General features: G+C 43.6%; 2 protein-coding genes across 4 annotated transcripts; one reads left to right on the top strand and one right to left on the bottom strand.

The window, feature by feature from the left end:
* Positions 1-5618: 5618 nt before the first annotated feature.
* On the bottom strand, positions 5619-25069 carry CISD2 (CDGSH iron sulfur domain 2). Of its 2 annotated transcripts, none has more exons than XM_069978390.1 (3): positions 24860-25069; positions 7891-8105; positions 5619-6021 (listed from the first exon to the last, which is right to left on the bottom strand). In XM_069978390.1, the coding sequence occupies exons 1-3, from the start codon at positions 24897-24899 to the stop codon at positions 5932-5934; spliced, it is 345 nt and encodes a 114-aa protein (XP_069834491.1). In that variant the 5' UTR covers positions 24900-25069; the 3' UTR covers positions 5619-5931. The 2 variants fall into 2 exon arrangements, with proteins under 2 accessions (XP_069834491.1, XP_069834490.1); XM_069978389.1 differs by lacking the exon at positions 24860-25069 and adding an exon at positions 11311-11496.
* Positions 25070-25185: 116 nt separating this feature from the next.
* UBE2D3 (ubiquitin conjugating enzyme E2 D3) lies at positions 25186-53231 on the top strand. 2 transcript variants are annotated; one of them, XM_069978388.1, is made up of 7 exons: positions 25186-25209; positions 41003-41066; positions 42948-42979; positions 46188-46265; positions 48410-48515; positions 48969-49062; positions 52355-53231. In XM_069978388.1, coding segments are annotated over exons 2-7 (357 nt in total). In that variant the 5' UTR covers positions 25186-25209; positions 41003-41065; the 3' UTR covers positions 52401-53231. The 2 variants fall into 2 exon arrangements, with proteins under 2 accessions (XP_069834489.1, XP_069834488.1); XM_069978387.1 differs by lacking the exon at positions 25186-25209 and adding an exon at positions 25578-25978.
* The last annotated feature ends 8989 nt before the right edge of the window (positions 53232-62220 follow it).

The following is a 62220-nucleotide window of genomic DNA, read 5'->3' as shown; positions in this document are numbered from 1 at the left end:
GTTTCCTGTCTAAGGCCATGTTCAAATGGCATATAATACCAGCGTTACTGAAGATCATCGTAACTGAAGTACTGCAGAACCGGACAGATGATCTTCATTTGGTGAACTCTGTTGCCGCATCCCAATTCACTGCTGCAAACATTTCAGTTTTCCGTACTATGAGTATACGCTCCGGCCGGGATTCCATTCATTCCAATACAACGTATGTTAAGCATAAATCATGGCCGTTGTTGCAACAACGGCCATGATTTATGTTAAACATACGTTCTGTGAATATGGACTAAAGCTGTTGGAGAACATCTTATTTCACTGCAGACTATTGCACAGCGACGATGGGAAGTTTGGTAGTCATGCATAGATTATCGCATCATGTATTACTGGTGTGTTTTGCTGCTAAGTGTGAACATAGTAAAAAAAAAAATATATATATATATATATTTCACACTATTTGCTTTATATAATGCTTGGACACTAGAGAAATTATTACAAACTTGGCATCCATTATCACATATGTAAAGCTTTCACTATTATATGTATTTGATTTGTTTTTCTATGTGCCAATGACTTTTACTAAATCTTGTTCTGTTTCTTTTATATTTGGTCTTATATGTGGTATTGTAAGGGGTTACACACAGACTCCTTTAATTGTGTGGCTGTTTCCATTCCAAATAATGAAATTTGTACGTTTCCCAGATGGAATCATGAGGTGCGTCGTCACCAGAAAAGGCTGATTTTGTATTAAGGGTCCATTTACACAGAAAAATTTCTAACAGATTATCTGCCAAAGATTTGAAGCCAAAGCCAGGAATGGATTTGGAAAGAGGAGAAATCTCAGCCTTTCCTTTATGACCTGATCTCTGTTTATAGCCTGTTTCTGGCTTTGGCTTCAAATCTTTGGCAGATAATCTGTCAGATAATCTTTCTGTGTAAATGGACCTGCTGTACCATGAAGGACTTTTAACCGGTATGAAATAAAGAAAAACTTTTATACTTTACGGTCATGTTGGATCTTTTTGGAGTTTCTATTGCACAGAAGACGCTGAGGGGGAAGATATGTCTCCTACCCTCTTCCTTCCTTAGCGCTGTTCCGATGCAGCTAACTGTGCGCTCCACGGTCCGGTGAGACCGCTAAGTGCACTTGGGGGGGAAGGGGAAGAGAAGCACTGACCCCCACCCCCGCCCCCATAGTGCCCATCCGGCCCACTCCATTCATTATTTCATTATAATTAGAAAGGGGCAGGCTCTCCCGGGGCCAGATCGGCACTATGGGATAGGCAGTGTTCCTAATGCCCCCACCGTGTTTCTAACGCTCGCACCGTGGAGAACCCGGCTAAGTGCAGTAGGGACATATCAGCAGGTTAGATTCAGGTTAGGCTATGTTTACACAACGTTTTTTCAGCTCTGTTAAAAATGACATCCGTTATTTTGAGTATAAAATAACGGAAGTCATTTAGCTGTCTGGCCTCCCCTTAGTGCAATGACTGGTGTTTGCACATTATTCTAGTCTGGGTTACTAATTGCCCTTTGGGTGTGTCCTAATTAAAAAGTCCATTGAATTAAATAGTTAAAATAGAGAGAAAAAAACGGTGGAAAATGAAAAAATGTGTGAACTACTATTAAAAAACGTCCGCTGTTTGCAAAAGACGTCCAAAAATAATTAACATGTTCATTTTTTTTGCCGTCGGCAGTAAAAACGTCCAATATTCAGTGCATTGTGTGCATTGGACGTCCGTCTTCCCATTGACTCCAATGCACTGCCATTGCAGTCAGTTAAATCGCGGCAAAAACGGACTTTTTTAAAATATCAAAATCGGCCGCCTTTTCTTTATTTTTGAGGTTGTGTGAACATAGCCTAATAGTGTGGCACGCTGAAGCCAGTATTATTTGTGATAACACTATATTAGTAAATTATAAAATGGTGTAATACCGGATGATGGTAAATGTCTCACTGTTTGGATGAATTCAGGTGTGTGTCTGACCCACCAGGAGAGACAGCAACGTCCATAAACATAGAGAAAGTGTCCAACACAGAGAAATCCAAATATTCTTTATTTCTCCATAGTAAAGGTGGCTTGGAATGGCTGTTCCAAGATACCTTTACTATGTAGAATTATTTACATATAGAAGTTATAGATCTCCGGGTGATTGATTTTCTGATACAGAAGCAACTTCCTTTCAGCTTATACTTCATAGTGCTGTAGCCTGGAACACGGATAAGCTGATAAAGCAGAAGCAAATACAATGTGAATAGAGAATAAGAGGGCACATGAGTGAACGGCCTTGTGACAATAAATTCATGTTTGTAGGTAACTTCCTGTTTAATACTTAGCATAAATGAAAATATATTTGGTATTGATATGCTATGCCAAACCACATTGGTAGCAAGCACTCTTCATGGCTATTGATCGGTTGGAATTACAACTAGTTGCATCCTAACAGTCGTTCGCTTTATGTTGTCCCCAATGCGCATTTCATGTAAAGTTCTAGCCCAGTGGGCCCTGAGGACGCAATCTATGTGAAACGCGTGTTGGGGACAAGCGCCTACTTTCGCAGTATTATCTTAATACCTAAAAATTACATGTAAAATTATGCACGCTACGATATATATTTATTTTTACATGTTTTTTTTTGTTTATTGGGAAAGGGTGGGGTGAAATTAACTTATTGGGGGAGGGGCTATGTCATAAAAATTATTTAAAAAATAAAAAAACTATGTCCCCCTAGAGCAGTGCTTCTCAAACTGTGAGGCGGGTCTCACCAGTGAGGCGCCCCCTAGCTGTTGGTGAGGCCCAGCTGGGGAGACAATTTTCACAAAAGTGACTATGATCTGCACAGACCTTTTGCTGTTTGCAAAAATATAAATTTTAGCAACATTATTAACTTTTTTGGACTTGCTTTATTAGTATATAGAGCTTGGGAGATGAGTAAAAGGTAGCCCAAGCATTATTTTCAGCTTTAAATGGCCTTTCAATACAGATAGTGAGGCCCAGGCACCCTCAAGGTCAATCTGATGAGGCCCAGACATTGCCTTGGTCTGTTGGATGAGGCTCCAAAAGAAAAAGTTTGAGAAGCACTGCCCTAGAGGTCTATTACATGCAGTCATTAGATTGCTAACACTGGTCAGTCAATGCTATGCCATTGGGTAGCACTGATCAGTGTTATCTGCAATTTTCTCATAGAGTCTGCCCGAGGCGGGACTACAGCACAGACGGAAGCGATAACAACGCAGGAGCCATGACTAATTGAGAGTGAGAGAGACACTGCCCACATGCAGCGATTTGCATACGGCACAGGAAGGAATATAACTACATTTTCGGGGAGACTGAGGCAACAGGAAACTAGCAGTTTACATGGTAGGAACCGCTGCAGCATACTTTATAACATCTTAATTGTAACTTATAACACTAAACTGTCATGACTGGATCCCTTAAAAAAATGGCACTCTGTCATTAAAGGAGAAGTCCAGCAAAAAATATTAAAGTACTGAATTGCCCCCCAAAAGTTATACAAATCACCAATATACACTTATTACGGGAAATGCTTATAAAGTGCTTTTTTCCCTGCACTTACTACTGTATCAAGGCTTCACTTCCTGGATAAAATGGTGATGTCACTTCCTGGATAACATGGTGATGTCACGACCCGACTCAAAGAGCTGTGGGGGCTGTGGCTGCTGGAGAGGATGATGGCAGAAGGATGCTCAGTGTCCCTCCAGTGCCCTGTGTCCCTCAGTGTCCCCCTGCCATCCTCCTCTCCAGCAGCCACAGCCCGCACAGCTCTGAGAGTCGGGTCGTGACATTACCATTTTATCCAGGAAGTGACATCACCATGTTATCCAGGAAGTGAAGCCTTGATGCAGTAGTAAGTGCAGGGAAAAAAGCACTTTAAGTGCATTTCCTGTAATAAGTGTATATTGGTGATTTGTATAACTTTTGGGGGGAAATACAATACTTTAATAAAAAATTTTTGCCGGACTTCTCCTTTAACACCAAAACAGGTCTCTGAGCTTTACAGGCAGTTCTTTCCTTCTCATGGTTTGGTTTTAGCTCTAATATGCATTGTCAGCTGTTAAGACTCTATATAGACAGGAATGTGTCTTTCTGAAACATGTCCATCGACTCGGATATAGAATGGAGTGTCCTAAAAGCTTCTATAGGTATTACGGGGGAGATTTATCAAACATGGTGTAAAGTAAAACTGGCTCAGTTGCCCCTAGCAACCAATCAGATTCCACCTTGCTAGGGGCAACTGAGCCAGTTTCACTTTACACCATGTTTGATAAATCTCCTCCTATGTGTACATATTCAAATATACTTGTTCATGAAGTGTGTTTTTCATAAAAAGCAAATCTCATTTTTATGAGTACACTCTATATCGTTACGCTTTTACTCTAAAGAACACACTGGAAACCCATAAGAATTTCAGTCTGGGGCTTACTTTATTTTTACATCTTGAAGCTACAAGATTAAAAAGAAGTGACAATTTACATAATAGAAACAACAAACTATAACTACATTTAGTGCAAGGTGACGATTACTTATGTAGCAGAATTCAACCCAATTTTATGGACACTCCATTAAAGCTGGTCCGAATAAACCAGGTAATGCCAACTTCTGCAGCCAGACAACAACTTCTAGATTCCTGGTAAGGGTGCGTTCATACGTACAGGATCTGCAGCAGATTTGATGGCGCAGATTTGATGGCCCAGAATTGATTTGCTTTGAATCTGCAGCTTCAAATCTGCGGCATCAAATCTGCGGCAGATCCTGTACGTGTGAACGCACCTTAAAACAGGTTCACAGGAGTGTCCACTGCACCGGTGTTAATTGATGTCCTCTGTATTTCACAACAAGGAAGGCACTGCATGTTTTGATTACATACACATAGGATGTAGGAAGTTTGCTGCAGTCTTATGAACAGCTGATCACTAGTGACCATGGTCCACATTATTGTTCCACGCTAAATGGCCTTGCTTTGATACCTATAATATTACTTGCTGCTTTAAAACTACAAGTACCAAAAGCCAAAGGAGGAGATTTATCAAACATGCTGTAAAGTAGAACTGGCTCAGTTGCCCCTAGCAACCAATCAGATTCCACCTTTCATTCCTCACAGAATCTTTGGAAAATGAAAGGCGGAATTTGATTGGTTGCTAGGGGCAACTGAGCCATGTTTACCATGTTTAATAAATCTTCCCCAAAGTTTCTACAGAAACTAACCTAAAACAGAACTAAAAGCAGAAAGAACTACTGTAAACAAACAAGACAGCGATGAGCCACAGAAGAACTAGATCTCTCTTCTTGTCACAAGGCAAGAATGGGTGACACCAGTGGGCATCGGGGGCTGTATATGAGGGCACCTGTCTGCATGGCTTCCAATACCACCTATTCACTATTCTTCAAAACGTGTTGTAACGTGAACAAAGACTGTTTGAGATTTTAGCTCCTTGCTGGAATAATTTGCTGCAAAGTATGTAAAAAAAAAGAGAATCTGGTCACTGTTTACTCTGCACCACCCAGGGATGTCAAACTCAGGCCCTCCAGCTGTTGCAAAACTACAATTCCCATCATGCCTGGACCGCCAAAGCTAACGGTCCAGGCATGATGGGAATTGTAGTTTTGCAACAGCTGGAGGGCCTGAGTTTGACACCTGTGCTATAGACACAGACCTAATTTTTATTTTTTACAACTGCCTGCACTGGGGCACATCTGTCCAAAAATTTGGGTTTATGCCTTTTAGGCAAGGCACCATATGTTATACATATATTTCGTGTAAGGCAAACAATTTTCTATATACAGTCCATCAATTATGGTAATAAGGATCCATGTCTTCCAAGTTGGACACTAAAAGAACTCAGCCTTGAAATTATTTAAGACTACAGTTGTATACTGGACAAGGTCACAATTCCAAATGAATGGCAGATTACATGTGTTATACTTCTTTCTTTTTGAGAATAAGTGGTCCCACGTTGTCTCCAGTTAACTCATTGTGCTTGTTATGGGAGCCATCACAGACTGGAAACTGCAAAGAGGATGAAAAAAAATATATATATATTCTGAATAAAATAGCACAATTTACCCAAAGCATAAAAAAAACTACAAAAAAAAACAAAAACAAACCGCTTGTACCTTCGGATAGCTGTTTTTAATCCAAGATCTGTCCTGGGGTCCGTTCAGCAGGTGATGCAATTATTGTCCTAAAAAAAAAAAAACTTTTAAATTTGCAGCCCTGTGTCAAATTGCCGTGGCCTAGAGTACCCATGCCCTAGGCCTGAACCGCCTCTTCCCCCCCCCCACCGTTAGGAGTGCCCTACTCGGGATTTCTCCAATTAATCACTTGTCTGAACACTGCACATGTGCCTTAACACTCCAGCACATGTGCATTGTTCAGACAAGTGAATAGAAGAAATCCTGCCTGGGGAATTCCTAATGGTGAAGAGGGCAGGGAGAAGAGTCGCAGGCCTAGGGCACAGACACTTTAGGCCACACCAATTTGACACAGGGCTGCAAGTTTAAAAGTTGTTTTTTTTAGGACAATAACTGCATCACCTGCCGAACTGACCCCAGGACAGATCTTGGATTAAAAGCAGCTATCCGAAGGTACACAGAAAATAATGTTTTACTTATCTGTCCAGGCTCCCCTGATGTCCTCCAGCCTAATCCCTGCTCACCGCAGCCACTGCTGCCACATCTAAAGTATTCTCTGAAGTGACAGACTGCTCAGCCAATCACTGGCCGAGGAGGGACAGTGCTGTGGCTAGGGATTGGCTGAGCAGCCTGTCACTGCACAGACTGCTTCAGACTTGCCAGCGGTAGCTGTGGTGAGAACATTATACATAACAATCAGCAAATGATTGGCTGCTCTACTGATCGTTTTCTTTATTACATAGGGCAATATCTTTTCCAAATCAAGGGAGATAAGTGTCAGCTGGACTATTGTTCAGCTGACAGTTATTGAGTTGTTCGGCACCAAGGTTACAGGATCCATAATGAATAAGGAATCCCCACTGGGTGGCAGCCAGAGAGGGGCTCCCTGCCGGGCATTTCTGGTGACCCAGAGCTCACCAGAAGGTGATCGGGGTCACCATTAATGTCCGTCAGGGAGACCCTCTCTGGCTGCCACCCACCGACTTAGAGCGGGTATTTCAGTCATTATGACAGGAATCCCCGCTCTTTACAGTACACCACTACTTACTGCTAGTCCAGAGAAGAAGAGTGGTGATGCTATTGCATCACCACTTAACTCTTCACACTCTGTGGGCAGGCGCTTTGCACCTGACCCACAGAGAGTAAAAATCAGCTGGTGTTACTAGATTGCCATTGGGGTAAGTGACACCTCTATATCCGTTATTGCCACCTTAATGATTTGACTGTGGCATGCAACATGTTCCAGGATTATAACTTCCAGGATCTGATATTTATCCAGTCCTTGCAGTTAGTGCAGGAGCTTGGCTGTCATCTGAGCTCCTCCTCCTGGAATAGAAGACCAGCACCTAAAGCTGTCCTAATAACATATGGGTGATCACTAAGGGGTCGAATGAGTTTTATCTTTGCTAAAAAAACATTTTCAGTTTAGAATTTTTTTCCTCACTGGCACATATACTTATATATGCCCAACTATATTATACATGTACTATATATTCATGTACATTCACCTGGGTACTAATACTACATATAGTTTATAGGGCCCACCTAAGAATTCCCCTAGAACAAACACTAGACTCTGATTTTTGCAGCGGATCCTCTTGCAAACATCAGATGTTCTTTAGGCAATTCTAGGACTTGCCTACATTCTAGGACTAGATTATGCTGTGAGCTACTAGGATGGAGACAAGTAAACACTATTTCATATATATTTTTTTCAATTGGATGACAACATAGCACAGCTTACCGTTTTAGAGCGCCAACAGCGACAGTAAGCAGCTTTGGCAATATGCAGGTCCTCGATATTAATTTCATTCACCACTTTTGGATTTTCCTTTTGGATTTTCAGATTGATCAAACTGTCCTTTTGCTGCTTCTTCTTAAGCAGGAATGGTCGAATTGCAAGGTAGCCCAACAGAGCAAGGACACCCAAGAACGGAAGGAGCCTCAGCCATTCTGAGACTGGAAAAAAAAGATGATTTAGAATGGTAAACTATAGAATGATTGAACCAGGCAAGGAACGGACACAGAGAAAAAATATCATGGAAAAATTTGCATATTTTTGTTTTGGACCAATTCCTTGTTTCAGCTACAGAATTCTTACCAGAATACTAACATGAATCCAACCTAAAGAACATTCAAAACCTAAAAAATCAGAAAGCTGGACACAAACATAATAGCCATGAGCAGTTCATTGCTGAATATACATTCCTATGTAAAATGTATTTGCAGTTTTTGTACGATTGTGTCAACTGGTGTCAGAAAGTTTTTGTAAGTTACTATTTAAAAATCTCAAGTCTTCCAGTAGTTATCAGCTGCTGTATGTCCTGCAGGAAATGTTTTCTTTCCAGTCTGACACAGTGCTCTCTGCTGCCACCTCAGGCCGTGACAGGAACTGTCCAGAGCAGGAGAGGTTTTCTATGGGGATTTGCTCCTGCTCTGGAGAGTTCCTGACATGGACAGAGGTGGCAGCAGAGAGCACTGTGTCAGACTGGAAAGAGTACACCACTTCCTGCAGGACATACAGCAGCTGATAAGTACTGATGTATATAGTCCTGATAAGGTGCAGATAAATATTTGTAACATTTCACTAGGTTTCATTTGTGGTAAAGAAATGGAAGGACTTTTATCATTTAAACGGAAAATGATGTTGATGGTATATAGCACAATTTCCTGCTAAAAATGAAATGGTAGTACATTCTTTAGTCCTCAAGACTACAACAGCCCTATCTTACCAACTCAATGACTCAATACGGTAGATAAATTGAGTGCAGGTCACGGTCATATACTAATCTGGCCGAGGTTTTAGCAATATTATATTAATTTAATCATAGAAAAAGCATGATAGAGGTATTCATCAAATAAAAATATCATCAAGATGAAAATCAGCACATAGGACATTAATTACATACACATATGAATCAAACAATAAAAATTAAAAATTAATAGAAATAAAAAGTCTCTGTGTGATGAACGGTACCGCTGGGTGCCGGCCGGCTGCAAGGTCGTATTGCTTATGCCTTTAGTTGTAAGCCACTACTTCCACTCAAGTCTCAATACAGTTTTGAAGTTGACCTTGGACTTGTAGTCCTTCCAGGTACGTATGTAGACTCGGAATTATAGTCCTTCGAGATACGTGGACTTGTAGTCCTTCTAGATGGGTAGTTGGTACTGGACTTTTGAGTATACAGATATCTTTTAGATTAGTGGTCCTTTTGAGTAACTCTGCACTCAAAAGGACCACTAATTGACTTCCATTATTAAAAAAACGGATCAAAACGCATCCGTTTTTTAACGTACACAAAAGTAGTGTCAGCTATGTTTTTGTGTAAGTTAAAAAAACTGATGCGTTTTGATCGTTTTTTTTTTTTAATATATAATGTAAGTCAATGAAAAAAAAACTGCACACAACTGCATCTTTTTTTTTGCAAAAAAAAAAAAAAAAAAAACGGCTGAAAAAAAAAACATTGCAAAAACGTAGTGTGGACCCGGCCTTAGAAACAAACGTACCGCATCCGCAGCGGATTTTATGCTGAGAATTTGCAGCGAAATCCGATGCCGATCTCTGCCGGTCATTTGACATTGACATCCTGCTGCGACTATGTAAGTGACAGCCCCGTTAACCCCCCCACCGGCCAGTACATACTTTACCTGCACTGGCTTGCTTCGTGGCAGCGCAGGACATCCAGCCGGGAACCCTTGAAGCAAGCCGGAGCGTGGAGCAGGCACATTATGCTCTGGCCTGAGGGGGGTTAAGGGGGCTGTCACTTACATGCTCGCGGATGTCAATCCTGCTGCAAGTATGTAATCTCGTTGAAAATTACCAGCAAGGGATCCGCAGCGGATTTCGCAGCATGAAATCCGCTGTGGATCCAATGTGTGTTTCTACCCTTAGGGGCCTATTCCACGGGAGCCCCATTCGGCCTGATTCAGCCGATTATCGCTCGGTGGAACACAGAGAACGATCAGCCGATGATCGGGTCATCGGCTGATCGTTCATTTAGGTTAAAACCTAAAATCATCGTTTGCCACCGGCGCATCGCTACGGTGGAATAGCGGTGTGCGGGGGCGACCGACGATTCAAGCAGAGCAGCATACATTACCTGCAGGGCTTCTCCTGTGCTCCGTCTTCCTCCCCGGGTCCCGTGTGCAGCAGCAGCAGCTCCGGAGGGGCCTGACTGAGCTGTCAGATGCTCAGCCGATCACTGGCCAGGAACGCAGAGGCCAGTGATTGGCTGAGCGGTCTGACAGCTCAGTCAGGCCGCACCGAAGTTGATGCTACGCCGTGGGACCTGGGGAGAAAGAGGGAGCACAGGAGAAGCCCTGCAAGTAATGTATGCTGCAAGGACATCAGTAACGATGTCCCTGCAGTAGAGATGAGCGAACCTGGAGCATGCTCGAGTCGATCTGAACCCGAACTTTCGGCATTTGAATAGCGGTGGCTGCTGAACTTGGATAAAGCCCTAAGGCTATGTGGAAAACATGGATATAGTCATTGGCTGTGTCCATGTTTTCCAGACAACCTTAGAGCTTTATCCAAGTTCAGCAGCCCCAGCTAATCAAATGCCGAACGTTCGGGTTCGGATCAACTCGAACCCGTATCGCTCATCTCTACCCTGCAGCCCTCGCTAAACGATCATCGGGCTGTGTAATAGGCCCAATAAACGAGCGCCAATCTAGCAGATCGGCACTCGTTTACATCGTTGCTCGGCCCGTGGAATAGGGCCCCTACACTGGAAATTATAACGTTACGCATAGGAGAGGAGAGACGTGCCTACCTATGCACAGATGAATAAACATAAGTAGGAGGCGACATACATGCCGGTGGGCTGCACAGTGCACCGAAGGAGCTGAGGAAGGCCCCCCAGGGCGCGAAACTGACTAATTAGCATATCTGTTTTATATCTAAATACTCAAAAACTGCACCACATTAAAAAAAAAAAAAAAAGACCAGAGCTGGAATGAGCATGTACATATCAGCAGATTCCAATGTAAGAACCAGCAGATAGTTTCCCTTTAATGCAGAATTTCTCAGAGTCCCCATGACCTAGTCCTATACATCAGTAATGCATGGAGCACATGAGAGGACTATAGACCCTACAAGCTTACAGGACCCCCCACTCCAAGTGCACAGGCCTGGCTGAGCCCCGCACGCCCATAGCGTCACCTGTTAACCTGATGAAGCCGGCGATACTATCCGGGACGGGCAGCCTCTTCAGATAGGCGGGAAGCTGCACCTTGATGACCCGCGCCAGGATCTCCAGCACCATGGTCGCTGGTGTGGAGGAGCCGCACGCTGAGGAGGAGGCTTCTCTTCCTGGAGCTGCTCCTGACCCTCCGTGTTCCTCTTCTCGGCCCCTCCCCCGTCTCCCCGCCCCGCAGAGCTGTGAGGGGACGGCTGCGGGTTACTCCTGACTGGAAGCCGGCAGCTAGGAATAACCCGCTTACTCACTGGAAAGTCTGTCACCCTGTGGGCTGAGACAGTGACTAAAAGCCGCAACGCGTGTAGTGAGAGCTATGGACGTCGTGCATACAAGAAACATGGTGAAGGCTTGAGGGGTCTAACCTTCAAGGGCCTAGCCTACAAGAGGGGCTCTGGGGTTCACAGGAGGGCAGGGAGCCACTTTCCAAAATTATAGTTTAAAGGCAGGTGTGAAATTGTTATAGATTTTTGCGCAAAAAATGGTTGCTCTAAAATTGTGCGTATTTTGTCATTTCGTTTTTATGCTTTAATTTTTTCCTCCTTGCGTTTAAAAAAAGTCCGTAGCACTTCGTTTTTTTCACCCACAGACCCACACGAACCCTTATTTTTAGTGCCACCAGTTGTACTAATGGCAGACTTAGGGTACTATTCAGCCGATTATCGCTCCATGTAATAAGTACAACGATCATCGGCTGATCGTTGATATAGGTTTAGACCTATTTTCGTCGGGCGCCGACCGCGCACCGCTACGTGTAATAACGGTGCCCGGCCGGCGACTGACAATATACATTACCTGTCCACATTCCAGGGCTGTTCCTGCAGTCCGCTTCTCCCCGGGTCCTGCGCGCTCTAGCTTTAGAGCGGCCTGTCAGCTGACAGGCTGCTCAGCCAATCACAGGCCGCGGCGGTCCCGGCCTGTGATTGTCTGAGCGGCCTGTCAGCTGATAGGCCACTCTGAGGTTAGAGCGCGTGGGACCTGTGGAGAAGAAGACCGCAGCAGCCCTGGAACGTGGATAGGTAATGTATATAGTTAAGCAAGGGCTGTAAGGACATCGGTAACGATGTCCCTGCAGCCCTTGTTTAACGATTATCAGGCTGTGTAATAGGCCCAGTAAACGAGCACGATCTAGATCGCTGCTCATTTACAGGTATTATCGGGCCCCCATCGGCCCGTGTAATACCACCCTTAATCTTTCCATAAAATATGCAGCGAAAATAGAGAAAAAATATTTGCACAGTGAAATTGAAAATAAAATAAAAAAAATTTTAATTTGAGGGGGTTGTGTTTAGATTGTTTGCCCTATGGTAAAACTGACATGTTATTAATGTACCTTAAGTCAGTACGATTACAACGATAATATAACTTTTATATTATTTGCTGGCTTTTAAAAAATCAAAAACCTTTACAGCTTCACAGCAGATTTCACGCTGTGAGTTCAGCAGTAAAATCTGCTGTGATACTTGCTACTAGGGATGGTCCGAACCGAGTTCGGTTCGGGTTCGCACGAACCCGAACCCTCGGTAATGATTCCCGCTGTCTGCCCGCTCCGTGGAGAGGGTGGATACAGCGGGAGGACCACCTGGAAAACTAGGATACAGCCATAGCCATAGGCTGTTTCCGAGTTTTCCAGGCATTCCTCCCGCTGTATCCGCGGGAATCTGATGCCGAGCGTTTGGGTTCATACGAACCCGAACCTCGGCAGGTTCGGACCATCCCTACTTGGTACCATTATAGTTTAAAGCGACTCTGTACCCACAATCTGCCCCCCCCAAACCACTTGTACCTTCAGATAGCTGCTTTTAATCCAAGATCTGTCCTGGGGTCTGTTCGGCAGGTGATGCAGTTATTGTCCTAAAAAAAAACAACTTTTAAACTTGCAGCCCTGTGCCCAACGGGCGTGGCTTAGAATATCTGTGCCCTAACTTTGCACCACCTCACCATCCCTCCTCCCCACCCTCTTCATCATTAGGAATGCCACTGGAACATTTTCTCCATGCTGAACATTTGCACAGGTGCCTTAACGATCCAGCCCATGTTCCATGCTAACACAGGTAGGGAATAGGAGACAATCTGCTTGGAGCATTCCTAATGATGAGGAGGGTGGGGAGGAGGCACAGAGAGGATGTGCCAGCCTAGTGCTGCGTTTACACGGAACGATAATTCACCCGATCGTACAACTAACGATGTCGGAATTACATTTTTTTTTTTCCATAACGATCAGCATTTAGACCGTACGATAAATCATACGGAAAATTCATTTTGCGATCGCTTAAGCCTATCTCGCACATAGGAAAAATTGGTGAACGACTGTTTACAGGGAACGATATGCGATTTTTTTACGAACGACGATTTTAGAACATGTTGTAAGATCAAAATGAACGATTTCTCGTTCGTCGTTTGATCGCTCGCAACGTTTACACGTACGATTATCGTTCGAATTCGATCGTTATTGTGCGAATTCGCACGATAATCATTCCGTGTAAACGCAGCATAATGCATATACAATCTCGGCCACGCCAGTTGGGCACGGGGCTGCAAGTTTAAAAGTTGTTTTTTAGGACAATAACTGCATCACCTGCCGAACGGACTACAGGACAGATCTTGGTTTTAAAACAGCTATCCAACAGTACAAGCAGTTTGGGGGTGTCAGATTGTGGATACAGAGTCACTGTAAAGCTCAGAATGTAGTGAAAGCCTAGTTTAAAGGAGAAGTCTGGCCAAAATTATTTTTTGATATGTTATTACTTATGGAAAGTTACACAAATTTCTAGTGTACATTAATTATGGGAAATGCACATATAGGGCTATTTCCCTTAATTTAGTAGATCATGGAGTGTTAGAATTCTCTCAGAAACAGTGACGTCACGACGAACGGTGTAATTCCTATGGAGTGTCCAGCAGGGGCGCTCTATATGTAGAAGTCTATGGAACTTCATTGTTTCTATGGGTGTCTATGTAAAGTAATGTAATGTAGTGTACAGTATGCTTTATTTTATGAATACATCTATGGAATACTTTGGGGAGCCTTTGGGGTCCTTGCTCCCCAAAGTATTCCATAAATGAATTCAATCAGTACATTAGAAGGGCACCGAGCAGGGAGGGAGAGACGTCCTGGTGCATCTACCTCCCCCTCCCTCCCTGCTCTGTGCTGCTGCCGCCACAGATACACAGTACTATTCCCCCATCATATGCTCATAGTATGAGCAGATGATGGGGTAATAGTACCAGGGCCGATCACCATCATTGCCGATCCATCATCACCGATCTGCTGCACGCCCGCCGCACTGGACTATATACACTGAACTACTGCTCCCATCATCTGCTCATAATATGAGCAGGTGCTGGGAGCAGTAGCTGGATTATCGCTATCACATGCCTGATGCCGCTGGGCGCAGGGGGAGCCGCTCATCACACAGGAGCGATCATGCCCCCTCCGCTCCCCCCTCCTTCTTCCGTGGTCCGGTAAACTTCCCCCTATTCCACTGCTGACTCCCGCCTGGCTGCCAATCTCCGCTCTCACATACAGGCTCCCGGTGCTTCCTGGCCAGCACATGTGGGAGAGGACGGTCAGTGTGGACACCAGGAAGCACCAAGAGCCTGTATGTGAGAGCGGCGGCCAGGCGGGGAGTCAGCAGTGGGATAGGGGGAAGTTTACCGGACACCGGAAGGAGGAGGGGGGAGCGGAGGGGGCATGATCGCTCCTATGTGATGAGCGGCTCCCCCTGCACCCGGCGGCATCAGGCATGTGATAGCGATAATCCAGCTACTGCTTCCATCACCTGCTCATATTATGAGCAGATGATGGGAGCAGTAGTTCAGTGTATATAGTCCAGTGCAGCGGATCGGCGATGATGGATCGGCCCTGGTACTATTACCCCATCATCTGCTCATACTACGCTGTATAACACCAAAACAGGTTGATAATGTTCCCAAACCAGAGATTGTTGCAGCCAGGGAAAGGAGTGTTCAGCTTAGTTACTTTTGTGAAAACTGCCTCCCCAGCAACTAGGGGGCACTTCACTGGTAAAGCCTGCCACACAGTTTAAGAAGCAGTGTCATAAACTATAATGGTACCATCCCAGTGGATTTCACTACAAGACTTGGTACATGTGAAGACACCCTAAAAGTCCCCATACACCTTATACTTATATCGTCCGTTCGGCCGTTCATATAAGAGATATGGGCTCTCTCAAACAGGCCCTGTCAGATGATGTCGGTGGTGATCGGGGTCGGGTGGGATGGAAAATAAGAATGCCGATCAGCAAGATCGGCGCTTGTTTGCAGTGCCTTTACATGGCATGACAAATTGAAGGGCCCAGGCTGTGCAAACAATCCTTGTATCATTTGTGCAGCCCGGGAATCTGACAGCACAGATATGTATATATCTGTGCGGTAAGTTTAAAGATCACAAGCAGCAGTATATACTTACATCTGCGCTGATTGTGATACGGCATCCAGGTTGTTTATCAGGCCTCGTCTACTCTGGCTGTCAATCATTTTGGAGGAGGAGGGGCCTGATGTTACAGCTGGCGGTTGGGAGCCCTGGATCCTGGATCACAAGCAGCGTGGATATAAGTATACATATGGATATGTATCTTTTATTGTTACCGGCTGCACATAACCCGCTTATACAGGAAGACGTGTATCCGGCGACAATAAATTTTAAAGCTCACTCTAAAGACCCAACCAGCCGATTGATTCTTGGCCATGGGAGCGTTTCTAGCAAAAATTTTGGACGATAATCGGTCCCTGTAAAAGGCCCCTAAGGCTGCTTAATAAATCTTCCCTCTAATCCAGTGAGGCTGAATCTTCGAAACTCCAGCTGTTGCAAAACTACAATTCCTATCATGCCTTGGCAACCATTGTTATGGCCTTGGCTTCCTAGGTGTAATGGGAATTGGAGTTTTGCAACAGCTGGACTGCCTAAGGTTCGCCATAGTGGCAATGTTTGGTCTGTTTCCTGGTGTCTGCGTGGGGCAGCAGCCAATGCCTTTGGGTCCTCTGCTGCCACAGTAATCTCCGCGCTTCCTCAGCACAGAGTGAACTTGTCAGCTACGATTCATGTTCCAAACTGCTGACACTGTTGGGTAGCTGCTATGTCAAGGAGACACATGATACCTCTTATATATCCGGCGGACACCGCCTGAAATTCCGCCTGTCCCATTGATCCAATGGGATTTCTCGTGCGCCTCAGCTCAAAGAATTGAAGGCCGTGGGGGACAAATCAGTAATGTACCTGTCCTGCTCCACCGCAGCTGGTGATTCCCAACAATGATACAACAGGAGTGAACAGATATACTGAGATGTCAGTCACTATAATATACAATTATAAATATTCTACCACATATTCTGAGATGCGCAAGCTTACTGTAAATTGGTTCATCTCTAATTCTAGTACAATGGTGCCTTGGATTACGAGTATAATTCGTTTCGGGACTGTGCTTGTAATCCAAATCCACTCTTATACCAAAGCAAATTTTCCCATAAGAAATAATTGAAATGCAGACAATTGGTTCCACACCCTAAAAAGAAGGATTTTATATTCTGAATTACATGTAAAACAAATGAAACAAACATTTAGAAACAGCTGAATATGTGATATTATAAATTACTGTACAGTATAGCAATCAGCATGTGGAGTATAATGTATAGTAAGTGCATAAACCTGAAAGCACAGCAGCAGTTTGTAGATACAGGATGGAGCTGCAGATCCCCATAATGCAGTAGCGTACAACAGGCTAGAATAGAGAAGCAGGGCTGCTGTCAGAGGTCTGTGTGGTCACATGACAGCGATGAGGAAGGGGTGTGTGCTCAGCATGGACCAATGAGGAAGTGAGAATCGCAGAGCTGTGCAGGAGGACAGTTATAGAAACTTTTCTATAGAGCAGTGTGAATGGCTGAGTGCATTATTGCAGCAGTGTGTATAGCTGAGTGTGAGTGCAGGCACATTAAAACAGCTGTGTGTATAGCTGAGTGTGAGCGCAGGCACATTATAGCAGCAGCAGTGTGTATAGCTGAGTGTAAGTGCAGGCACATTATAGCAGGAATGGAGAGGATAGGAAACACAAGGGCTGACAGAGACTGCAGAAAGCATGAAGGAATGAGCAGGGCAGATGTGGGCACAGTATAGCAGCACTTTCTGTCCGGAGAGAGAGGGGTTACAGCTATGAAGAGATTAAATCCACAGTCCTGTCCCCTGATGCAAGCCCCAGCCTACAGTGGATCTGCTATGATTTGGTAGTTGAGGGAGACTTTTTGGGTCAGAGTACAGTGCTGTAGACCCCGTTATACAGACCATGCCCCTCCTCCACTCCCCCTCCCACCCAGCACAGGAAGCTCTTAAACCAAATTAATGCTCTTAAATTAAGTTACAATTTTGAAAAACTGTGAGCTCTTCTTGCAAAGCGCTCTCAATCCAAGTTACTCTTAAACCAAGGCATCACTGTACTTTACAAAGTAAGCTATTCCTACTTTAAGAAAAAAAAAAAAAAGAATATAGTCATAAAACTAAGGCCACATTCACATCTTCCGTGTTCTGCACATGGACTTGAAATGCCTTTTTGTGATAAGATGTTGGGAGCGGGGGAACAACTGGGAGCACGGTGCATATTCATAGTTTCCTTGCTCCCAGCATTTTACCACAGATGCTGCCTGGGCGGCGGACACTCCGTTACAGGAATACAGAATGTGTGAATGCGGCCTAAATGATTACCCAATTTATGTCACTAGTATCCTCACCCTCCACCTCGGATTGTGCATTTCACAACCCAAGCTTCTTAAAGGGTCACTTTGGTTATAATCTTTTTTTTTTTAAATCAACTGGTTTCAGAAAGTTATATAGATTTGTAATTTACTTTTATTTAAAAATCTCCACTCTTCTAGTACTTATCAGTTGCTGTATGCCCTGCTGGAAGTGGTGTATTCTTTTCAGTCTGACACAGTGATCTTTGCTGCCAGGAACTCTTTCAAGCAGGAAAGGTTTCTATGGGAATTTACTACTCTTTTGGACAGTTCCTGTCTTGGCAGCAGAGAACACTGTGTCAGAGCCAAAGCCATTTCTTTAGCCAAGCTGAAAAAATGAAAAGCTCCAAAACCTAGCTGAAAGATGGTATATATCCATGATGGGAAACTAGATTTTCCATAATGCAATGCTTCTGCCTAATTGGTCCATGATGTAGCAGAGCTGATACCCACATAATACAGCAAAGTGGAGGTAGTAGAGGTTACAAAGTGATGTAGCAGAGTTAAGTCAGTAAAGTAGCAGAGTTGAGTCAGTGAAGTAGCAGAGTTAAGTCTGAAGTAGCAGAGTTGAGTCTGGTATGTGGTGTGGGGGGAGGGTCAGGCAGGGGCAGGCGGATTGCTGCGGGTGGCGGGGGATGGTGTTGGGGGGGGCGGAATGCTGCGAGCGGCGGGGGATGGTGTCAGAAGGGGGCGCATTGCTGCGGGCGACGGGGGGCCGGATCGCTGCGGGCAATGGTGTCAGGGGGGGCTGGATCACTGCAGGCAGCAGGGAATGGTGCCAGGGGGGGGCTGGATCGCATGCTGCAAAAAAAAGCACAGGTCCTAGTGCAGACCCAAATTTGCGTCGGAGATCGCTATCTTCTTTGTAGTGTAGTACAGATCACGTCCCAGTACATATGTACGTTTGTATGAACGGGGCCAATGAAATCTGTTCGCCCTATGTTCTGTCCACAGCTGTGGATAGAACCGCGAATGCGTGCTACAGCCTAAATCTACAATGTAAAGAATTAAACAAACATGGAATGAGAAGGTCTGTCTAAGGGCCCTATTCCACCGTTATTAATTAACGATCTCAAACGACCGCTATTGCGAAAGACCTGAAAACGTTCACTCATTTCCATGGAACGATAATCGTTACTTATGATCGTATTTGCGATAGTTTTTTCTTCGCTATTTCTTCGCTATTGCGTTCGTATCTACTGCGAACGACCGAACATCTTATTCAATGCGACGATTTGCGAACGTTTTACGAATGAGCAACGATAAAAATAGGTCCAGGTCTTATAAAGCGATTAATGATTTCTCGTCCGGTCGTTAATCGTTAACTGCATTTCAACCGAACAATTATCGTTTAGATTCTAACGATTTCACGATAATCTGAACGATAATCGTCCGGTGGACTAGGGCCCTAATCTAATGACTGGTTCTGTACATATACCTGACTATATTTTTGGGGCAGAATCATATGGAATCCACACTACTGCAGCATCTTTCCTAAAAGAAAAAAAATTATAAAACAAATGGAACTATGAAATTGATACTATTCAGTTTGGGTTAAAAATACCAATGGTTAGACAAGGAGTTACTGTTATCATATGGGCTTAAACACAGTTTGCCTTAGGGCTTAAAGGGGTACTCCAGCGGGGGGGGGGGGGGCACTTTTTTCGCTGGGACCGGGGACAAGGTGGCTGAGGGAAAAGACGTCCACTCACCTCCCCGGTTCCAGTGGCGGGTCCCGCATCGCGGCGCTCCGGTGCCCGGCTTCCTGGTGTCTAACGCGGCCCATGACGTCTCAGGTCCGCTCAGCCAGTCAGTGAAGGAGGCGGGATCTCAGCGAACTTGAAACGGATCCCGCCTCCTTCACTGACTGGCTGAGCGGACCTGAGACGTCACGTCTCGGGCCCGCGTCAGACACCAGGAAGCGGCCGGGCACCGGAGCGCCACAATGCGGGGAGGTGAGTGGATGTCTTTTCCCTCTGCCACCTCGTCCCCGGTCCCAGCGAAAAAGTGCCCCCTCCGCTGGAGTACCCCTTTAATGCCATGTTCTGTAAAACATGGAACCTACAGAGGGGTAAGCGGATTGAAAATCTGCTGTCAGAATGTAGAGCCATAGGGCATATCTCTACCACATATTGCAGCGGATTTCACTGCTGAACTCGCAATGTGAAATCCGCTGCAAATTCAATACATGTGAATGCAGCCTTGATGTTAAACCAGCGTAATATAGCTACGTTATGTAGGCTGTATTACCACTGCATGTCCCAACCTGACTGTGGTTCTGATGTCCTGAACTGACAAAGCCCACGGTCAGGCTGGGACTTTTGGCCCTAATATGGACTCAAAAACGCGCACTGTGGAGAATTTATCAATGGTTTATGAATACGTTTTAGTGAAAAATTGTCGCAATTTTTGAGCCATCACTATTTGCTAGAAAATGTTTGACTTCTGTGTTTTATAATAAATTTTGAGAGCACTGCAGAAAAAAATAATGTGTAGCCCTAATATAGACTAAAAACCACACAAGGCGCACTATTTATGTTTCACTATTTCCTTTTGATTATGTTTAACCCCTTAATGCTCTTTGCTGTATATGTACAATGCACTAGCGGTGGAGCTGTGTGAAGCACGCTCACCACTAAGCTCACATCTAGTGTTGAGCAGATCTGTCAAAACATTGCTGAACCCGAGTTCTTTGCGTTCGATTCCCTGCAGCTGCAGAAGTTGGAATGCCGCCCCAGGGAGTCCTGGAAAATAGGGATACAGGCTGTATTCATGTTTTCCTGGTAGCCCTAGGACAGCATGCAACTTCTGTAGCCACAGGGAATCAAACGCTGAGTGTTTGGGTTAGGATAACGTTGCTGAACCTGAATATTTTGACAGATCCTGGTGAATATGGGCTGCTATCACTGTTCCCCACCAATGGCCGACAAGAGTGATCACACTAAAGTTGCTAATTTAACCACTTAAATGCCATGATCAATGGCTCATTGACCTTTTAAGAGAGCGTGCAGTGCCTAATTGGCTCCTTCACAACACGAATGTAGGGCGGCGGTCAGTCACTATGGCAGCTTGGGGCCTTGGATAGGGCTCCATGCCTGCCATAGTAACACTGCTAATACAGTCTGCCTCAGGCAGAAGAGCACAGACCTATTCACTAGAGAATAGTGATCTATGCTGTAACTGTAGGTCTGTACTATGACCTGTTGTTTTTTTTTGCGGCACGGATCACTATTCTCTATTGATTAGGTCTGTTCATGGCAGACAAGAACAGATGTACTTCCATAGTGCTGTCTGTACGGACAACCTATAGAACTTGTGAAAGTCCTTAGGGTGTGTGCACTACCAAATCCGCACGGATCACCCGCGACGAATTCCGCAGCTCGCCCCTGCTCACGGCCGCACTTATTTCCGTCCGTGCCATAGACTCCATTCTATGGTCGAGAGGATTCCGCCGTCCGTCTAAAGAATGAACGAGCTGCGGAATCCGCCATGGGTGATCCGTTTGGATTTCGTAGTGTGCACATACCCTTAGGGTGTAGGTTTTTGCACAAGGCTCCTCAGTAGAGATAAGCGAACCGGAATTGTTTTGCTTTGTACAAAGCAAAACATTTCGGTGCTGATATCCCTCATGATGGCCACTCCATGCAGAGAGGATACTGCCTGGAAAATAGGGGTACAGCTTTGGATGTATCCATGTTTTCCAGGTGGTCTCCAGGCAGTTTCCTCCCTCTGCATGCAGTGGCCAGCCAGAGGTATACGATCACAGATCACTTTTGCTTCGTATGAAGCGAAACAAATGTGGTTCGCAAATCTCTACTCCTGAGGTGCCACACTACTAGGTCAATGTGACGTTCTCCAGTCTTTTCTTCATGTAAAACACATATGGACTATATCATTACCCTACAAATAAAAAAACTAAAACATTTCTATAGGAGCGTGATGTGTGAAAACAGGAACATTTGGGTTATTATTGGTAAAGATGCGTTAATTTACAGAGTAAACAAAGCGCTTATCAGCCGGCTGCCTTTGAATTCCGTGCCACTCTGCTCTGGGTGCTGGGAAAAACTGGATCCAGTCCTGGAAACTGGGAGAAGTTTCCCGAGACTGGATCCAGATTTTTTAGGCAATTGGGGACGAGCGTAAGGGGCCTATTCCACGAGAGCAATAATCGGCCGAATTGGCCCGATTATCGCTCGGTGGAATAGAGAGAACGATCAGCCGATGATCGTGTCATCGGCTGATCGTTTATTTAGGGCCAGGCCTAAAATCATAGGTCCCCCACTGCGCATCGCTATGGTGGAATAGCGGTGCGCGGCGGGCGACCGACGATTTCAGAAGCACCATACATTACCTGGCAGGGCTTCTCCTCCACTCCGTCTTCCTCCCCGGGTCCCGCGGCACAGCATCAGCAGCTCTGGAGCAGCCTCACTGAGCTGTCAGACCGCTCAGCCAATCACAGGCCAGTGATTGGCTGAGCGGTCTGACAGCTCAGTCAGGCCGCACCAGAGTTGATGCTGCGCCGCGGGACTCGGGGAGGAAGACGGAGCAGAGGAGAAGTCCTGCCAGGTAATGTATGCTGCAAGGTCATCGGTAACGATGTCCCTGCAGCCCTTGCTTAACGATCATCGGGCCGTAGAATAGGCCCAGTAAACGAGCGCTAGATCGTTGATGGGGCCCTGCTCGGCCTGTGGAATAGGACCCTAACAGAGGTCAAAGACAGCCAGGTGGTAAGCTGAGCTAACAAAGTGCTTTGCTTAGTTTATACTGTAAATTCGCTCATCTCTAACTATTGGTGATAAATGTAATGAGCTATCATGGATGGAGGAATAAATGGTTGGTTAACCATGCAGTATAGTATACTATAATATATATATATATATATATATATATATATATAGTATACATAAGTAACTCCCGGATTCGCAATATGGTGTACTATCATCATAAATTTTCACTGAATACAAGCAAGGAAAAGAACAGACACAAAGAGTACCCGTACTATTGTGATAAACAAATAAAAAATGGAAAAGATATGGTACTAGCTGTGGTCAGCGCTGTCCCAAAAAGTCCATTGACAGCTTGAAGAAAACAGTAAATCTATTGTATAGCACCAATTATAATACATTTGAGAGTCTCCCGAAACGCGTTATGCCATACAATAAATTTTACAGTTTTTGTCAAGTAATCTGATGGGCTTTTTGGCACAGCGCTGACCACTGCTAGTACCATTTCTATTCCATTTTTGTTTATTACATTGTATGGGCCCCTGCCTGGGAGCATCCTGTCTATTGGTACAGTCAGCTTTTGCAGTCCCTACAGCCCTAAAACTGCGCAAGTAAACTTGGACAAAGGAGGAACCATCTTTTCAAGTACTGATCTTCGATGCACCCCACATCTGAATAGGGGTGACAGGCATAAAGCCCAAGGGGCTAATAGGTGAGCAGAATTGCTTCTACTTTTCTCCCTTGTAATAAACAGGCGCCCGGGCCTTTTTTGTCTGTATTTTTCACATACTACAGTAGATGCCTTCCGCAGACTGCGAGTAAGGTAACATATCAAGTGCTACGGAATCTGCTGGCTCTATACAAATAAATAATATTATAATATACTAATGGTACATGAAATTGCGAATGTATACGGGCACGTACATACGTATACTATACTGTATGATTAACCAACCAAATGGTCTGTTTAGACGGAGCGATTATCGTTCAAATCTGATTTCATTTGAACGATTATCTGCTCGTGTAAACACATCTAATGTTCAAGCGACGAGTGCGAAATCGTTCATCGTGGTCTTCCAACATGTTTTCAAATCGTCGCTGGTCGTTCACTGATAATTCAGATTGCTTTGTCTAAACAGTCTTTCGCAGATTCAGGGGCCTATTCCACAGAGCGATAATCGGCCCGATTATTGCTCCGTGTAATAAATACACGATCAGCCGATGCCAACCGCGCATTGCTACGTGTAATAGCTGTGCGCGGCTGGCGATTTACATTACCTATCCAGGCTGCAGGGCTCCTATTGGGCTTTGCTTCTCTCCGGGCACTCCAGCTTCAGAGCGGCGGTCCCAGCCTGTGATTGGCTGAGCGGCCTGTCAGCTGAGACAGGCCACTCAGCCAATCACAGGCTGGGACCGCCGTGGCCACTGATTGGCTAAGCGGCCTGTCAGCTGAGAGAGGCCACTCAGCCAATCACAGGCTGGGACCGCCGTGGCCACCGATTGGCTAAGCGGCCTGTCAGCTGAGACAGGCTGCTCTGCAGCTGGAGCACATGGGACCCGGGGAGAAGACCGCAAAAGGAGCCCTGCAGCCTGGATAGGTAATGTATACAGTTTAAACAAGGGCTGCAAGGACATCGGTAACGATGTCCATGCAGCCCTTGTTAAACAATAATGGGGACGTGTAATAGGCCCAGTAAACGAGCGCCGATGTAGAAGATCGGCGCTCGTTTACAGTTATCATTCGGCCCCCATCGCCCTGTGTAATAACACCCTCACCCCAGTGTGCGAGATGGTCTTAAGTGATCTTAAAAACGATTTTTTTTCCCAACAATTTATCTCTTTACAATTGAGCGCTTTATCGCTACGTGTAAACGGACCAATGGATTTCTCCATCTATAGTAGATCACTGCATTTATCACTATTAATAACCCATATGTTCCTGTTTTCCACACATATTGCGCTCCCACATCATTTTATTTTTTACTTTATTGTTCAGCGTTTTATTATTTATTTATACGCTACAAATCACTGGCAATTCTCCTCGTACTTTTTTTTCCCCCCATCCAGATAATAAGCGATAGAGCCATAGTTCACATTGCCGTCTCCCTATCCTGCTGCTTCGTGAGGTAGACGGCAGCACGGCTTGTACAGACAGCTACACGTCCTCCCGCCACTTCAGCGTGAGGCGCCATGCCATGGTCGGGGGTAACTGCTGCCGAAACGTCACCTTCATAGGACACGCCCACTCCGTGCCCGCGCCTAGCAACAAAACTCGCGCTCTTCTGGACGTTTCTGTGACGCAGCGTGTACGCGGATTTTTAGTTCCCCGCATGTGTCAGGCTGCGCGCCTCATGTCCCAGCAGCCCCTCCCTCCCTCACACACAGTAACAACCCGCGGTGGGTGAAGTGGTGTAATGGCGGATGAATCAAGCAACTAGGCTTATACACTCTAGTTAGTAGTCCCCGCTAAGAGACCACCCTTCTCCCGCCACGTCAGTCAGCCGGTGACGCACTGCCGCACCTCGTTGCATAACATCGGACTCCGCCATTAAAGGCAGAAAAAAAAATAGTGAGGGTGTGAGAACCGCCGCTTCCGCTCGTCCCCTCACAGCGTGACATCACACTTCACACATTGCCATGTTTTGTTCTTCCCACAGCTGTCAACCCCTACAAGCCGGCGGGCACGAGCACGTCGGCCGGCTCCGCCCACAAGCTGAGCGCCTTGCGTTTTTCGCCCTCACGTGACGCCAAATGGGCGTGTCTTGCGTGAAAAGGAAGAGAGAGAGAGAGAGCGAGAGAGAGCGCGCTACACACCGCAGCCGCAGCTCAGTCTGTGACGTATTGGTGTGCGTGGCCGGGCCAAGCCTGAAGGTGGTCGTGTGACGAGCTGCGGGACTGAGCCCTAGAACGGGGGAGGGGCGAAAAATAAAAAAAAACATAAAAAGTCACCCGGTGGGGTTGCTAGTGGTTGATAGACGCCCGCCTTCAGACGTGTGTGGGCGGCTCCGGGTTGTAGCGTGTCCCGGATATTGTAGGGGGGGCACCACCACCTCCTCTTCTTACTCCGCCTCTTCCTCGGCTCTCTCCTCCTCCGCCCAGCTCGCCCGAATACCCGCCCGGCACCGGCAGCAGCGAGAGCATCATGGCGCTGAAGCGGATCCACAAGGTGAGGCTCCCCGGTCTGTATCCACGTAACGGTAGTACGGAGGCGGCTCGGGCCTCCCGGGCTATCCGCCCTGCGCCACACCGCCCGGTCATCCTGTCATCCGGGATGGCGGGCTCCGTGATGTGAGGCGGGAGTCCGCGGTCTCGTCCGGTGACTGAGGTAATCGCCTCCCCATGTTGCCGCGGTTTCCTCACGGTTCGGTGTGAGGCAGCGCCTATGATGGCGTACACTCGGCGCCGCTGCTCCCTCCCATGGCTGATCCCGCAGTATAAGATGGCGGCGCTGCCTGTGTTGTTGCCGCCGCACATAGCGCGCTGTGTAACACTCTCATCCGCCCGCCATCCACCTGTACCGGCTCTCCGTCCCCCGCCGGGGGTCACTCTGTTACCACAGGATGACTGACCGCCCATGTGACCGGCCGGCCGCGCAGGCCTCACGGAGCCCGGTGCTCATGCGTGCTGCCGCTTTCACTTTCCCCAGATAGCAGATCGCCAGTCATTGCCGTTTACCGTGTAACCAGGCCGGGCGCGCTCCCTGCCAGCCATGACAGCGCAGCACCGGCGGAGCTCGCTTTACTGCTGCTATAGAAACCTTACTATTGTATCATTACATAAACAAAGGCCCAGCTTTATCAATCTTTTGTGACCAATCACAGCTCGGCCTACGTAGAAATAGCTAAATCTGGGCCCTGTTGCTTACTTCCTCCTTTGTGTTGATTTCATTTCCTTAGGCCTTGTCCACACATCCGTGAGAGTGTGTGAGATACACGGTCTGAGATTGTGGATCGCACATCGGTGGGCCATCCACAATCAGACTACTCGCTTGGGGACGAGATTATAGGGGTACTCCGGGCTAGGGGCTTTTTTGCCTGTTAATGAGGGCAATGACGTCCCTTTACTTACCCTGTTCCGTCGGCGCTTCCTGGTCACTGACGCAGACTCGAGACGTGACGTTTCAAGTCCGCTCGGCCAGTCAGTGGCAGAGGCCGGATCCGGCCTCTGCCACTGACTGGCCAAGCGGACTTGAAACGTCACGTCTCGAGTCTGCGTCAGTGACCAGGAAGCGCGGACCAAAGCGGCGCTGGAACAGGGGAAGTAAAGGGATGTCATTACCCTCAGCCACCTCCTCCCTGGCCATAGTCAAAAAAGCCCTCAGCCCGGAGTACCCCTTTAAAGGCTATGGTGCCCAGAAGATGTGATGGTAGGTTCACACTACGGAACCCGAGCGGCGAATTTCCAACGCATTCCGTAGCTCCTACCCGTTCATGGCCGCGTTCCGCTATCTGCCAAAAGAATTGACATGTCCGGAATCTGCCCGTGCATAGAATAGTGTCTATGGCACAGGCAGAGAGGTGCGTGGCCATGAACGGGTACGAGTTATGGAATACATCTGAAATTCTTTGCTCGGGTTCTGTAGTGTGAACCTACCCTAAGTGTTGGTCCTATATTGCGGGGGGGGGGGGGGGGGGGGGGGGTCCAAGCTCCTGGCCAGTGAACACACTGGCATTCATGGTTGTGTGCGTTGGCTATAATGTCTCCTATACAGTTCATAGTTGCGAATTATAGCCGTGTGATGTGAACAAGACTTTACTCTGAAGCCCTTTATTTCATAAATTGTCGAATTTACAGCCACCGCTATGGTGGCCTGTTGCTTGGTAGCCAAGGCAGCTTTTCACTTCCCTAGTGCACCTCAGAAGAGGCCTAGTTGGTCTAATGGCAATATATAGTGTTGTGTGTATTGCCCATCACTTAGTTTGACAAGACAGAGGCCGTACCCCACATCAGATTATCGTGTTCGGTATCGGATGTTGCTCATCTGATATGTACATGTGACAGGTGTAGGGTTAGAATATGGCAGCAGGTGTCTGTAAACTCCATTAGACACTTGTAATGTTTAGCACGTGTAAGCAAGTCTTTGTTAGTTCTATGGTGGACTCTTTCAACACAGATGTAATGGCCTCCATACTAAGGCTATGTTCAGACATAGCATTTCCATCTTTTGACAAGGCAAAATTATAATGGAAAGATTGGCACAGTTTGTGTTTTCAACCCACTCCTGGTTTTAGTTGAAAAGCTGACCGAAAGAATGACAGATACTGTGTGTGAACATAGTCTAAGTCTCCCTGCCATGTCAAAACATTTGTAGAGTCCAGATCCTCACAATCATTAGAACTGGGAGAAGCGCTTGGCCGATTGCTGCGATCTTTATCTTGCTGCAGGAGACTGTCAGCATAAATAAAGTGGAGATGGAAAAGGCAGCGAGTCGTGGAGCAAAGCTCTTAGTAGAGTGCTTCTCCCGGCTGTCTTATAACTAGTGGTGGCTTTGACACTCAGATCTGTTGCAGCTTTCTTTAGGATATGTAATTTTTTATTTTTTTTTCTGCGCAAAACTCAAACTCTCCAGATTTAGCAACGTTACCTGAATAGTCGGCTTTTGGTTTCCCGCGACTGCAGAAGTTGTATGCCGCCTAAGGAAGTCCTGGAAAACATGAATACAGCTAAAGGCTCAATACTACTTATGACCGATCAGTGACTTATTTTATTACCATTCAGATTTTTTTTAGCTGAAAGGCTTTTTAATTCTTGCTTTGCACTTAAAAAAGACTTTTCACTCCGGCACCCAAGGCAGAGCCCATGCGACCCCTGGTAGAGCCCTGGATACTTACCTCCTCCTACAAATCCCGCTCCAGAAGCCAGTCCTGCTGTAAAGAAATCGTTGCCCGACGGATGCATGCGCAATATGTAAATGACTAGAGATGAGTCCAACGTCCATAGGAAATCACTGCTCACTGATTTCCTATGGTCGTCGGTCTCCTCTTGTCACTTAGATATTGTGCGTGCAGTCTGTCGGGCAGCGACTTCCCCGTGGCGGGATTTGCAGGAGGAGGTAAGTATCTGGGGCTCTACTGGGGGTCGGGGTGAAAGCTCTCCCTTAAGGTGTGTAGGACTTTGTTTTTGTGTTTTCTTGCTATGCCAGTAATTCCTTGCGTACGCCTCTTTCTCTTCAGCCAATGTAAACTGACATCCAGGTTTTTTTTTTCTATTCTGTGTCCTTTAGATTGGTCATTGCTGTTCCCTATAGAAGTACTTTGGTGTGAGTTTGAGCCTTTATATGGCACAAATATAATGAAGGCAGGGCCTTTAGGCTGACTCCCCACATATGTTCTAAACACAATGGAAATCAACCCCAATTTCTCTCCTAACAAATAGGCTATCTGTTGAAAACTTCCATGGCACACTTAAGGGTCCTATTACACCAACAGATTATCCGACAGATTTTTTTGAGCCAAAGCAGGAATGGACCATAAGCAGATAACAGGTCATAAAGGAAAGACTGAGATCTTTCCAATTTTCAAATCCGTTCCTGGCTTTGGCTTAAAAAAAAATCTGTCAGATAATCTGTCGGTGTAATAGGGCGCTAACAATGTATAGAAGTAAAGTTGTCTTTGAGTAAAAGATAACAGGCTGATTGCTGGGGGTCGAACCACCAGACACAACTAATTCTAAGAATGGGTATACAATTGCCCCACATCTAAGTGCTCACTGCACCTGCACGGCCTGCATTCTATTCATACTTTATAGAGCCTCTGAATGCTTAGATGGGAATACCCCTTTAATCAATAAATTAGTTACACTCTTAGGGCCCTATTCCACCGGACGATTATCGTTCGCATAATCGTTAACAATCTCAAACGACAGCTATTGCGAAAGACCTGAAAACGTTCACTCATTTCCATGGAACGATAATCGTTACGTAGGATCGTATTTGCGATTGTTTTTTCTCTGCTATTGCGTTCGTATCTACTGTGAACGACCGTCCGTCTTATTCAATGCGAACGTTTTGCGAACGAGCAACGATTAAAATAGGTCCAGGTCTTATAAAGCGATCAACGATTTATCGTTCGGTCGTTAATCGTTAACTGCATTTCAACCGAACGATTATCGTTTAGATTTGAAAGATAATCGTCCGGTGGAATAGGGCCCTAAGGGTCCATTTACATAGATTATCTTCTATAACAAGAAACACTGTATGACTATGTTTCACAGGTGTGGAAACTAATTTTTATTATCATTACAAAACAATGTGAATAACACATATACAAGACATACAAGGATTAGTGATAGGCTAATGTGTCCCTGCCTATGCTAGTAAGGAGTCCTCTGGTATGGGCGTCCCCAAATGCCAAGTACAGAGAAACTATCCCTGCACTCTGGAAATAGAAGATAGTATAAGAATTTATATATACATTGTAATACTACCACAACACATTAGTGGTAGTAAAAGCGGCATATCATATAATAAGCATGCTATAATGCAATAATGTCCTATAGCAGAGACACATATAACTATATCATGAAATGCACTGAATCAATAAGGTGCAAAGAGCTGGATGGCGTCTGTGGCTCAAGTCATTTAGCCAGACTGTGCCTATCCCTAAATATTAGAGTCATCTATGATTCGCAATGAGCCAATCATCTATAGATACAGTAACCTGACGTCACACTTCTTCCAACGCGTTTCCCCCTGCTGTTTAAGAATAAAGCGGGTTCATCAGGGAAATGTGTGGGTCACGTGTAAGGCAACAGTAGTGCTTAATTTAATCGTCAAAAAGGATGTCTTTGTGGGGTGATGATGTCCTTGATATAGAGTATCTAGTCTGTCGAGCCTAAGAGCCCACGTGGATGGGGGTATTCTGAGGACTATAGGCAGCTTGAAGGTATAAAGTAAGCGTCCAGGTTATGTTGGATTGCTGTGTTGAGTTCTTGATATTGTTCCCCTGGAGTTCCAAGGTGGACCAGATTATGCCCGTTAATGATGATTGTGCCTGTTAGTACTGATTCGGCATGTGTGGTTCGGCATGTATGGTTAATGCCCGTAAATAAAGATTCGGCATACGTGGCGTATAACCCAGACCTGTGTAAGATATCAGCGTCCGTGATACCCGTCAGCCGTCCTGTGCATGTCCATGATGAGGAAACAGCTGTTTCCTCATCATGGACATGCACAGGACGGCTGACGGGTATCACGGACGCTGATATCTTACACAGGTCTGGGTTATACGCCACGTATGCCGAATCTTTATTTACGGGCATTAACCATACATGCCGAACCACACATGCCGAATCAGTACTAACAGGCACAATCATCATTAACGGGCATAATCTGGTCCACCTTGGAACTCCAGGGGAACAATATCAAGAACTCAACACAGCAATCCAACATAACCTGGACGCTTACTTTATACCTTCAAGCTGCCTATAGTCCTCAGAATACCCCCATCCACGTGGGCTCTTAGGCTCGACAGACTAGATACTCTATATCAAGGACATCATCACCCCACAAAGACATCCTTTTTGACGATTAAATTAAGCACTACTGTTGCCTTACACGTGACCCACACATTTCCCTGATGAACCCGCTTTATTCTTAAACAGCAGGGGGAAACGCGTTGGAAGAAGTGTGACGTCAGGTTACTGTATCTATAGATGATTGGCTCATTGCGAATCATAGATGACTCTAATATTTAGGGATAGGCACAGTCTGGCTAAATGACTTGAGCCACAGACGCCATCCAGCTCTTTGCACCTTATTGATTCAGTGCATTTCATGATATAGTTATATGTGTCTCTGCTATAGGACATTATTGCATTATAGCATGCTTATTATATGATATGCCGCTTTTACTACCACTAATGTGTTGTGGTAGTATTACAATGTATATATAAATTCTTATACTATCTTCTATTTCCAGAGTGCAGGGATAGTTTCTCTGTACTTGGCATTTGGGGACGCCCATACCAGAGGACTCCTTACTAGCATAGGCAGGGACACATTAGCCTATCACTAATCCTTGTATGTCTTGTATATGTGTTATTCACATTGTTTTGTAATGATAATAAAAATTAGTTTCCACACCTGTGAAACATAGTCATACAGTGTTTCTTGTTATAGATTGTGTTTGAAATAATACTGTAGACATCTACAATCGCTAAATCGGTCATAGTCTGACCAACTACTGATTTACTTTACATAGATTATCTGACAGATTTGAAGCCAAAGCCTTTATGACCTGTTCCTCTTTAGTCTCTGTTCCTGGCTTTGGCTTTAAATCTTTGGCAGATAATCTGTCAGATAATCTCTGTGTAAATGGACCCTTAACAATGCCAATAGACGCTATCTACTAACATAAAGCCAAATTTGGCATATCAAATAGCATGAGTTGGTGTTAAAAAAACAAAACAACTTTCCTTAACAGTCCGGTCCTTAAAAGTTACCGAGCTGTAAAAAAAAAATGCTGCTTTCTTCCAGAAGCAGCTAGTTTTACAGCTAAGTTCCTTTGAGAGGAATTGGGCCCATTGTAGTACCACACAACAATAGTTTTTGCTGACTTTTTTTTTTTTTTTTTTTTTTTTGCAAGAATGTGCATCCCCCCACCCCCCTCTATTTATGGATAATAAACCCTTTAAATGTTTGGGTAAATCGGTATTCTTCCTGGGCAGAGGTAAGTACTTGGCCCTACTCAGTGATAACCCCTAGATAAAGTGTTTCTGTGTCTGTTACCTGAAAATACCTCACTAATATATTTTACAAAAGGTGGGCTTGTCAGCCTGCAGACAAGAGGATTTAACTTTGAGTGCTTTCCCAGTTACGGACATTGATGGCATATCTAGACTTCTAGTATTTGTGGGTCCTAAAGATGTTGGGAGCTTAAAGGGGCGTTGTGTAGAGTACATTTTGTAGGGTGTACTCGGTTATGTTAAATAGAAAACACTACACATATCTTCCCCTGCTCCTCCACTGTTCCCACTGAACCCTAGTGTTGCTTTGCAGTGTCTCTGGGTTCAAGATCAACCATGAAATAACCTGCATAGCTAATCTGTAGCCACATAAAGGCAAGGATAGGGTTTTTTTGTTTGTCATGACCCTGAGCACAATAAAAAAAATATCCACCCAAAGTACCTCTTTATAGGGGTAGTCAGACTAGTAGTCGCCCATGAGCTTTAGGGCCTTAACAAGACTTTAAAGGGGTTATCCAGCGCTACAAAAACATGGCTGCTTTTGCACCACTCGTCTCCAGTTTGGTTGGGTTTTTGAAACTAGGTTCCATTGAAGTAAATGAGCTTCAAGGGGTTGTCCAGCGCTACAAAAACATGGCAACTTTTCCCCTCTTGTCTCCAGATTGGGTGAGGTTTGGAACTCTGTTCCATAGAAGTAAATTGCGAACCACGCCTGAACTAGAGACAAGAGGGGGGGGGGGAAAGTGGCCATGATTTTGTAGCGCTGGATAAACCCTTTAATTGCCATTGATGTAGCCTATTGTAACCTTAGTTGCTACAGATTGTCCTCTCAACTTGCCAAACTCTAGTGATGCTACCTGTATGGTAGTTGCTGTCGTAAACACAGAGCTGTATGCTTTTAGAGTACAGTGGTCCCTGGAGGGGAGCAGTGGGGACATGTCTACAATGTGTTTGCAGTTGTCATGGCAGCCAGGGGCTTATTGAAGACCTCTAGGCCTGCCATGATGGTGCTCCTGTTACACCCTGCCAGAGGCACTGTGTAATAGAAGATTGGTAAACTGACACTACACTGTCATACGTTAGTATCAGGAAAATCAATAGACTGTTAAGACTGGTCACGTATTAAAGGTGTCTTGTCTGAAAATGTCCAAACTTTAAATATAACATGTACTTGGTATAGTATGTTGAACTCTTCAAAAACACTTATTTTCCATATCACTCCAAAAAAAAGTTATGTGATATAAAAGGTAATATGATGCCTCATGTTTATTGTGACATTATGTAGTCATTGGACATTGTGTGGGTGTAGATTCATCTGCATATGCAATCAATTGCCACTCACATCTGGTCTTGGAAAGTATACTTCTGAGAGAGGCTTAGGGCAGAAGTGGAGCATCAGGGAGCAGAACAGAGGAAAGACCTTTTTTGCTCCCCAAATAACTCCTGTACATGTTCACATTTACTTAATACACTATGGATTTTATGCTGCAGACTTCAGCCGTTTGTTTATATTGAAGGGAACCAATGGCCACAAAATCAGACCAGAAGCTAGTAACACAGCAGTACACATCCAGTAGCAGTGTCCCCAGACACACAAATATCCACGTTACACACAACCCCTGAAAATCAAGTTCTACTCCTAGATGACCCTCAACATACATGTACGACCTGGCCCCCTTGACCAGATGACCCTGGGCATACAGGTACGTCTAGAGTGCATATCCCGTTATAAAACACGCTCAGGAGCAGAGCGTGGTTCATAGCCGGTGGGGGCTGATCGGCACCCCCACAGTGTGATAGTTGTGGTCCTTATCTTTTACCTTCTTCCGTGCGGTCCAGCCGGCGTTCTGCAAACGATAATCTCACGTGTAAACGCAGCAAACGATCAAACGACGAGCGGGAAATCGTTCATTTTGATCTTTCAACAAGTTCTCAAATCGTCGTTGATCGTTCTCAAAAAAATTTGCAGATCGTTCTTTGTGAACAGTCGTTCGCCGATTTAACAAATGTGTGAGATAGGCTCTAAGCGATCGCAAAATGAATTTCCGTACCATATATCTTACCATCTAAACGCTGATCGTTATGGAAAAAAAATTGTTACTCCGACATCGTTAATCGTACAATCAGGCGAATTATCGTTCCGTGTAAATCTAGCATTACTTATAAGAGTCACAATAGGGCAATTTTACTAATTTGCAAAAAATTATTTCATTAAAAAAACATTTAAATTGTGTAAACTCGGACTGACCTATAGAATAACAATGTCTGGGCCTTCATTATCAAAAATAGTCCGTTTGTCACCTAAAGACGTTGTAACATAGCCTAAATCTGCATGCTGTACCCGATTACGTACATGTACCTGCATGGTGGCTCGTGTTATTGATGCCTCCCCCCCCCCTAATTTTTACTGGCATGTGTGAACCTTAGGCTGCGATTCCACGTTTGCAGTTGAGAACTACAAAGAAATGCTTATGGGGGGAGGGGGGGGGGGGGCATGCAGTAATTCGCCCAGCGATAATTCGCCCAATTGAGCGTTCACGATTTTGAAGCAACGATTTGGTATTTACAACGGTCAGCGTTTAGACGAATAAATCATTAGAAAAATCGTTATTGCAATCGTTAAGATTCTTTTAAGCCCATCTTTCACAGATAGGCTTAACAGAACAGAGACTGTTTACACAAAGGGATATGGGAATTTTTAGCGAGCGACAATTTGAGAGCATGGTGAAAGATTGAAGTGAACGATTTTTGGTCATCGCTTGATCGTTTGCTCTGTTTACACGGAACGATTATCGCTCAAATGTGGTCAATATTGCGAAAAACCAACGATCGTTCGTGTAAACGCAGCGTTAGATTGATTTAGCAACAGACTTTGATTATGAATCTAATGCACCCGGTAATACTGATCACATTGTAAAGCCCAGACAAAATTAGTTTAAAGTGTGTATGTATGTGTATGTATGTATATGTATATGTATATGTATATATATATAATTTCCCCTCCCTTTAAGCATACTGTTTACCTGCTAAAGTTTTGAAAGGGTATCCTGCTATGCAAGCACAATGATAGGTACCCTTTAACTTCTGATTATGTAAACAAAAAACGCAAATGTGGAAACTACCTAAAGTTTGTTTTTTTTCAGGCTAAATTGATTGGCCTTTCTGGAGGCATAGCCTATGGCTGTATCTATGTATTCCAGGGGCTCCCTAGGGCTGCATCTAACCTCTACAGCTGCCGGGAGTCAAATGCCGAGCGTGCTGGTGAGGAGAATGTTGCAGAACCCAAACAGTTCAGCGCCTCTGCTCAACGCTACTCGGAATACTTGCTACAATGTGCAGCTTGACGCTGTTTGTTGCAGTTGGAACAGTAACCAGAAATGGCTGAACTAGAGGTATTTCCGTATGGGCACTGAGTAGTTGGACAAACTGACACTTTTACTTCAGTACTGACTACTCGCATCCATATCATCAGAAGATCTCAGAACTGGGATGTGTTCTAAATCATGGGTGAGTAGGGAATCTGAGGATAAATGAGTAATACTGGCTCGTCTGGCTGAACCTAGATACCCATGGTAATCTATAAACAGATGAGTCAAGTGTAATTATTCGGACAGCTCAGGTTTTGCCTTTGTTGAATAGAAATGCAACATTCCATTGGGAACATCGTACCAACAGACAAGGATCATGATGTGTGACAATGTTAGGGGTTCTTTGTCACCCATTGACAAAGGTAAATGCAATCTTGAGGCCATCAGTACACATCCAGAGAAGCTTTCCTATATATAGTAACTGGACATGCCAGTTTTTTTAGATTATACAGCATATATTTATTTGTAAGTGGCCTGTCATGGACTAGTATCCAGGTCACATTCCACTTCTACTTAAAGGGAATCTGTCACTAGGCTTATGCTGCCCTAAATGAGGGCAGCATAAACTAGTGACATAAATATTAAACAGAACTGTGTATTTGTGTATGCGGCTCCATCTGCTGGCGACTGATTTGACAGCTGTCTGCTGATAGACAACTGCCAGCCAGTCAGCAGAGGAAGCTGGTGCTCATGAATATCAAGGACTACTGAACACACTTAAGAGAAAGGGACTAGTGTGCGGTGCTCAGAATCCTCATTCAGGGGGATATCTAGGAATAGGCTGCACAGAATGATATAAGTGATGCACGATTCTGTTACTAGATCACTCTACCCTTAGATAAGGCAGCCTAAACCTACTGACGGTCTCTTAAAGCATTCAGCTGCCCTTCAGCTTGGGGTAGGGTGAATGGCTGTTACATGGATATATTTAGGATACTAGTTAGATTGCTGGTCCTGACTTTCCCAACAGGAGCTAGCATATTACATGTTAATTTAGGGCTGGGTGATATGGCTAAATCTCATTTTTATTTAATTTTGGAATTTTCTCCTTGCAGCAATAGATACTATTTTAATTGTTTGAGACAACAACTGCATTGCTTTCCAGTGTTTTAGTGCTCCCCCTGTACCCCCATGTAGTATAGGAGATCATATTTGTCTACATACCCGGTAAACCCCTCCTCTTCCCCTCACTCTGGGCACACACGTTATCCTCCCGACCGCACATGGAGGTTCCTGGTCTCTTGAGGAGAAGGCAGCAGGGACAGCCGAATTTGGGTGACTGGGGCAGAGGTGATAGTGTTGCTGCGGTTACTGGAGCTGTACAGCGGGATCAATCCAGCTCCAGCAGCGACACCATCACCTCTGCTCCAGTCACCTGAGCTCAGCCGTCCCTGCGGCCTCTCCTTAAGAGATCGGACACCTCTGTTTGCGGTCACCAGGGGAGCGTATCCGGTACCACAGTGCCGTCTGTACCTTATTGCAACACACCGCCTGCAATTTTTTTGTTAAAATCGTATTTACAGTTAATCACCCTTCCCATTACACTTTTATTTGTGGTGCACAAGTGATGTTTAGACAGGTAGTCTTTCTTAATCAGGAGATTTTTTTTTTTTTTTGTAGTGTAGACCTGTTTACGTTTGATCCCTTGATCTTATTGATATGACGGTTATACATTTTAAGTAGCCACTTTACAAGAAATGCCAAAAACAGTGTTGGGGGTAGAGGTAGTGCTTGATTCTATTAAAGGAGTATTCCTATCACCTAAACTTTTGTTTGGTGATGGGAAAAGCAGAAAAAAATTTGCAAAGGCTTTGAATTAACATTATTGCTTGTTTGTGAAATTTGGCCCCTTCATCTCCTTGTATAGCTGTCAGCTTGTTTCCTAGTTTCCCATCCACAGATCTGAGCGGTGGCATGGCTGTGACACACTTGGGTAGCCTAAATCCTTGGCTGCAGCAAGCTCAAAATGATCCTTTCAGAGACACTTTGACTAGGAGAGTGAGTTCTAGGCTATTTTGGACATCAGCAGGGAAAGGACGGTAAAATGAAGATGTCTGAGCAGGAACGCAATGCCAGGCCAGCCACAGTATGACGCAAGGATAACACAGTGCTGTGACTCACACCCAGAGGCGTGATCCCAGTGCTGGTCGGCCCCAGGAAACTTACAACTTGGGATCCAGTTACCGGTACACCATGGGTCACTGTCCCCAGACGACCCTAGGAAACCGGTACGTCCTGGGCTATGAAGCTCGCTTCGGAGCAGAGCGCGCTTCATAGGAGGTGGGGGCCAGTGTACAGCCCGGCCCTCACCGTTCATGACAGGCTGCAGCGTGTCATTAACCCCTTAAACACCGCGGCGTGTAAGTGACAGGGGCAGTCCCCTGTCACTTACCGATCGGGGCTGCGGGGGTCCTGATTGTTTTAACGGACTGCCAGAGGTCTCTCACCTGCCTCCATGCGGTCAGATCGGCGCTCTGTTGCTTGAGTCTGTCACAGGCAGGCTCAATCAGAACGCCTATTACACTGATCAATGCTATGCCTATGATGCTCCTATCTAATTACTCGGGAACAGCGGGACCAAATACACAAACCTGCTGATAGTTCCGCTTTAAAGGGGTATTTTTTACATTTATATAAAAAGGTCCTTTTACATTCCAGTATATTAGACAGTCTTGTATGCGTTGTTTTCTATCGCACTATGCACACAGTCATATGTTATGGATCTGTGCTTGTACCTGTGGAAATCAATGGGTATGTGTAAACTGCAAACAGCTTATGCATTGATGTCAGTAACCATCAGTAACTTGCTGACCAGTTGACTGCCTTTCCTCTCTTTTTCAGGCAGCTTCCTTCTGTTTTGCGGATCCGACAAATCAGATGCATTGCAGATGACTTTTTTTTTTTGTGCAAAACTCTGACAAATAGACCTGGACAGAAAAAAAAACACAATACTGATGTGTGAAAGGGGCCAACAGCATAATTGGTAGACCAAACCATTCAGCCAAATACACTACTCACAAAAAATTAAGGATATTTCACTTGCAGTTGAAACTTATGGAAGATGTAAATTCCCGCATAAAAATAGGGCATTTAGAATGTACCTGTTGTCTTTAACTTTCAAAATGTAAATCAGCCGGGGATGTAAAATAAAATGTGCAATTTACATTCATTAGTTTTGTTTTTTGTTTTTCTATCATGGTTAAAGACTAAGTTATACTTACCAGAAATCCAGGTCCAGTCTCCAGGAAGCAGCTTGAAGGAGAGTAAACGTGTGTTTAGTCCCGGCCAGTACAGAGAGCTTAATGAGTCCCATCAATCAAATGACTGGCGGCAGAGAATTCCCAACAAAAACTCAAAGTCTCAATAACTTATGTGCCCTTGAGCATCAGTTATAGCTTGACAACTTCTCATGCTGTTCACACTGATCAAGCGACGAGCAATAAATTTCATTTTGATCTTTCAACAAGTTCGCAAAAAATTCGCAGATCGTTCCATGTAAAGTCGTTCACCGATTTACCCTATGTGTGAGATGGGCTTAAGCGATCGCAAAACGAATTTTCCTTACAATGTATCGTACCGTCTAAACGCTGATCGTTATGAAAAACACATTGTTAATCGTACGATCGGGCGAATTATCGTTCCGTGTAAACGTAGCATAAGTGAGAACATGTTACCTAGGTCTGTAGGTTATGGCCTCAGAATTGACAGCTGCATTTGTTTAATAGGTGCGCTTGAGATACTACTGCCAACAGCATGAGCAGCTTCCTGATGTGATGTCACATTCACCCTTCTTAGCAGTCCAGAATCTGATAATGCTTCCACACTAGATATGAAATGTGATAGGTATGTTGCAGTGAAATGATAGAATCAGGGATTCGATCAAATCCCGGGAAATGATGAAGTGACCACGCCGTTCCATCATTTCCCCAGGGATTTTAATCAAATCACTGACCGCTTTCAGGGAAGTGATGGCATGAGCTCTTATTTCCCGTGACATAAAATTTGCTTACCGTATCGCTGCTCTGCTCCCTGTCCACTTCCGCCTCCTCTGCTCCTCGTTCTGCTCATTTCCCCTGCTGCTTGACTCCTGCTCCCCCAGCCTGTCCGTTCTGCTCCCTGTCCGCCCCGACACTATATGCCTGCTGGCAGGTGTGCTGCTCTGCTCCCCATCAGCCTCCGGTCCCGTTCGCCCCGCCCCCAACACTATATGCCTGCTGGGAGGTGTGCCGCTCTGCTCCCCCATCCGCCCCGCCACCATATGCCTGCTGGGGAGGTGTGCCGCTCTGCTCCCCTGTCCGCTGCCATGCCTGCCAGGAGTTCCTGTCCGCCCCCGCTGCCATACGCCTGCCGGGAGGTGTGCTGCTGTGCCCCGCCATCAAACATAGAGCCGGGCGACTCCTCGATCGTTCATTCCATCATTTCCCTGAAAGAGGTCAGGTATTTGATCAAATACCTAGGGAAATGGTGGAATGCCGTGTTCATTTCATGATTTCCCGGTGTTTGATCAAATCCCTGCATTCTATCATTTCACTGCAACAGATAGATAATTTGCTGAATCGGCTGACTTTTGGCAGGACCTGCCTATGTGTAGAGTGGTCTCCCAACTCCTCCTACCAGAGTTGAGATTTCTAAAGAATAGAAACATTGTGTTGGAATAACACACATAAAACCCTACAGTAACTGAGTTTTGTTTCCAGTATATAATTGATAAGTTTTCTTCATAAAAGGCGTCGCTGCGTGTGAAGACTTCTCTCTGGCATAAACAAAATTCAGTATGCTGCACATCATGCAAACCATTTCTCTTAGCTCGCGACAATTAATAAATGCATCTTCGACAAAGTGGATCCCACACTTCATTATGTATAACAATTCTATCAGTGGATTGTGAAAAGGGAAAATAGTTACGTTTGCACAAAGTACATTTCATACTTTACTGAAATTTTGGTATACTTTTTCCAGTGTCAGATTTCACAAACCTACAACAGCAAAAAACAAATGTTTTAAGGGGTGTTCTGGGCTATAGAAGCATGGCTTCCCCTTCCTCCAGAGGCAGTGCCAAAACGGTGTACAATTTTGTGTATGGTTTTTCAGTTCAGCCCTATATGAATCTACTACATAAGATTTATTTATCTTCACAGGAACTGAATGATTTGGCCCGTGATCCTCCAGCACAATGTTCTGCAGGCCCAGTTGGAGATGACAGTAAGCATTATTTATTGTAATGGGCTTTATGTATTCCTTTTAAATGCTACTGCCGGGTTTTGGTTTTTATCCAGTGTTAACTTAAGGGGTATTCCACCCAATGCAGTTAAAAAAAGAGAAAAAATTGCAAAAGCAGCCCTGTTGTACTGTGTATCCCCCTGAGCGCAGTAACTCCATTCATGCATTTCTGCATGCTTCTGTTCGCCAAATCGAAGTTTTTTTAAAAAGCCAGGAGACTAACTCCCAGCATGCACCACACCACCTCTGTCTCCCTCCCCCTTCTCCATCCTTTCATACTTTCTCCCTCTCTCTCCCTCATCCATTACTGTTTCCTCCCTGCATTTACGTCACTCTCTTCCTCCCTCATCCATCCGTGCGCAGCGGCTGCTGTGCTGGAGGAATGTACAGTGGTTTGCAATAAATTAGAATATCAACATGAAGTTATTTTTTTCAGTAATTCAACTCAAAAAGTGACCTCATATATTCTATGGTCAATACATATAGAGTGAACTTTCAACCATTTATTTCTGTTAAAGTTAATGATTATGTATCACAGCCAAGAAAGTCAGTATTTCAGAAAATTAGAATATTATGTAAAACCAACTGAAAAAAAAAATGTTTTTTAACATAGAAATGTCGACCAATTGAAGTGTGTACAGTAAATGCCCTCAATACTTAGTCAGGGCGTCAATGTGGCATGGAGGCGATCAGCTGATGGCACTGCAGAGGTGTTACTGAAGCCCAGGTTGCTTTGATAGCGGCCTTCAGCTCGTCTGCATTGCTGGGTCTGGTGTCTTTTCATCTTCCTCTGGATAATACCCCATAAATTCTCTATGGGATTAAGGTCTGGCGAGTTTGCTGGCCAATCGAGCACAGTAATGCTGTGGTTAGTAAACCAGGTATTGGTACTTTTGGCAGTGTGGACAGGTGCCACAACCTGCTGGAAGATGAAAATTCCATCTCCAAAAATCTTTTCCGCACAGGGAAGCATGAAGTGCTCTGAAATTTCCTGGTAGACAGAAGCATTGACTTTGATAAAACACAGTGAACCTGCACCAGCAGATGACATGGCTCCCCAAACCATCACTGATTGTGGAAATTTCACACTAGACCTCAAGCAGCTTGGACTGTGTACAGCCTCTCCACTCTTCCTCCAGACTCTGGGACCTTGATCTCCAAATTAAAATCTAAAATTTACTTTCATTTGAAATCAGCCCCTTGAAGCACTGATCAGCAGTCCAGTTCTTCTTTTCCTTGGCCCAGATGTTTATTGGTCAGGAGTGACACATGGAATGCAACACTGGTAGCCCATGTCCTGTAGATGTCCTGTTAGTGGAATACCCCTTTAAAGGTGTTATCCAGTGCTACAAAAACACGGCCACTTTCTTTCAGAGACAACACGACTTTTGTCTCCAGTTCAGGTGCGGTTTGCAATTAAGCTCCATTCACTTCAATGGGACTGAGCAGCAAAACCCTGCCCAAGCTGGAGACAAGAACGGGGCTGTCTCTGAAAGAAAGTGGCCATGTTTTTTTAGCGCTGCATAACACCTTTAAGGATACAGACCCATTTGAAATGTTTCCTATAGTCAGCCTTAGTTCTCTCTGCTGCACAAATTCCCCAAAGGAATAAGCTCAAATGTGCTCATTTTACCTTTTGAAATAACTTTCGCCCAAAACTGCAACTTGCTGTAATCCTCTACGTTGCCATGTACATCAGTCAGCAGAACACACTGTGGTAACGTGTACAAATACAGTACTTTTTGCCTGCTGACTGACCAGAGTAGGTGTCTATGGTGGGAGAAGGTTGTTTCTTTTTGTATCTGTGTGTATAAATCAGCAATGCGTAAACAATTTACATTTTTTATTTTTTACATTTTTCAGTGTTTCATTGGCAAGCAACAATTATGGGTCCTGTAAGTAGTAAACCATTTTATTTTATTTTTGTGCATGTCAAGTTTTTTTTTGCATATGAAACTTTCTAGAGCCCCCTGTACTTCTGTTCTGGGTCACTATAATTAAACAGAACTTTTTTGATAAAGCTAGGTTTACTGGGATTCTTTTGTCAGCTTAGGCTAGGTTCACATTGCGTTTTCAGCATCCGTTTAACAGATTCGTTTTTTGCAAAAAACTGATGCATTTGTGTGCATCAGTTTTTGATCAGTTTTTCCCTTGACTTCCATTATAAAAAAAAAAAAAAACTGGTCCAAACGGATGCGTTTTTTTTTTTTTTTTTTTTTTTTACTCACAATAAAGTACTGTGACACTACTTTTTTGACCGTTTAAAAAAAACGGATTCGTTAAACGGATTGAAAAAACGCAGTGTGAACCCACCCTTAAAGGGGTTATCCAGCACTACAAAAACATGGCCACTTTCTTCCAAAGACTGCACCACACTTGTCTCTAAATCAGGTGTGGTTTGCAGTTAAAGGGTACCTGCCACCCACCCCCTACATATACATGCCAGTATGTCCCTTTCACCGTGAAGGCGCTGCTGCAGAGATGTGGCCATTGGCTCATCTGTGCGCTCAATATGCAAATGAGGTGATGAGTCCAATGCTGCCATAGGTTATTAGCAGCAGAGGTTACACTAGACGCGTTCATACATTGCGTGACACATCGCTCAGACCCCTTGCAAGGCACACTGCAGTATCAAGTATAACCGCAGCCACTGGTCAGCCCACAGTTTAGTAGTCTGCCATACAATGCATGAACATGAGTAGGAACTGTAAATGTATGGAGTATGGGAATATTGATGGCAGCAGCTCAAACTCTCATCTGGCCGCTGCACACACTTGATGGTCACAGGGGCGGTGTTCAGGCATTTTGTTGCCCTAAGCAGCTGAGGCAAATGGGTCTAGAGACACACACACTTCGGGAAAAGGTAGTCATACAGTTACTAAATAACACCATTATGTAAACAGTTAATATTACTTTGAGAGCATCATTACTATTAAAGGAGAAGTCCAGTAATTTTTTTTATTAAAGTATTGTATTGTCCCCCAAGAGTTGTACATATTACCAATATACACTTATTACGGGAAATGGTTATAAAGAGCTTTTTTCCCTGCACTTACTACTGCATCAAGGCTTCACTTCCTGGATAACATGGTGATGTCACTTCCTGGATAACATGGTGATGTCACAACCAGACTCCCAGAGCTGTGCGGGCTGTGGCTGCTGGAGAGGATGATAGCAGAGGGATGCTTGGTGTCCCTCCAGTGCCCTGTGTCCCTCAGTGTCCCCCTACCATCATCCTCTCCAGCAGCCACAGCCCGCACAGCTCTGGGAGTCGGGTCGTGACATTGCCATTTTATCCAGGAAGAGAAGCCTTGATGCAGTAGTAAGTGCAGGGAAAAAAAAGCTCTTTATAAGCTTTTCCTGTAATAAGTGTATATTGGTGATTTGCACACTGAGCAATTCTCGAGGAATTGTAGCTGAAAGTTTTCAGGCAGAATTTAAGCCCCCCATTGACTTCTATAGGATTCCTCTAGCAGATCTACAGCAGAAAATTCTGCTCGGAAATTCTGCAGTGTGAACAACAGAGCAGAAAACACAATGGGACTTTGCTCTGTACATTTTTTACGGGAGGAATTTCAAGCTGAATTCCTCGCCTTTTCCTCAGTGTGCACATACCCCAACAGGCTAAGCGGAGCCGTGACATCACAATATTGGGAGCTTGGCGGGGGACCGTTAGCTGTGACCCTGCACTGTGGGGGGGGATGGGTAAATAGGACTACTTTGAAAAATCCAAGGGGGACAGGGGTTGGTGGATTTATACTGTTGCCCAGAATACACCTTTAATTTCACACTCTGCTGCAGCCATAGCACACTGAAGAAACAGTCTTCTTCCAGAGGGAAAACACCACATTGAGGACAGAGTATACTGCTACACTAATGGCTGCAGGATATCTTCATATTATACTGCAGCTCATATACAAGTATCCAGAAAGAGAACAGCACAGATCTCCTCTCCACCCCCCCCCCCCCCCCCCCCCCCCACACACACACACACAATGGACTATTCAATCTTAGAAACAAACGGCCAAATAGTGACCGACAACTTTTCCCTGACCACCCTTATCCAGTGGTTTGTTATTGATATATGGGGGAAAAAAGCTTCACTGTTTCTGAATAAATGTATGTGAGAAAGTGTTTTTCTGGTTTTGATAAAATCCTAAGATTATAAAGTATATTAAAGAACACTTATAAAATTCATATGGAAACTCATGAATAAAGTTTTAAAGCATTTTTTTTTAAAGCTGGCATCGATACATTTCTTCCGACTCCAGCCACAACTAGCTCAGACTTCACAGACCTGATACCATGACCACTATTGCCACCATACTGTTACTGGTCAAACGTAATATAGAGACCAATATTTGTACCTGCATACAAGAAGCAATTACTATACATATTACAATCACTGACCAACGTATGCCAAGACAAGCATTGCCAAAAATGCCACTATATTACATAAAAATATTTCCCACATGACCATACTTGACACTTAATATTGAGAGAAAGGTATGACCATGCTGTTAGTGCGTTTTGCTCACTATATAAAGGCCAGTATTGCCAGGGTCAGGCAGTTTCAAACAGCAGTCCTAGTAAACTGACCGCCCAGAAGAGTGGCTGGCCTCCATGCTGTCTTCAAAGAAGCCCTTTACACTGTGCATCACTCCTTGCACATGCCTTGTCCCATAGCACAGTGGGGAGGGATTCTCCTCCCTCCCTGCTGCTTAAAATACAAGCCCTGCCATGGAACATCACTGTTATGATTGTAGGGCTTGTGAGGAGAGAGGGTTCCCCTCCTGCTGCACTGCTATAAACTCTGTCTCTGTGCAAAAGCACATACAGCGGTAACGTCACCAGTAACACAGAGCCTAGTAAAGAGCCAACGTTTTAATAGAAAATTATAATTATATCAGACAGGAAAATGTAAGTGTTATTAAAAAAACAACAACAAAATAACACTGGAAACCCTTTTAACTGTTTAAATGCTGCTTTGCATTTCAACTTTCATTAGGTTTGAGATTTTTTTTTTTTACATGAATTTACATCTGTTTATTAGGTTTATCAATATAAATTAACTTTGGTTTTTTTGGTTTTTTTTTTTTACAGAATGACAGTCCATATCAAGGCGGTGTTTTTTTCTTGACGATCCATTTTCCAACAGACTATCCCTTCAAACCTCCCAAAGTAAGTAATTGTACTTGCTTTTTTCATGACTGTTCTGTAGTTTTGTTTTTTCTTTTCTTACAATGACTTTTTTAGTACATGCATTTGTGTACCTGTTCAATCTTGTGATTCTTTGATTTAAGGATTTCTCATGAGAAATTTGAAAAACACGCCAAAATACAACATTTACATGTGCTTTTGAACAATCTTTTCGATAGGACACTTTCACAGTTTACATAAATATTTTGTGTGGGTTTTTTTTGTATTTTTTTGGGTGAGGAAACGCGAACTGAAAAGCATTGGAAGTATAGCTTCGCATATTTTCGTATTCAATTTTGGCACTTAACTGTCAATTATTAAAAAAATTTGAGTTTTATAATTTGAAGTACAAACTGCTGGGTCAGAATCTTTAAAGCTGCAGGTCTTATACAGCATTCCTGGTAGGCAGTGGTTACCAAAGTGTTCAGAGGAAGGACAAATGATGAATCGGTCATGGGGCTCGAGACATATAGATGTTTGGGACAGTGGCTAGCTCCCTCTTGTCCTGTCCCTGCTGTAGCATGAGGTGTAATTCTGACTCCGATACATGGCAGACTGTGTCCTGGTACCTATCAGGATGTGTATTTAATGACCATTTTAAGTTGTGCTGGTCCCAGTCCACCTCCAAAAGCTTTAGCTTTGGACAATGAGCTTCAGCAATAAATCATTGAGCAGTAGAAGATGGTAGCTTGGTCCCTTTCCCATTACAGTATCTGGACAGGCTTGTTAATGTGTCGCTTCCATGGGGAAGAGGGGAAAAACTATAATGTGAAAATGAACTGGGTGTGAATATACCCTTAGAATGCAGAATTCCAAAAGATGGAAGTTTGCATTGAGCTTGAGGGCTCAAAATACCCCCTGGTTGTGGGGTAAAATTTACACGATCTGGCAGAGCCTATTCTAATCCTCATAGAAACTGATAAGATCCAGAAAACAGGAATAGTCAAGAGTTTGTATACTGTAGTGTCTCATGGAAACTGCAGTTACGTTTTATACCACTCAATGTCTATTAAAATGTAGTAATTTTTCAACAAAATGCCATTTTTTTTTTTGGCATTTAAATATATTTATCCTGTGCATATATAATATTGTGCTTAGCTGTTTGACAGATTTCCAGTTGCTTACACTGCAGCTGTACTGAAGTTTATCTACAAAGCTGAACAAGATGGTAGCTCAATAATATTATAGGCTCAATCTTTTTATTTCATATCAACTGGTTACAATTAGAGATGAGCGAATCGGGTTCGAGTCGATCCGAACCGGAACGTTCGGTATTTGATTAGCTGGGGCTGCTGAAATTGGCTAACGCTCTAAGGTTGTCACCGCTATTCAAATGCCGAAAGTTCAGGTTCGGATCGACTCGAGCATGCTCGAGGTTCGCTCATCTCTAGTTACAATTTTAAAAATCTTAAGACTTCCCCTACTTAGCTGCTGTATGTCCTGCAGGAAGTAGTGTATTCTCTTCTGTCCAGTGCAGTGTTCTCTGCTGCCACCTCTGTCCTAGGCAGGAACTATCCAGAGTAGGAGAGGTTTTCTATGTGAATTTGTTACTGCTCTGGATAGTTCCTGCCTAGGACAAAGGTGGCAGCAGAGAATAAGGAGACTGAAAAGAATACACCACTTCCTGCAGGACATACAGCAGCTAAGTGTGGAGAGACTTGAGATTTTTAAACAGAGGCTCCAAGCCACCAAAGAAAATTGTATGATGTAGATCAGTCATGTCAAACTCTAGCCTGCCATGGCTACTATGTAAGAAACTATGGGGGAGGGCTGGCTACTATATGGGACACTTTGGGGGCTGGCTAATATGTGGGGCAATTTTATGTCTATTATATGGCTTGGGGTTTAATCATGTCATAGCTATTTATCATGTCACATGGGAGACGCACACCACTGACAGTGCCAGGAACAACACATGCTGCTCTGACAGTGCCAGCACCGTGGCATTCGTGCTTCAATAATTATCAAGTTTAGCCCGCGACTTTGTCTAATTTTTTTTAATTTTGGCACAGTGTGTATTTGAGTTTGACACCCCTGATGTAGATGGATGCCTGTCCAGATTTATTTATTTTTTTAAACTATGAATTTTAATGTTGATTGGAACTCTTATCCTTTTTACTCAATAGGTTGCGTTTACAACAAGAATCTACCATCCAAATATTAACAGCAATGGCAGCATTTGTCTTGACATACTCAGATCACAGTGGTCCCCAGCTTTAACTATTTCTAAGGGTAAGTTCACTCTTGAAATCTGGTATACTTTTGTCAGCTTATACAGGTAACCTATTAAAATCCTGTTTAAAAATTCCAAATAGAACCGCTGAAAACTAATTTAGTTTCTTTGGTTACATAAGCTTTTTTTTGTGTAGGATAATGTTGTTGGAATGAGCACGTTGTCACACTGACAGCACAATACTGTGCTGCGCTACTGTGGATCGCTCACCAGTTCATTTTACTTTCAGGGGCTCTGTGTGATGATGCAGAACGGCCCCTCTGTGTTTGGATATGTGAATATAAGTCAACGGCAATTTCATAGGGATGTTTTGCCTTTTAAGCTCTAAACATTGTCATTGTGACACTGCACATTTTCTAGATACAAACCGTAGACTTTTTTTTTTTTTTTAAACTGTTCTGAAGATGCAAGTAAGTTTTAGTGGCTTTAATTTGTCTCTCTTCCTATTTCAGTTCTTTTGTCAATTTGTTCACTGTTATGTGACCCAAACCCAGATGACCCCCTAGTGCCAGAGATTGCACGGATTTACAAAACAGATAGGGAAAAGTAAGTATTTTCTGCATGACCTGTATCTCCAGTAATACTACTTGGTAAAGGTAGTAAATGATCTCAAGTTATAAGACTTTGTAAGTTTAAAGGGATGGCTCAGACATACTGTTGTGGTCCGAAAGAGGGAGGATTTAATAGCTGCGGTGGCATCTTAACTATTCAAAATCAAAAGGTCTGGACAGTGTAAATCCAACACACCAGATTCTTTCCTGGATGAGAGTTGGGAGGCCACTAGACACCTAAATGTGGCCATACACCTTTAATAACTCTGGGCTGGTATGGCCCACAGAAGTATAAGGTGTATTGGAACCTTTACAGTCACTTGGTCCTTAAGCTGAGACTTCCAGTTCTGTACTTATCAATACCCGGCAATGCCTTTATCAACACAGACGGCTGTATAGATAGGTGGCACCAGTATATATAGAGAACTGAGGTACACACAATAGCTGCTGCCCACAATGTAGCCCCTGCTCCCTTGTGGAATGAGCTCACCAAGCCATCATTACAAGTGTATCCCTTGTAAATAATAGGGTGATGTTCATTGTGTTTGACTGAGGCTTGCCGTAAAGCATGTGACTAAATGATTAGGAAGATGTAATTCAAAAAAGAAATCTGAAAACAGTAATGCAGTTGAAAAAGTACATGTTCCAATATCTGGCTTTAGGGTATATACGCACGTACAAGATCTGCAGCAGATTTAAAGCTGAAGATATCAATTTAACTAAATGAGCACAGCATTAACTCTTAGTAAAAAAACAAAGCTAGGCGATGCATTTCCTTTTAGTCTGGCAAAGGTGAACACCTGTGCCAGTCACAGGGCCTGTGCCATTTGTATGAGCGCTGCAGCTACTTCAATGTTTACTTGCACTTGTTGCAGTCTTTTTAATATTAATGGCCTATGAGGTGGGTAAGCCATTCATATTTTTTGCAGGTGAAATAACTGCTGTAGTGTACACCTGTGAGTAGTTTAAATATGTCCAGGGCTCACAGTTAATACATTCTTAAAATGGTGCAAATTTTTTAAACTCAAGTAAAAGTGGGTTTGAGGCCATGTAACACCCTCACCCATTTTATAGCAGGAGAGCATAATGCTATAAACCTAAAAATAAAAACCTGGCTTGTGCTTTCAGCCACTGGACATTCTAAAATAGTTGTGAGTTCTGGCAGGGCATAGTAATTTTAATTCTGTTGAATTTGCACTGTGATCTGTACTTTCTATCGGTATCTTGCTTGCGTATATGTGACTTTTTGATCACTTTTGATTACAATTTTTCTTGATTTGAATTGACCTAAAATCAGCGATTTTGTGCTTTGCTATTTTTTTTGTGCTTAGGGCTCGGCCACACTAGCGTTTTTCTTTGTTTCTAACGGATCCGTCCATATTAATTTAACGGATGAGCATAAACTGATGAGCAGACTGATGCAAACTGATTGCAAAATGTTCATCTTTTTTAATGGTCCGTTTGTATTTTGGCTTAAAAAAACTGACTTGTACATCAGTTTGCATCAGTCAGCATCCGTTTTTCTATCTGTTTATTTTTCTTTGGTTTCTTGCTGCTTCTGCGCATGCTCAGTGCTTAAACGGATGAAAAAAAGATGTGAACGGAAATACCTTCCGTTTTAGATCCGTCCTCATTGACTACAATGTAAAAAAAAACGGAAGTGCACTTTCCGTTCGTGATCCGTTTTTTTAAGTGGAAAGAAAAATACTGCAAACACTATTTTTTCTTCCGTTCAAAAAAACGGATCTTGAACGGATTGCATGCAAATGGAGCACAATTAGGGCAAACGGAGCACACTAAAATAGCATGGGAGTCTATGGGGATTTTAACGGGTCCGACAGTTTCCGTTTTGCTTACTCTAAAACGGAAAAGGTAGACGGAATGGTGCCGGATGGTCAAACGCTAATGTGAACATAGCCTTACACTGTTTACTGTGTGAGAGCAGGAATGCCATAATTTAATAGTTCAAGCAATTCCACATGCGATGAGATGATACGAAATGTTTTTTTATAAGCTTTCCACGTCCGTGAAACATGAAATGTGGGAATAATGCCTTATCTCATTAATTTCAGTGGAACTAGGCTGCAATATCACACACAAACTGAGGAAGAAAACTATGCTTTTCTAATCCTACATAACGACTTTAACCTTGTCACGTCAGCCATACGGTGTTAGGGTCCATTTACACAGATTATCTGCCAAAGATCAGGTCATAAAGGAAAGCCTGAGATTTCTCCTCTTCAAATCCATTTCTGGCTTTGGCTTCAAATCTTTGGCAGATAATGTGTCAGATAATCTTTTTGTGTAAATGGACCCTTAAACTTCGGCTAAAGCAAAGGGGTGATTGGGTCCAGCTGCTGCTAATGACTAAAACCAGCAGTCTCTCTGGTGACAGTGATTTAACCCTCAATGCAATAATGTAAAGCGATCACAGCATAGGAATGGCTGAGTGTGGGTGTCTGATCGGCGCTCACATCAGCTACTACAGCAGCAGGAGGACTTCAGCTTAGAGTCTCTACAGCACCAACAGCTGAGAGTCTGCCTGAGCCAGACCCTTAACAGAGCACAAGTCTCTGATCTATGCAATGCTAAAACATTGCACAGATCAGTATTTGCAACTTTTAAGTGTGTAAAAAAGAAAAGTCAGCATATGGAAGTGACACTCAAACATGGTGATACATCAATTTCAACAAGCATATTAAAGTTAAAAAGCATGAACTAACTGGGTTGTCTAGGCATATGAATATTAAATGAGTAAAACAGGCACTGCAGTGTGACTTGTATGTATGCAGAAGGGGCCGCAGGAGTGGCAGCAGTGCTTGATTGAGCAGTTTTAGGGTGCATGCACACTATGGAATCTGCGCTTGCGACCAGTCACGGATTTCGTTGCTTGTACCCACTCGTGGCGGCACGCATCTCTGCCCGTGCCATAAACACCATTTTATGGCCGGGCCGATTCCGTCGTCCACCGAAAGAATTGACATGTCAATTCTTTTGACGGATGGCGGAATGCGCCTGTGCCTAGAATGGAATCTATGGCACAGGCTGAGATGTGTGCAGCCGCAAGCAGGGGCCAGCGACTAAATCCACAGTGGCCTTTCCGCGCGTATTCCGTAGTGTGCATGCACCCACCCATATTGAGTAAAGGGTGTGAGGTTTTTTTCCCCAGTCCATACTTAAGAACATTTCGATTCTGTAAAACATTTTTTTCCAGGGTTTGTTGTTTCCTGTCAAACTAATCGTAACTTGATATGACGCTGTATTTTAAACTCTCTTGTGTGTTTTAGGTACAACAGAATAGCCCGGGAATGGACTCAGAAGTATGCTATGTGATGCTACCTTCAAGTCTAAATACACCTGCATTATAGCTGGAATAAAATAAACTTTAAATTACTGTTTTTCCCCTCCCTTTCAGACCTCATCTACTTACCCCTCCATTATTATTTTTTTTTTTTCCTTTTTTCTTTTATTTTGTGCTGCCTCCCTTCATGCACATGCTCATATGAGAAGACATTTAGCTCAGCATTGGACAGAAACTGCTCTAGACTGTCAAGTAGTTGCCAGAATACTATTGCCCAAGATCCTTAATCTTATCAAACTGAGCATGTGTTAAAACATGGCCGTCGTCTTCACTGTAAAAGACAAGCCCATCCTTTATTTCTTACTGAAGTGGTGAAGATTAGGGCCTTTTGTTTGGGGTAGGGAGGGGAAAGTGTCAGGCAAAATATAAATTAAAAAAAAAAAAAAATTAAATCCTCTTGTCTTATTGTAGGATTCAGCAATGTGGAGTTATGGATATTTTGGTCACAACCTTCAGACGTTTAAGACCTTTTCATTTACTTTATGCTCATAACTGATGTTTTGGGTGGAGAGTTGGTGTTGAATTATATAGCTGCAGAAGTAATGTATTTTATGCATGTCAATAAACATGACAGATTGAAATTGGAAGGTAAAACCCATTAAATAACAAAGATAGGATCAAAAGTTTTGTAATTTTTTTCATTGAGGTTTTTATTTTTTATTTTTTTTGGAGGCTGAGCTATTAGTTAATCTCTCTTCCAAAACACTGTTAATATAGCACTGAATAAAATGATTCAAGCGTCAATGGATGACTGATCAACTAATAGCTCCATTTTTTTTCTTCAATAAAGTTGCATAAACCAATGTGTTAGCTGCCTGAATTAATCAATGTTTGCAACCTTTATTTTCTATGTAAATTCGACAAATCTGTGTATATAAAGTTTGGATTTTGTTCTGTATGACGTCAAATGATAGTGTAAAGAGCATAAACCTTTTTTTTTCTTCCATGTTCTTTTAAAGCTGTTTATCCACTTATATGCCAAATCAGTCAGTTATTGCTCATCTTGGGCGCAATTTCCAGCACTTAACATTGGACGGGGGGAGGGGTCACTGTGGTTTAGAGTAACCTTGATGTTTAGCAGATTGGACATTCATGGTATGTTATCAGCTAATAAAGTTTTCCTAAATTTCTGGAACGTTTAGCTGCAGATAGTGCCAATTCCACGCTATAAGTGGGTTGTTGGCGATCGGTACAGAATGGTGAAGTTCCACACGGACATATTCTACATGACCAAATCCTGCCTGTCTAGGCATGTGGGTCTTGTTGTGAAGCTTGTTTAAAAGTAGTTTGGGTTTTTTTGTTCTTCCCCCTCCCCACCTTTTGTGTGAGATGTTAATTAGATCGAAAGGATTATTTGCTCTGCTGTTTACAAAATACGTATTTTAGTGCAAACAACACGTTTAATCTCTAGGTGACTTTATCATGAATGAATAAAAAGCAGTACTGTCGTTTTTCATTTCACAATAAAAAAAAGCTGTCTGTGCCATTTAGTATTTCCCTCTTTGTTATAAATTTCATCCATAGCCTTGTCTACATTTCCAGGACATTGTGTGCCCATGGATTTCCAATTAAATATTACAGAACTTTTTCTTTTGTAGAGACTTGTCACAAAGGGGGAAAAAGACTTAAGAGAACTCGTGCGAATGCAACTAACAACTCTTGCACACTTTTTTTTTTTTATCTAGTCTGGTTTAAAATGGCAGCTGCTGATTCCTTGCACAGCTGTATATGAAATATTTAGGATTTTGACTAGTATGAATACTTAACATATGCAAAGTCCCCTTCTCCCTTCCTTCGGTGGCTATAAAAATAGTTGCTCATTATATGGTTTATACTTGGTGTCACTGTTTTTTGAAATCTAAAACCGTAGAGGAGATATAAAGCAACATACACTGTAATATATATTATTTATTGTTATGCTGTAAAACAATGCAGAACGTCCCAGAAATTTAGGACTTGTTGTCAACAACAAACAAACTAAACACATGAATTCTGACCAGTACAGAGCGCTCAGAGGGTCTGGGATACACAGGACTTCCTGTTTTCTCACTTTCCAGTTTTTTGACAGTGTCAGAAAACAGGAAGTGCTGTGTTTTTCATAACTAACTTAAAAAAATATAAAATTAATGTAAATTGCAAACTTGCTTTATATCACATCTACAGTTGATTTAGGTTTTGAAAGTTATGACAGTGCCACTTTAAAGCAATTGTACCATTCACTTTAAGCCTTGCACATGGATAGAACAGCATTAGCCGTGGGTAAGCCAGTGCCACAGTCATTTTTTTTTTTTTCTTGAAGCATGGCCCAGTTCCTGCATATGGCCTCTTATTCCCGGGCAGCAGCCAGGGGTGAAGCACTGGAGACTGGCCTGTCTGCCCCCAGTGGGAGGAATCTCCTGCCCCTCTATGATGTGGCTCCATTATTTCAAAAAGACCCCCTTCCGCGCTGGCGTTGCTCTATCCATTTGCAAAACTTAAAGCCAATGTACTGATGGTACATTCGCTTTAAATACGGTTTCATCATAAACTTATAGATATCCTTCTAACAAAAGCAAACTTGTTCTAAATGCGAAGACCTATCCGGTTCTTTTAATGCACAAATATTTCTGTATTTAGGACTCGTGTATATGAAACCCCCGTGGTGCTGGTTTACTCTGTACCTTTAATAGGTTGAGTATTAAAATGCATTGTGTCTCTCAAAGAAAATAACAGCATGCACCATCAACTCTATGGATAAAGCTGTTAATGATGCATTTTTTTTTTATCTTTTTTTTGGTGGAAAAAAAGCTAATACATACAGCACAGTTATTTGAAGTCTTTCTGCTGTCTTTACTGCATCTGACAGTTCTTGCATTTAGATGTGGCTTCTGTGTTGCGTAGCCTTATAAAAGTGATTAACTTGGTAATACCTTAGGATCACATCAACTTTAGGATTCACCATAAACCTAGATAATAAAAGATACTGAATGAATGTAATTCCCCCTCCACTCTTTAATGTAAACACAAATGTGTAAAGGGCTTGTGCACAGGTAAAAACGTGGATTTTTCCACATCTAACTACGCACTATTTTGCTTTAAAGGGTTTATCCAGGATTATAAAAAATTGTACATGTGTTTTTTTTTTTTTTTTTATATTTAAACCACATTGTGTTGTGTAGTATTACAGCTCTTTTACTTCAGTGGAGCTGAGCCACACTACCACAAATTAACCTGTGGACAAGGATGGTGGTGGTTTTCGAGGACTGTACCTATGCCTGATCTACCCCCCCCCCCCCCCCCCCCCCCCCCCCCCGCCTCCTTCTATTCAGTGTTTTCCATTGAAATGCAAGTGAGATGTTGATTTAAATGAGGGCATCAATGTGAAAGCTTAGAAAAAAGGTTGTGTTTAAAAAAAAAAAAAAACTATGAAATTTCTCATGTTATGAGGCTGATTTTGAGGTAGTATTTTCAGTCTGGTTCTTAACCAGTGTAGGGTACACGTGCTATAACGGTGTTTCCTTGCTTAATGCATATACAAACTTACATTTAGGGGAGGAAGGCGAACCCTGCTTTAATAGCAATATGTTGCCATGCTTGATGGAAATGGGGGACTGCAGGGCATAGATAGACCTACAGTGGCAGTGTCACTTTTAGGGCCCTATTCCACGGGATGATTATAGCTCGCATAATCGTTAACGTTAAACAATCCAAATGACTGCTATTACGAAAGACCTGAAATCGTTCACCCATTTACATGAAAAGATAATCGTTACTTATTATCTCTATTGCGTTCGTCACTACTGCGAACGACTTATTCAGTGCAAACGAGCAACGATAAAAATAGGTCCAGGTCCTTCATCTGCATAATCGGGATCAGGCAAGGTGTGCAATTATGCAACTGAATGGAGGTTTTAGTAATGATGTTGCCTTCCTCACGCTTGCGGGGCAGATCTGATCCACCATCTGTAAAAGTTTGCCAATCGATCACTGGGTGATAAGATGTTGTGGATATTTATGCAAACAGTTCTTATATTTTTCATTGAAAATCTGCTACGTAGAAAAAAAAAAAACACCTGAAGATTACATGGCTGTAAAATTGTGGTGGTTTGAGGCTTTTACAGTGATGTTGGAGATGAGTGCCTCCTAACACCCGCTGATCCCAGGTGCACTTGGCTAATTATTCTCAATTATCTCAACTCTTCCAGTACTTATCAGCTGTTGTATGTCCTACAGGAAGTGGTATTCTTTCGGTTCGGGAGAGCAGGAGAGGATTTCTATGGGAAATTACGTCTGCTCTAGACAGTTCCTGACAGACAGAGGTGTCAGCAGAGAGCACTGTCAGACTGGATCGAATACACCACTTCCTACAGGTCACACAGCAGCTGATAAGTAATAGAAGACTTGAGATTTTTTAAATTACATGTTAAATGTTATGGTTTGTTACAAAGTAACAAGTAAGCGTATTAACAAAAATGAATGTCCCTTTAAGGAGGGGAAGTGTGCGGCATGAAAGATTTGTGACCCAGTTTAAAAAAAAAACAAAAAACTTATGTTACTTTTACACAGAGCGATTATTGTTCAAATTTTTACTATAACTATCGCATTTGAGCGATAATCGGCTCCTGTAAACACAGCAAACGATCAAGCGACGAGCGAGAAATCGTTCATTTTGATCTTTCAACATGTTCTCAAATCGCCGTTGGTCGTTTGCTTAAAATTCGCAGATCGCTTCGTGTATACAGTCACAGATTGACTGTGAGATGGGCTTGAGCGGTCTTAAAACGATTGCAAAAACTATTTTTTTTAAAACCATTTAACTCTTTTTGTCTAAATGCTGATCGTTATAAAAATAAAATTGTTGCCTCAAAATTGTTAAACGATCGATTGGGCAAATTATCGCTCCGTTTAAAAGGACCATTAGCTGCAATCTTTTAAACACAAGGTTACATGGTACAATTTCAGCCATCAGTGAGATGAGTTATCTTCTGATCACTTTGTGATTACTTTTTTTAAAATTTATGTAAGTATTAACCTTAGAAGTATACCACTGGAGTTGTGGACTGTTGGTGCATAGGCCAGGAGTGTGTCCCGCTGTGTGCTGTATAGTTGTATCAGTTATGCTAATGAGCAACTTTACACCAATATTGAAGTGCTTCGTTATCTCTGTAATCAGCTCATCGGCCTGTGGGGAGTTCTGAAGCGGGTGTGCACAGATGCTGGCCGGGATGATCTTTTCAGAGACCAGCCGGGTCACCAAACAGCCGGTCTCTTAAGTAGTCTGCACATGGCCTAAAACCGCTTAAATTTCCAATGCTACACTCAAATTAGATCTAATTCTCTTTATTTTATGAACTTATTTAAAAAAACAAACACCTGATTAAAACTGCTAATAGAGTATATATAATAAGTTGCACATGGTCATAAATCCAATCCGCATAGATTCCCCCACACTTTAAATTACTATGTTTTGGTTTTTTTTAGTTCTTACTATTCTAAAAGACCCTACAAGTCACCTATTTTTTATTTTTAATATAATCATCCTATGTTTAACCTCTTCCATAAAATAAGCAATACAGTTCCATCCTATTCTTCTAAAGGGTGTATGATGTAGGCTGAGGACTCATGTCAGCTTCAGGCTGACTCCGACTGCTCTGTGCTGGCTGTTTAACTATTTAAATACTGGTGCAATTGTAAATGGCATTTATGTGGCACCGCTTCCAATCACTGGTGGTGCAGCGCTTGGGATTGCTTGTGCACAACTCTGCTAGACCTGTGTGTCTGTGATTCTTATTGATACAGCCTGTCTATATGGCAGGGTCTGCCAGTAGAGCACTTATCAAACGGATCAATGCAGTACGTACGAGTGTAATTGGGGATTAGCTCATTCAAGTCCTCTCAACAGAAAACATGTAAAACAGTATATGCAATGTAATAGTCTCCAAGGGGGACTTTAAAAAGAAAAAAAAAAAAAAAGCCGAAGGCTCTCCCCCCCCCCCCCCCCATCCCATTATACAAATAACACATGTAAAAATAAACATCCTATATACTGTAGTGTGTGAAATTGTCCTTTCTAGTAAAAAAAAAATTCTATAAATTTTCATTTTGGTAAAATAATTATATTGTTTTCTGGAGAATTTCTCCTAGTAGGGCTTAAAAAGTAGAATAGTTCCTTTTGCAAGGGTCCATTGAGCTGTCGCCAGCGTGACAAGATGCGCAGAGTTAAAGGGGTAGTCCACCCAAAAAAAATTTCTTTCAAATCAACTGGTGCCATAAAGTGCCAGAGATTTGTAATTCACTTCTATTAAAAAATCTTAAGTCTTCCAGTACTTATCAGCTGCTGTTTGTCCAGCAGAAAGTGGTGTTTTCTTTCCAGTCTGACACAGTGCTCTCTGCTGCCACCTCTGTCCATGTCAGGAACTGTCCAGAGCAGTAGCAAATCCCCATAGAAAACCTCTCCTGCTCTCTAGACTGTAAATAATACAACTTCCTGTTGGGCATACAACAGCTGATAAGTACTGGAAGGCTTGAGATTTTTTAATAGAAGTAAATTACAAATCTCTGGCACTTCATGGCAGCAGTTGATTTGAAAGAATTTTTTTTGGGGTGGACTACCCCTTTAAGGTTACTGTCTCCTCTGGAAGTGTGTTTTCGAATCTTACGGCGGACTAAAGGCCCTATTCCACCGGACGATTATCGTTCAGATTATCGTTAAATCGTTCGAATCTAAACGATAATCGTTCGGTTGAAATGCAGTTAACGATTAACGGCCGAACGAGAAATCGTTGATCGCTTTACAAGACCTGGACCTATTTTTATCGTTGCTCGTTCGCGAAACGTTTGCAAATCGTTCGCATTGAATAAGACGACGTTCGGTCGTTCGCAATAGATACGAACGCAATAGCGAAGAAAAACGATCGCAATTACGATCATAAGTAACGATTATCGTTCCATGGAAATGAGTGAACGTTTTCAGGTCTTTCGCAATAGCGGTCGTTTGAGATCGCTAATCGTTGACCATTATGCAAACGATAATCGTCCGGTGGAATAGGGCCCTAAAGCATGGACTGTCAAGTAGATAAACAAGATTTGATAACACAGGTTCTGTCAGGAAATCTTCACAGCAAGGGTATTGCTTTCTGAACGTCACCAAACCATTATTCAAAAAGCTTCTAAAATCGCACCACCTCCAGGAAACCATCCATCCTTCTGGTGTTCCGGCATGGATGCCCGTCCTTTGTGGTAATTCGCCTAAGCTGTCAAAATGTCAAACATCTGTGTTCCTAGTGTTCCTAGAGGTTTTCTGCACTGGTGAAGCATTATGTGGGCAGGGGTTTTCTTTCAACCCAGCCAGACATGACTGTTCCTGTCTGCTGCCATCTGCTGGATGTTGCCTGCGTGCATTAAACATTTCTTCGATTTTTTATGGACTGATGAAGGCAGACTGAAAAAGGTGCTCAAGAGCAATATTGTTTATACCATTGGCGATGCTCAAAAGGCAGGGTAGCGAAACCCAGGAATAAACTAGGCAAACTGAGTGGAGCTGAGTCTTACAATGGCACACAAGCCGAGGACAGATGATTTGGGAAGAAAGATGGGAGCGATTTTCACTATTTTAGTTGATGTCTACCTAAAAGGCTCCAGGAAACCATCCACCCTTCGGGTGTCCTGGCATTGACAGCAAGCAGTATTTTTGAATTCCTCTTCACTGCCATGCAACGCCTGGCCTTTGCGGTAAATTCACACTACGGAACCTGAGCAGAGAGTTTCCGGCGGATTCCATAGCTCGTACCCGTTCACGGGCGCACGCCTTTCCGCCGGCTCCATAGACACCATTCTATGGGCGGCCCGATTATGCTATCACACAAAGAATCGACGTGTCAATTTATTCGGTGGAATGCGGAATCCGCCTGTGCATAGAATGGTGTCTATGGCACGGACGGAGAGGCGCGCAGCCGTAAACGGGTACAAGCTACGGAATCCGCCGGAAATTCTCTGCTCGGGTTCCGTAGTGTGAACCTACCCTAAGCTGTCAAAATGCCAAACATCTTACTGTATCCTAAGTGTTTCCACAATGGTGAAGCATCATGGGGGCAGGGGTTTTTCTTTCAACCCAGCCAGACGTGACTTCTCCTGTTTGCTGCCATCTGCTAGAGCAGTGATTTTCAACCTTTTTTGAGCCGCGGCACACTTTTTATACTTAAAAAATCCCGGGGCACACCACCAACCAAAATGGCACAAAATGACACTAAAACAGTACATATTATACATATAGTTCACGGAGTTCACTCTTGGGGGTTTTAAATCAGCTTCTTATCACCACAAGAGCTGCTTTTTAAGCCCTCAAGAGTGACATATGCCGGGCAGAGATCCTTTCAATAAATTATTCATTTTAAAAAAGTGAAATAAAAAAGGATAACCCCCTCATATATACAATCCCATGTAACCTCATACATACAGTGCCATGTATTCCCATATATATATATATATATATAACAGTCCCATGAAAACTCATACATACAGTCCCACGTATATGAGCACATAATTATCAGCACCATATACTGTGGTGATGTGCACTGTATAGCCACAGTATATGGTGCTGATAATTATGTGGCTCATATAACTGCAGTATAAAGGGGTACAATGAGACGTACTATGGCCATGAGGCCAGAGTACAAGTGCCCCCTGCTTTGCCCTCATACAGTAATAATGCCCCCTGCAGTATGCCCCATATAATAATAATGCCCCCTGCAGTATGCCCCCATATAATAATAATAATGCCCCCTGCAGTATGCCCCATATAATAATAATGCCCCCTGCAGTATGCCCCCATATAATAATAATGCCCCCTGCAGTATGCCCCCATATAATAATAATGCCCTCTGCAGTATGCCCCCATATATTAATAATGCCCTCTGCAGTATGCCCCCATATATTAATAATGCCCTCTGCAGTATGCCCCCATATATTAATGCCCCCTGCAGTATGCCCCATATAATGCCCCCTGCAGTATGCCCCCATATAATGCCCCCTGCAGTATGCCCCCATATATTAATGCCCCCTGCAGTATGCCCCCATATATTAATGCCCCCTGCAGTATGCCCCCATATAATGCCCCCTGCAGTATGCCCCCATATAATGCCCCCTGCAGTATGCCCCCATATATTAATGCCCCCTGCAGTATGCCCCCATATAATGCCCCCTGCAGTATGCCCCCATATAATGCCCCCTGCAGTATGCCCCCATATATTAATGCCCCCTGCAGTATGCCCCCATATATTCATGTCCCCTGCAGTATGCCCCCATATAATGCCCCTTGCAGTATGCCCCCCATATAATGCCCCCTGCAGTATGCCCCCATATATTAATAATGCCCTCTGCAGTATGCCCCCCATATAATGCCCCCTGCAGTATGCCCCCATATATTAATAATGCCCTCTGCAGTATGCCCCCATATATTAATGTCCCCTGCAGTATGCCCCCATATAATGCCCCCTGCAGTATGCCCCCATATAATGCCCCCTGCAGTATGCCCCCATATATTAATGCCCCCTGCAGTATGCCCCCATATATTAATGCCCCCTGCAGTATGCCCCCATATAATGCCCCCTGCAGTATGCCCCCATATAATGCCCCCTGCAGTATGCCCCCATATATTAATGCCCCCTGCAGTATGCCCCCATATATTAATGTCCCCTGCAGTATGCCCCCATATAATGCCCCTTGCAGTATGCCCCCCATATAATGCCCCCTGCAGTATGCCCCCATATAATGCCCCCTGCAGTATGAGAATATGCACCAATAGTTTTAAAAAAA

This window comes from Dendropsophus ebraccatus, chromosome 7 (genome assembly GCF_027789765.1).
Source record: "Dendropsophus ebraccatus isolate aDenEbr1 chromosome 7, aDenEbr1.pat, whole genome shotgun sequence".
Lineage (NCBI taxonomy): Eukaryota > Metazoa > Chordata > Amphibia > Anura > Hylidae > Dendropsophus > Dendropsophus ebraccatus.
The sequence above is the reverse complement of the archived record's forward strand: the minus strand, read 5'-3'. Positions and strand labels throughout refer to the sequence as shown.

Excerpts from the sequence above, each read along its gene's own strand:
- CISD2 (XM_069978389.1), bottom strand. The coding sequence starts at position 11,413 with ATGGTGCTGGAGATCCTGGCGCGGGTCATCAAGGTGCAGCTTCCCGCC. Across the intron at positions 8,106-11,310 it reads CGGCTTCATCAGGTTAACAG|TCTCAGAATGGCTGAGGCTC; the intron begins GTGACGCTATGG and ends TTTTTTTTCCAG. Across the intron at positions 6,022-7,890 it reads GCTGTTGGCGCTCTAAAACG|TTTCCAGTCTGTGATGGCTC; the intron begins GTAAGCTGTGCT and ends TCCTCTTTGCAG.
- UBE2D3 (XM_069978387.1), top strand. The coding sequence starts at position 25,955 with ATGGCGCTGAAGCGGATCCACAAG. Across the intron at positions 46,266-48,409 it reads ATCCCTTCAAACCTCCCAAA|GTTGCGTTTACAACAAGAAT; the intron begins GTAAGTAATTGT and ends TTTACTCAATAG. Across the intron at positions 48,516-48,968 it reads AGCTTTAACTATTTCTAAGG|TTCTTTTGTCAATTTGTTCA; the intron begins GTAAGTTCACTC and ends TTCCTATTTCAG.